This window comes from Musca autumnalis, unplaced genomic scaffold (assembly GCF_047663935.1).
Source record: "Musca autumnalis isolate F117 unplaced genomic scaffold, ASM4766393v1 scaffold_1, whole genome shotgun sequence".
Classification (NCBI taxonomy): Eukaryota; Metazoa; Arthropoda; class Insecta; order Diptera; family Muscidae; genus Musca; species Musca autumnalis.
The window spans coordinates 282,661,399-282,733,487 of record NW_027411644.1 but is presented as its reverse complement, the minus strand read 5'-3'; the positions used below and the strand labels follow the sequence as shown (position 1 = coordinate 282,733,487).

General features: G+C 34.2%; 3 protein-coding genes across 3 annotated transcripts; 2 read left to right on the top strand and 1 right to left on the bottom strand.

Moving 5' to 3' along the window:
- Positions 1-24,678: 24,678 nt before the first annotated feature.
- On the top strand, positions 24,679-26,053 carry LOC141391301 (uncharacterized). Its single transcript, XM_073964211.1, has 2 exons — positions 24,679-24,796; positions 24,859-26,053. Exons 1-2 carry the CDS (start codon positions 24,773-24,775, stop codon positions 25,903-25,905), a joined length of 1,071 nt encoding a protein of 356 aa, XP_073820312.1. The 5' UTR covers positions 24,679-24,772; the 3' UTR covers positions 25,906-26,053.
- An 8,597-nt stretch (positions 26,054-34,650) lies between these two features.
- On the top strand, positions 34,651-36,018 carry LOC141391299 (uncharacterized). The gene is made up of 2 exons (XM_073964209.1): positions 34,651-34,749; positions 34,819-36,018. Exons 1-2 carry the CDS (start codon positions 34,726-34,728, stop codon positions 35,794-35,796), a joined length of 1,002 nt encoding a protein of 333 aa, XP_073820310.1. The 5' UTR covers positions 34,651-34,725; the 3' UTR covers positions 35,797-36,018.
- On the bottom strand, positions 35,963-38,897 carry LOC141391300 (uncharacterized). The gene is made up of 2 exons (XM_073964210.1): positions 38,805-38,897; positions 35,963-36,586 (listed from the first exon to the last, which is right to left on the bottom strand). Exons 1-2 carry the CDS (start codon positions 38,826-38,828, stop codon positions 36,158-36,160), a joined length of 453 nt encoding a protein of 150 aa, XP_073820311.1. The 5' UTR covers positions 38,829-38,897; the 3' UTR covers positions 35,963-36,157.
- Between the last annotated feature and the right edge of the window lie 33,192 nt (positions 38,898-72,089).

Genomic DNA, 72,089 nt, shown 5'->3' with positions numbered 1-72,089 from the left:
ACTTGTATTCACCGCCTCCCATATGACGGTACAAGTTTATTAGGGATAAGTCCATACTTCCTGAGAAAATAGACAGAAAGTTGTAAAAACCCCTATGACATCGTGTGTAGTGGTTGCAGCGCAAGAGAACGCTCGAACGGATCTGTCGATTCGGTCCAAAGTTTGTCCTTCGTAATATTTTGTCCAAACTTAGTTTAATTTGACCATTCCTTCGGTTACCTCCCACATAAAATTTCGGATAAGTTAACTTTATTACTCCTAGGATGTTTGGTATTCCAAATGGGCTATATCCGTCCACGTTTTGATATAGCCCCCATAGAACGGTACCTCCCGATTTTCGGTATTTTGAAGGTTGTGGCCTCAATATCCCTCCGAAATGGCTAAAGTTTGGTATTTCGTTTTCGCTGGGGGTATAAAACTTTCCCCCGTAATTTTTTCTGTATAGGTCCACTCCTTCATATAGCCCCCATAGAACGGTTCCTACCGATTTTCGCTATTTTTACGGTTGTGGCCTGAATATTCCTCCGACATGGCTAAAGTTTGGTATTTAGTCTTCGCTGGGGTTGCAAAACTTTCCCCCGGAATTCATTTCCCCCACGCCTTCATATAGCCCCCATAGAACGGTACCTCCCGATTTTCGCTATTTTTACGGTTGTGGCCTGAATATTCCTCCAAAATGGCTAAAGTTTGGTATTTAGTCTTCGCTGGGGGTATAAAACTTTCCCCCGGAATTTTGTCGGTATAGGTCCACGCCTTCATATAGCCCCCATAGAACGGTACCTCCAGATTTTCGGTATTTTGAAGGTTGTGGCCTCAATATTCCTCCGAAATGGCTAAAGTGTGGTATTTAGTCTTCGCTGGAGGTATAAAACTTTCCCCCGGAATTTTTTCGGTATAGATCGACGAAATTTGCTGAAATTTGGTAATTAGTCTTCTTCATAAACGAAAGGAAACTAATTGTTCCATTTTACTTCAATATAACTCGTGGTGGGGGTATAACAAGTTCGGCCGAACTTATCGTCGTTCTTACTAGTTACTCGTTTACTTGTTATTTCAAATTTGTTCCTTCAACTCTCATTACTCCAAACCATTAAACCATATTCATACCCTCAGGCATTTATGTATTTACACTTTGATACGACCAAAATTTTGCATAATCGAAATAATGGTTTTAGAACCCAAGTATGTTTGGGACTGTTACGACGTCGCAATTTTTTTCGGGGGCAAGTAGGGACTTGATAAAAGGTCCAAAAAAGCCTGCCAGCACAAACTAAACTGAGTAGTACATAAGATAACCCTCGAAGGGAGAAACCAATTTCCAGCCCTGTTACGATTACGATGACGCATTTCCATACTTTCTCAGATAATGGCCCAAAAGCCCTAAAAAACTGCCACACCAACTAAACGGAGTAGTACGTAAGATAACCATCGAAAGGAAGAAACCAATTTAGTCCGAAAGTTGTACATAGTATTATTTCTTACAGACTCGGAACCACTCTTTCGGGTATCTCCCACACAAACTTCGGAAAGTGTGCAGTTTAAGGACTCGTCTGGAATCGTTTTGAAATTTTTGACAACATGTTGTGCATGCGGCCCTACTTACGACGGTACAATTTTTTTCGGGAGCAAGTCCATAATTCTAAGAAATTGGCCAAAAAACTCGGAAGAATTGTGTTTACTTCTTTTCTTTATGTCCGAGGCTGAGGTTATATCTCTGTCGGCACAGCTGACTGGAACTTTCTTACTTGTTTCAATCCAGTCTAATGTAACATTCTAATATAAGCTAGCATATTAATATCTTGACAAGCATTTATGCGTGTCAGAAACAGAAACAGAACTTGACACAAACAATTTACCTACATCAAGACATGAAGGGTTGATGGCATAACACCATTGGACATAATACCATCAAACACAAACGCTTTTATCTTTTATTCGTTACGCATATTGTGTAGAACATCTTCGAGGAGTTATGGAACTCTAGTAAAACCACAAATAATGCAATTCCTGGAAATCAATAAAATGTAGAATTCTGTTATCTATCTGAAAAACGTCTCATTTTTATGCAGATAAAGAAGTTTTAAATTAAATAATAGAATGACATCCATTACGTAAATAAGTTGTTGTAAACACTGCAGGAACATTGTTACTGCAATAAACATTCGAAATTACGCCCATTACTAATTTATTGAATCTAAATAAATAATTACCTATCTTTAACATCTAATATTACAGACTATTTAATAATCGTTTCCAACATTTGCATTAACTCCTCTTGAACATAATTAAAAAAATAAACGATATAACAATTTGTTTTTATTTTATTTTTGTTTTTTTTTTTTTTTTTTTTTGTAGGTCAGTTACACTTAGCGAGGCGTTAATGAATGCAACGACAACGAATAGCTAATAAAACAATGACGTAGACTAATGGATTCATGGGTCATTGATATTCATTGGGAGTTAATTTATGAAGCAAAAACAACAGATGACCGATAAACAGATAGAAACAAATTTCAATAAGTTTTTTTTCTAAAAAACCACCATACGTACATATTGACATAGATACATACATATCTATGTATGTTTGCATGTGCATTGTCATTATACCCTCAGCCTTTAGGCTAAAGAGGGTATTTACACTTTGATACGACCAAAAATGTGCCTCATCGAAATAATGGTTTTAGACCCCAAGTATGTTTGTACGATATCCGTTTCAGACAATTTTGAGTAGATCTAGCAATGTCCGTCCGTCTGTCTGTCTGTCCGTCTGTCTGTCTGTCTGTCTGGCTGGCTGGTGCGCACGATAACTCTCGAATGGATCAATCGATTCAGTTCAAATTTTGGGTATCGAAATTTTTTGTCCAGATTCGATTTAAGTTCGAAGATGGGCCATATAGCTCCACTCCTTCAGGTACCTCCCCCACAAATGTTCAAAAATTGTCGCAAAACTTGTGCGCACGATAACTCTTGTAGGGAATAACCGATTTGGTCCATACTTTACACATCGTGTAATTTCTACCAAACTTAGATGAGGTTCCAATATGGACTCAATCGGTCCACTCCTTCGGGTACCTCCCACACAAAATTTCGGAAAAGTTCAGTTTAGGACCTGGTCTCGAATCGCTTTGATTTTTGTTTACGCAAGTTGTATTCGCTGTCCTCTATACGACGCTGTAAGTTTCATTAGGAGTAAGTCCATACTTCCTGAGAAAATAGCCTGAAAGTTGCAAAAAACCCTATAACACAGTGGTTAGTGGTTGGAGCGCAAGATAACTCTCGAACGGATCTGCCGATTCGGTCCAAAATTTGGCTTTCGTAATATTTTGTCCAAACTTAGTTCAAGTTCAAAGATGGATTATATCGGTCCACTCCTTAAGGTACCTCCCCCACCAGAGTTCGAAAATGTTCGGAAAATTTGTGCGTATGATAACTCTTGAAGGGAGTAACCGATTTGGTCCATACTTTGCACGTCGTGTAATTTCTACCAAACTTAGATGAGGTTCCAATATGGACTCAATCGGTAAACTCCTTCGAGTACCTCCCACACAAAATTTCGGAAAAGTTCAGTTTAGGACCTGCTCTCGAATCGTCTTGGTTTTTGTTGTAACATCTTGTATTCACTGTCCCCTATACGAAGGTACAAGTTTCCTCAAGGGCAAGTCCATACTTCTTGAAAAAATAGCCTGAAAGTTGAAAAACAAACCCTATGACACAGCGCAAGATAATTCTCGAACGGATATGCCGATTCCGGCCAAAAATTGGCCTTCGTAATATTGTTTCCAAACTTAGTTTAAGTTCGTAGATAAGCAATATCGGTCCACTCCTTCAGGTACCTGCCCCACAAATGTTCAAAAATATTCAGAAAAATTGTGCGCACGATAACTCATGATGGGAGTGACCGATTTGGTCATTACTTTTCACATTTTCATAATATCTACCAGATATAGATCAGGTTCGAATATGGACTATATTTGTCCACTCCATTTCGTACCTCCCACACAAAATTCTGGATAAGTTCACTTTAAGACCTGCTATTGAATCACTTTGATTTTTTTTTTGAAGCAACTTACATTCGCTGCCTCAATTACGATGGTAAAAGTTGTTTCAGGGGCAAGTCCATACTTCTTGAGAAAACAGCCCGAAGGGTGTAAAAACCCCCTATGGCACCCCCATGGTCTATGTCGGTGAATTCCTTTAAGTACGTTTTCCGCAAAATTTTTGAACTTTAATCCTAATCAACATTTTTGTCGGTTCATACGATCAAAATTTTGAAACCCCCTAAATACATAAATTTTTTGTGAAAAAAGTGTTTCAATTTGCACAGGCTGAGGGTATATCTCTGTCGGCAAAGCCGACTGATACTTTTTTACTTGTTTTATTTTCTCAATTAATTTATCAATCCATCTACAATATCATTAAATAATTCGACTTTATTAAATAATAATAACAAATAGCCAACATTCCAAAAGCAATCATTTGTTTGTCATTTATCTCTTAAATAATCCACATAAGAATTTAATGAATTACATGTTTATATCACAAAAAATTATTAATGACGAAACACATATTGACATACCTGTGCAAAAAATGGCATTTCATTGAGCAAAAACAATAATTTTTATGGTGTGAATTTAAACACCACATTTTATGGTAATTATGCTTTTTATTGTTATTGAAGAAGATAAAGTAGAGAAAGTCATCTTTATTAAAGTTAATCAAAGTGAAAGATCGCATAACTTACGTTATGACTTCAAATCTGTCAAATGTGTTTTGATCAAGAGAAATGTCCGTATAATGTGCCATCATTTAATAGCATGGCCTTGAATAGCTATAAAATGCTATGCGAATATTTTTTCTTTTAAATTCATTCATATTAATCTGAAATGACAGCTGTATCGTAAGAGTGAATTAGGTTTACTTTTTGACAGGTTTGGGAAATAAAAAATTTATATCAGCACAAAAAAAATATATAGGAATTTTTATTGTAGTCTGATTTACTGGCAAACGTATTTTACAACAAGGAAAAAAGTATCAGTCGGCTTTGCCGACAGAGATATACCCTCAGCCTATGTGAATTTAAGCTTTCATCTACGTATAGATCGAATGTATTCAGGATCTTTCATAATTTTGTGGCCCTTTTTGGACTTGGATTTGGATTAAAGTTCAAAAGTGTTGCGGAGGAGGTACTGGAAGGAGTGGACCGACATAGTCCATTATGTGAGTGGATCTTATTTTGGGAGTCATATCTTTTCGAAAAATTAAAAAAAAAAAAAACAAGTAAGGACGTATCAGTCAGCTATGCTGACGGAGATATACCCTCAGCCACTCACCAAGAAAAAAAAAAACAACAAAACCAAACCAAACACAATAATTATGCAGTATATAAAATATAATGATTTTATATCACGAGTTTGCTTTAAAATCTGTAGGTACCGTAACGTGGGCTTATACCAAATCATTGACATATACCAAACATTTTTGGCAACCAAACTTCCTCATAAAGGACTCAAAATATTAAATTATGTTTGTGGTATTGTTTGGCTGCAGGCTTTTCATAAATAAAAATCGTTTTTGTGATTTTTAATATTTTATTTTTCCAATATTTCGATTGGAATCTCCAATCATCATCAGGGAACTACAATTTAACACCAAATCAGCATTTACAAAAAACACTATAACAAATTACAAACTTACTTAAAGAAAGTTGTCGTTGTCTAATAGTCAGCGAGCTTACTTCAACTAAAGTTTGTCGGGTTTGTATTTATTAACTATGTGTCTGTATATATGGGCGCAGTTGTCTGTGTCAGTTTTGTAGTTGAGTCTTACATTTGTAGGAGTGTTAATTATATGTAACATCTCAAGAGTAAAATGTTTTTGGTAATTATTCTCTTGAGTTAAAACTTTAATATTATTAAAATCAGGGGTATGTCCCGTCAATGTGCAGTGAGCTGCCAACGCAGTCTTCTGTTCCAGAGGCCTATTGTAAGCTTTTTGGTCAGATTTGTGCGCGGATATCCTTGTCTTTAATTTTGTCTTAGTAGTGCCGACATATACCTTCTGGCATATGTCGGACTTGTCCCCCTTATAATTGATTCGGTATACTATGTTGGATTTGTTATTAAAGTTTTAACTCAAGAGAATAATTACCATTTGTAAATGCTGATCATTTTTGTAAATGCTGATTTGGTGTTAAATTGTAGTTCAATGATGATGATTGGAGATTCCAATCGAAATATTGGAAAAATAAAATATTAAAAATCACAAAAACTATCTTTATTTATGAAAAGCCTGTAGCCAAACAATACCACAAACATCAACATTAATAAGGCGATACCAAAACCAAACAATATTAAATTATGTTAAAATAAGTTTGAAAGAAATTTTTGAAAAAGTTTTAGAGTTATCTTGCACAAACCCCTGTCGGATGGAAGCTTTTGGGCCATTATCTTAGGAAGTATTGACTTACTCCGGAACAAAATGTACCATTGTAAATGAGACCGCTCCAACAATCTACTGAAAAAGAGTCAAAACGATGCGAGAGGACCTCCTAAACTTCACTTTATCCGAATTTTGTGTGGGAGGTACCCGAAGGAGTGGACCGATGTAGTCTATATTTCAATCCCATACTGGACTGGATGAAATAATACGTTGTGCAAAGCCTGCATCAATCAAAAACTCCCTGCGAGGATTATCTTGCGGATTTGCCATTTTGGTTGGTGCCGTCAGGGTTTCTTGGAGCTTTTAGGCCAATATCTCTGGAAGTATGGACTTCCGCAAGAAAAAATTGTACCGTCATAAAGGGAGCCGCAAGGAAAACTTACTGAAAAAAATTTCAAAACCATCCGAGAAGAGCCCTTAAACTTCACTTTATCCGAATTTTGTGTGGGAGGTACCCGACGGAGTGAACAGATATAGTTCATATTCGAACCAGATCTATATCTTGAAGGAATAATACGATGTGCAAAGTTTTGACCAAATCGATTGCTCCCTTCGGCAGTTATCGTTAAGACGATTTTACAAAAAAATTTTGAACTTTTGTGGGGGAGGTACAAAAAGGAGTGTACCGATATGGCCCATCTGCGAACTTAAACTAAGTTTGGACAAAATATTACGATACCCAAAATTTGGTTCGAATCGGTTGAACTGTTCGAGAGTTATCGTGCGCACAAGCTAGACAGACAGACATTTTTCGTATCAAAGTGTACACGCAACAAGTAAGAAAGTATCAGTCAGCTGAGCCGACAGAGATATACCCTCAGCCACGTACCCGAAGAAAAAAGTTAACACAATACTTCTGTAAGTTTTTTAGCTGTTGGGAAAATTTTCCAGGATGGAAAGGGCCGCAAAAAACTACATGTTGCAACAAAATTCAGAATGATCCAAGACGAGTGCATTTTTTCCAAACTTTGGGTAGGGTGTACCCATAGGAGTGATCCGATGTAGTACATATTCGGACCTAATACAAATCTGTAGGAAATATTTTTTTTCTTTATTAGTCTATGGATATTTTCCTTACAGACTATATAATTAAATATGTTGTACTTAATTTTCTGAATTTAAATATACATATTACAATTTTACTTTTCAATTTACAAAGTTTGAGCTAAAATGATTTCTCTCTTAAAGGGTTATTTTACACATTAACCAGTTTAGGTGGTGCCGGTAGGATTTTCTGGACCTTTTTGGGTCATTATCTCAGGAAGTATGGACTTTCCCACGAAAAAAATTACAACGTAGTAACAGGGGCCGCAAGTGCAACCTGCTGCGTCACAAATTAATAAGATCAGAGAGGAGTTGTTAAACTATACTTTTTCCAAATTTTGTGTGGGAGGTACTCAAATGAGTGGACCGATATAGTCAATATTAGAACTCGATCTATGCCTGAAAGTAATATTACCAATAACAAAGTTTGGCTCAATTCGGTTATTCCCTCCTAGAGTTATCATGCCCACAATCTTGGCGAAAAATTTTGAACCTTTGTGGGGGAGGTACCGGAAGGAGTGGACCGATATGGTCTATCTTCGAATTTAAACAAAGTTTGGACAAAATATTAAAAGACCCAAAATTTTAACCAAATATGTTGATCCGTTCGAGAGTTATCGTGCACTCCAACTACGACACATGGTATTATATGGGTTGTTTGCAGTTTTCGTGCTGATTTCTGAGGATTTATGGACTTGCTCCTGAAAAAGATTATATCGTCGTAATGGGGGTAGTGAATACAAGTGGCTGCAACAAAAATCAAAGCGATTCGAGAGCAGGCCTTAAACTGCACTTAAGCAAAATGTTGTGTGGGAGGTACCCGAAAGAGTGAACCAATAGGATCCATATTGGAACCTCATCTATGTCTGGTAGAAATGTCATGATGTGCAAAGTATGGACTAATTCGGTTACCTCCTTCAAGAGTTATCGTGCGGACAATTTTTCCGAACATTTTTGAACTTTTGTGGGGGAGGTACCTGAAGGAGTGGACCGATATGGCCCATCTTCGAACTTAAATCAAATCTGGACAAAATATTTCTATACCCAAAATTTGAACCGAATCGATTGATCCGTTCGAGAGTTATCGTGCGCACCAGCCAGCCAGACAGACGGACAGACAGACAGACGGACGGACATTGCTAGATCGACTCAAAATTGTCTGAAACGGATATCGTACAAACATACTTGGGGTCTAAAACCATTATTTCTATGAGGCACATTTTTGGCCGTATCAAAGTGTAAATACCCTCTTTAGCCTAAAGGCTGAGGGTATAAAAAAAAACGGCCTCTTAACATATGTCCCAAACATATTTTGCAGCAAACATATATATGTTTGCAACAGTCCCAAACATAATATATGTTTGGGTCTGCAAACAAATTTATGTTTGGGTGCAAACATATATTGTTTGGGTGCAAACAAATTTTTGTTTGGGTGCAAATAAATACAAACCCAAAAGCCACAAAAACAAGTAAAAAAGTACCAGTCGGCTTTGCCGACAGAGATATACCCTCAGCCTGTGCAAATTGAAACACTTTTTTCACAAAAAACTTATGTATTTAGGTGGTTTCAAAATTTTGGTCGTATGAACCCACAAAAATTTTGATTAGGATTAAAGTGCAAAAATTTTGCGGAAAAGGTACTTAAAGGACCGACATAGACAGTGGGGGTGCAATAGGGGGTTTTTACACCCTTCGGGCTATTTTTCAGGAAGTATGGACTTGCCCCTGAAGAAACTTGTACCTTCGTATAGTTGACAGCGAATACAAGATGTTACAACAAAAACCAAGGCGATTCGAGAGCAGGTCCTAAACTGAACTTTTCCGAAATTTTGTGTGGGAGGTACTCGAAGGAGTTTACCGATTGACTCCATATTGTAACCTCATCTAAGTTTGGTAGAAATTTCATAATGCAAAGTATGGACCAAATCGGTTACTTCCTTCAAGAGTTATCGTACTCACAAATTTTCCGAACATTTTCGAACTTTTGTAGGGGAGGTACCGGAAGGAGTGGACCGATATAATCCATCTTTGAACTTGAACTAAGTTTGGGCAAAATATTACGAAAGCTAAATTTTGGACCGAATCGGTAGATCTGTTCGAGAGTTATCTTGCGCTCCAATCTCTACACACGGTGTTATAGCGTTTTTTTGTAACTTTCAGGCTATTTTCTCAGGAAGTATGGACTTGCCCCTAATGAAACTTACAGCGTCGTATAGAGGACAGCGAATACAACTTGCGTAAACAAAAATCAAAGCGATTCGAGACCAGGTCCTAAACTGAACTTTTCTGAGATTTTGTGTGGGAGGTACCCGAAGTAGTGGACCGATTGAGTCCATATTGGAACCTCATCTAAGTTTGGTAGAAATTACACGATGTGCAAAGTATGGACCAAATCGGTTATTCCCTACAAGAGTTATCGTGCGCACAAGTTTTGCACCAATTTTTGAACATTTGAGGGGGAGGTACCTGAAGGAGTGGACCTATATGGCCCATCTTCGAACTTAAATCGAATCTGGGCAAAATATTTCGATACCCAAAATTTGAACCGAATCGATTGATCCGTTCGAGAGTTATCGTGCGCACCAGCCAGCCAGACAGACAGACAGACAGACGGACAGACAGACGGACGGACATTGCTAGATCTTCTCAAAATTGTCTGAAACGGATATCGTACAAACATACTTGGGGTCTAAAACCATTATTTCGATGAGGCACATTTTTGGTCGTATCAAAGTGTAAATACCCTCTTTAGCCTAAAGGCTGAGGGTATAAAAAGCACCAGTGGGCGCTTACTGAGAGCAAGGGTGTGTAAAATTCAATGTAAAACACTTTGAAATGTATGCTCATTTACTCTCAGTAAGAACTCACTGGCTATCTCTATAGTATACACACAAATGTTGTGGTTGTTTATTGAAAGGCAAAACAACAACAAACACATAGGTACATACAAAATTCCAAAGAAATACATAACACAATTTAATAAAAGAAAAACTGATTGACATAATTTGAAAATAGTTACACTTTTAAAAAGAATCGGCATCTGGAATCAAATGATTATGTAATGTAATAAATAAATATGGATATGCCATATTTCAAATATAGATAAGTATGTATGTAATTACCAATATTAAATGTGATTTCTTCCTTGTCCAATAAAATAATTCCATTCAACTTTCCGATTCAATTGTAAAATATATTGGGCGCTACGTCGGCAAGTAAAACACTGGAGGAAGAAAAAACAAAATAATTCATACCATTTCTTCTTATCCTCTTCGCCTGCTACAACAACAAAACAAGAAACACACGAGTTTGACGCATACTCGCCACCAAAGCACACGCAGAAAAAAACGGCCTCTCTAACATATGTCCCAAACATATTTTGCAGCAAACAAATATATGTTTGCAACAGTCCTAAACATAACATATGTTTGGGTCCTGCAAACAAATATATGTTTGGGTGCAAACAAATTATATGTTTGGGTGCAAACAATTTATATGTTTGGGTGCAAACAATTTAAATATTTTGGTGCAAACAATTTAAATGTTTGGGTGCAAACAAGTACAAACCCAAAAGCCACAAAAAAAAACAAACACATGCACCAGTGGGCGATTACTGAGAGCAAGGGAGCGTAATTTTCAATGTAAAACACTTTGAAATGTGTGCTCTCTTGCTCTCAGTAAGAGCTCACTTGATATATCTAAAATATACCCACAAATTATGGTGTTTTTGTTTATTGAAAGGCACAACAACAACAGACAGATAGGTACATACAAAATTCCAAAGAAATACAAACACACTTTAACAAAAGAAAAACTGATTAAAATAATTTGTAAATAGTCACACTTTTAAAAGAAAAATATATAGAAACGTAGTTGAACGCTTCTACTTAGTTGTGAAATAAAACAAATTGTACTCAAAGTTGACATCATCAGTGGGGAATCGGCATCTGGAATGAAATGATTATGTAATAAATAAATATGGATATACCATATTTCAAATATACATATGTATGTAATTATCAATATTAAATGCGATTTCTTCCTTGTCCAATAAAATAATTCCATTCAATTTTTCGATTCAATTATAAAATGTATTGGGCATTTAATTTACTAAAAACAGAATTTCTTTAAGAAAACGCAAAACACTGATTTATTCACTCACTTTACCGTCTTGACGCTACGCTGGCAACTAAAACACTGAAGAAAGACAAACAAAATAATTCATACGTTGGTTAACAACAACAAAACAAGAAACACACGAGTTTGACGCATACACGCCATCAAAGCACCAAAGCCCCCTTCTTCGCTTCTACGTCTTCTATTATACAATACACACAACTCTGTACTCGTATTATAAAACAGCATTCCGCAGCCGCGAGAGCACTGTTATTACTCTCGTTGACAAACATCCTCTCTACAACCATGAAAAAGATGTTCTAACATAAAAAATATGTTTTACCCAAACATATCAAATTGAGATATGTTACAAAATGTTGCAAACATATATTTGTTTGGACCCAAACATATTATGCTTGGATCCAAACATATATTTGTTTGCAACCGGTCCCAAACATATATTTGTTTGGATCCAAACATATTTCTAACATAAATTTTTATGCGTGCACCAAAGCCCCCTTCTTCGCTTCTACGTCTTCTATTATACAATACACCCAGGTGAGGCAATTAGAGTATCAATTAAAGTATCCTCCAGCATGATTTATACACTTTTGCAGGCGCTCAAACCAATTGTTGAAGCACTTTTTGCACTCCGAATGAGACACCTCCGAAACATGGTTTTTGAATGAGTAAGCGAACATTGTTAGCTTTTGAGATGGAGGTACCTTCTTGGAAGTTGAGGTAAGTAATTATTAGTTATTTTTTGGAGCTATAGGTCCTGTATCAGAAATAGGCAGTTCAAGCCTTAACAAATAAAAACACAGGAAAGTTTTAAAGAAAAATGTACAATTAGTTTGGGGTAATTTTATTAGTTCAAAATTATAATTTGATATAATTTTGTTAATAATTTACTCCATTTAGGGTATTTAATTATATTTATTTAAATATATAAAAACTTTAACTTAATTATAAATATTTTAATTTAAGCTAGTTTTAATTATTAACGCAAACAAATTCGATTTTGTAGGTTTAATTTTAAGCAGCGCGGCAGTAAATTTTTATGTTGATGATCGTATGATTGCAGCAAGGCAGAGTTTTCAACGTAACTCAAAACAAGTGAGCAAAGGCTATAGTCGGGACGGGGCCGACCATGTGATACCCTACACCACTACCCCTGTGCATAAGCTTTTCACTGGTAAACATTACTTTTAGGGAATATAATCCGACTACCACCAAAAATAATATGCCTCTTTCTCTCTGGGACCCCCATAAGCAACCAAAATTTCGTGACCATTCGATCAAAATTACGACCTGTAGCTTGTTTGCAAAAAATGGAAGAATTAGATGCATTACCGACTATTATGGTATCTCCCTTGTTTGACCACCTTCGCCAACCTGCTTTACACCAATGTAAAGGTAATATTTTCTTCTTCCATTGACAGGCTTTGCCGTTGGAATACCCCTACTAGAAGCCGATATATTCACAAAGAATAAAACTTTGAATTTGTCTCCAAATGAGTTTTTCCCCATTCCGACCCCTAAAAATTATCAGACTATCACCAAAATCAATAGGTTTCTCCCTATGTGGGGCCCCCATCTTTCCCCAAAAATTTCGTCACTATCCGATCAAAATTCCAAATTCTAGCGTGATTATAAAAAATGGAAAAATTGGGTATATTACTGAATTTTGCAATATCTCGGTTTGCTCACTTACGCCAACATACTTTGCATCAATATAAACGAGATCTTTTCTTCTTCCATTGACGGGTAATCCTTTTGGAATACTCCAACCAGAAGCGGAGATATTCACGTAAGAATCCCGCATCAACTCCCACAAAATTCGTGACGATCCGATCAAAATTGCGATCTGTAGCGTGATTACAAAAAAATCGGAAAATGGGACGCATTACCGAGTATTGCGATATCTCTGTTGTTTAAGACTACGACAACCTACTTTACATCGTTGTAAAGATGATATTTTCTACTTTCCTTGCCAGGTTTTGCTTTAGATGTACCTCTTAAAGAAACAGAGATATTGGCTTTGAAATACGACGTAGACCTTTTCTCCAAATAAGTTTTTGCCCATTCCGACCCCTGAATATTATCCGACCATCATTAAAATCAGTAGTCTTCTTCCTCTGTGGGACCCCCATTAACCCCCAAAATTTCGCGACGATCGGATCAAAATTGCGACCTGTAGCGTGATTACAAAAAAATCGGAAAATGGGATGTATTATCGACTATTGCCATATCTCTGCTATTTGACCACCTAGGACAATCTACTTTACATCGTTGTAAAGGTGATATTTTCTACTTTTCTTGCCAGGTTTTGCTTTAGGTATACCTCTTAAAGAAACAGAGATATTGCCTTTGAAAAAAAAACGTTGACGTTTCTCCAAATAAGTGTTTGCCCATTCCGACCCCTGAATATTATCCTACCATCATCAAAATCAATAGGCTTCTTTCTCTTTGGGACCCCCATTAACCCCCAAAATTTCGTGACGATCCGATCAAAATTGCGACCTGTAGCGTGATTACAAAAAAATCGGAAAATGGGATGTATTATCGACTATTGCCATATCTCTGCTATTTGACCACCTAGGACAATCTACTTTACATCGTTGTAAAGGTGATATTTTCTACTTTTCTTGCCAGGTTTTGCTTTAGGTATACCTCTTAAAGAAACAGAGATATTGGCTTTGAAATAAAATGTTGACTTTTCTCCAAATAAGTGTTTGCCCATTCCGACCCCTAAATATTATCCCACCATCACCAAAATCAATAGGCTTCTTCATCTGTGAGACCCCCATTAACCCTCAAATTTTCGTGACGATCCGATCAAAATTGCGACCTGTAGCGTGACTTCCAAAAAAATAGAAAAATGGGATGTATTACCGACTATTGCGATATCTCCTTTATTTGGTTACCTACGCCGACCTAGTTTGCATTATTGTAAAGACGGGATTTTCTACTTTCATAGTCAGGCTTTGCTTTTGGAAAGTTTTCAACCAAAGCTGTGATATTCGTCAAAATAATTAAAATCGCAAAAATGAAAATTGGTGTTTTATTTGCTACTATTGTGATATCTTCGTTGTTTGATCACCTACGAGCACCTACTTTACATCATTAGAAAGGTGATATTTTCTTCTTTCATTGTCAGGGTTTGCTTTTGGCATACTCCATATAGAAGCTGAGATATTCGCTTTGGAAAAAAACGTTTTCTTTTTATCCACCTAAGTTTTTTGCCCTTTCCGACCCCTAAATATTATCCGACCATCACCAAAATCAATAGGCTTCTTCCCCTCCGGGACCCCCATCAGCGAGCAAAATTTGGCGACGATCCGATTTAAATTGCGACCTGTAGCGTGATTACAAGGTTTAGATGGACAGACGGACTGACGGACGGACGGACACACATAGCCAGATCGACTCAGCTCGTCGAGACATTCATTTTGGTATATATAAGTATGGGTCTACGACCATTATTTCGATGCGTTACAAACTTTTTGGCCAAAACCAACTTATAATACCCTCCCCACATAGTGGTGTAGGGTATAAAAAGCGATCAACAAGAAAAAGTATTTTGCGGCATCATACCCAGCCAGCAATTGGGAGTGAGTGAGTCACTTCCTCTATCAGAAGTAATCGCTTTCTGAACTTCTATTCTAGAAAATAGCGATCCTTTATCATTTTACAATAACAATTGCATTGCTGTCCCTTTTTGAACTTCTTGAATAACTACCTAGTGTCAGAAAAGGAGATCGAAATTCTATTATTGCTTTTTTACACTAACAATGCTACTACTTACGACTATCGCATGGGCAGACACTTTTTCTAGTCAATGCTGACACTTCGATTGTTTACGTTCATTTGAGGCGTGTACAACCTTAAACTAATATAAGACTTTAGTCCATCTGGTGTTTATAAGGTACGGTGGTGCAGTGGTAAGCATGTTCGCTTTGCATTCTTAAGGTCATGGGTTTGATTCCCAGGCCAGGCAACATAACATTTTTAAAAGTACAAAAATTAATGAAGATGGCGATTTCATCTAAGGATAGTTCTTTAAAAACGTATGTAATTTGGAACATTAATTAGAATAGTAAAAAAATAAAAATTAAAAGAATAACAACAGATAAAATGAAAAACGAAAAAAAAAATGTTTTTTTTTTCGTCACAACCAATTTTATCGCTAAAAGTACTTCTAGGAAGTCTCGAAAGCGACATTCACAAGTAGTGTCGTGGACGTGGTTCATTTCTTCCCGAACGGTGTGCCTACTTCAATTAGAATGCGATATGGCGGATGTGTATTTCTATCGCCTGGGAGTGACTGCTTCGGGTAATGGGCGATAATAAATGCTTGCTGGGTATCCATACATATTTCTTTATATATGTATGTATGTACATACGTAAGAGCATAATTGGTTTCTTACTCGTTCGTTGGTCGATGTACATACATACATGCATTAGAACCCTGTCGGACTTTTATTAACCAGTTGATAAAATGATTGATAATAGATCGATAATTTTTAAACTGACTAAAAACTGGCTGAAAAGTTATCTAGAGATGAACCACATTGAACAGAAAAAATTTTCGGCAATTGTCCATGTCTAGATAACTTTTCGACCAATATAAAGTTAGTCAAAAAGTTATCTAGAGATTAACCACTCTGAAAACAGAAACATGTAACGCCTGCAAAGTATTTGTGTTTGTCGAAGAAATAATTATTTCTTATTATTGCCTTAAGGCACAAATGCATAAATAATTCGCATTTGCTTTTTCTTAATATTCTTCGTATAAATGCAGCATCCAGTTACAGAATACAGTGTTGATGGACTGAACATATTCGTACATATTACTCATATTATTCTGGAATTAAAAAGGAGCACAAAGGAAATATACAAATTTGCCCCTTCTTCTCTCCAACAAAAAAGAGAGAGAGAGACAAAGAGAGGGAGAGAGAGAATATGAAAAGTCAAAAATAAAAAACACACAGAAACAAAATTTTTTTTTCACACTATGTTTTAAACTGACTAAAAATAGGCAATAAAAAGTTAGTTTATTATCAGTCGAAAAGTTATCGGGCGTTGGACAATACTGACTACTCAGGCGCTCATCGCCTTGTAAAATTAGTCAGTTGGCATAAGGCAAAATGATCGATAAAATGCCACTTATGTTAAAAAAAAACTAGCTTTATGTGAGCTTTAAATCGGCCACAGTCCCTACAGGGAAATAAAATGCAAGCGTCATCAACAACAACAAGAATGCAACGCAACAGAGACAATAAGTAGTTAGAGAGTACAAAGTACAACCAGCCCTGCTGGTATGTAGAGTTGCGTCGTTCATGAACGAACCGGCTCAAAGGAACGATTCCGTGAAAAGAACGAACGGATCCGTATCCAGCTCACTCTTTTATATCGTTCATTTAGATCCCCGATGGACGAGTCATTGCTGCTTACAAAATTAGCAGCATTGATTTTGCAGTCAAACTCTAAACAAACGCTGCATTAGCGTAAGCAGCACAAATTTCCACACAAAACAAACAGTGATCCAGAGCTCTCTGAGAGCTACTCTCGCTCAGTAACTCACTTCATTCAGTAGCACATCTCGGTCATATCTTTCTTTTGCATCATTCGTTCATCTGGTTCTTTCATATCAAAACCACCACCACTACGTTCAGAAACAAAACCACCCCCTTAGCACACAAACAAACAAACAAGCAAGTAACACAACAGTTGTGTCACTCGTGACCGAACATTATCAAAAGAACGATTCGGTGAAAAGAACGACGGAGTCATATGCAGCAGAGAACGAATGACTTCATAAGAAAATAAAACATTCAAATGTATTGTTGAACGAAAAAGAGCCAACGAACGAAGTAAACGACCCGGATCTTTTTGGTGAACGGAATGAAAAAGATCGATCCGCTCAATGAACGAGATTGCCCAACACTACTGGTATGTACTTACGCACATATGATGCCCTTGAAATCGACGGACACGATTAAAAAGGGAATAGGCAAAAATTTTAGAATTACAAGTAATTAGGGATGCCAGTTTTAGAAATAAGTTACATATGTGGGGAACATTATAATTTAAGGAAAAAATTATAAAACAAGTATTTTTATGTGGGAAAATAAACAAATAATAAATTAAATGAAAATTATGTCGATTTGTTCTCCAACAGGTCCATTATGACAGGAAGTATTCGTTTGCCAAAAAATTAAACCGTCGCAATATGTTCCGCGAGGACAACCTGTTGAAAAATTTTCAAAACGAGCTGGTCTTAAAGTGAAAATTTGTATGCGAGGTACCCAAAGAAATGGACCGATGTAGTTCATATTCGAACTTGATATATCCCTGGAAGAAATATTCCGATATGCAAAGTATCGAGTTTACAACTGCCTTATCTGCAGTGCTATTTTTATTTGACAAGATGTGGCTTCGTTTTTAAACTGTTTACTTAAGCCAAAGTAGCATCTGTTGGCCAATACTATCCTTTTTCTTATTTTACAACTGATACCATCTTACACAGCCGAATGAACTTTGTGGGAATACTAGATTCAGACATGGCTTAGAATAACTTTGTTGATGAAAATGTTCGTAAGTGTTGATCTGCATCCGAGGTTGGCAGACTTTTGCTCCTACAATTGGCGTACACAGTACTATCTCCTTTTGTGGGAACAGAAAAGAATACTCACGTGCCAGATGATGCATACGGTGTTGAAAAGCTCGGCTGATAAACAATCGAATCTTGGGGCTTTATTATTCTTCAGCCGGTTATTGCTCTTGAACCAACTTTAAATAAAAACCGCTTACGCCTAGGAAGTTTTTGCGAGAAAAATCAAAAAACAAAAAAAAAATCGCCGGAGCGCCTTTTAAATAAATCGCGGACAAAGTTGACACCTTTAGGGTTTTTTTAGGTTTTCACGATTTTGCTGGGAAACCGCAAGCCGTATCAAATTTACAAAAAGAAAAATATTGTTGCAGTGAAAATTCTCTACAATAATATTTTCGTAGGTTTTACCATGTTTGAGATATAGAAGTTCAAATTGGGACAAAGCACTGACTGTATCGCCTCCTTATAAAACAATGTCATGTACGGTGCGCCTTAACTAACTTTAAATAAAAACCGCTTACACCTGAAAAGTATTTCCGGAAACAGCAATGTTCATAGATGAGAAAAATACAAAAACAAGAAAAATTCGCTGGAGGGATTTTTAAATAAAGTTCACATTTTTAGGTATATTTTAGGTTTTCTCTATTTTGCTTGGAAACAATTTCTATGTAAGTATGACTAAAGAAAACGCTGTAGCTGTAAAAAGTCTCTAGTGGATTGACCGTTATTATTTGTTCCTGGGTCTTACCATTCTTAAGATATAAAAGTTAAGGTTACATTTTTAAGTTTTTTCTTAGGTTTTCACGATTTGCTTTAAAAATGTGTGTCTTATCGAAATGGGACTAAAGAAAATCATATAGCTGTGAAAATTCTAAATAAGATTGTACCATTTTTGAGATATATAAGTTTAAGTTGGGAAATTGCAGTCATGACATTGTTTTATAAGGAGACGACACAGTCAGTGAATTATCCAAATTTGAACTTATATATCTCAAATATGGTAAAACCTACAAAAATATCATAAGGGACAATATTGTACAGAATTTTCACTGCTACAACATTTTCTCTAATCTCATGTCGATAGGACTTGCGGTTTCCAAGCAAAATCGTGAAAACCTAAAAAAACCCTAAAAATGTGAAATTTGACCGCGATTTATGTAAGAACGCTCCGGGGATTTTTTTTTTTTTTTTGATTTTTCTCATCAATGGATATTGTAGTTTAAGAATCCGTAAAAACTTCCCAGATGTAAGCTCCTTTCAATTAAAGTTGGTTCAGGAGCACGGTGTGCTGTTTTCACAGCATTACATTACTCGTCTCTTCCCAGCAAAAATGTGGAAGCCATGTGTGCCGAATAACCCATTACAAAGTTATGTAAACAAGTTACTTTCTGCAAAATACACCTTCTTCTTAAAAATTTTGCAAGGCAAACCTACTTACACACAGAGCGTGGATCAGAGCGTGTGTGTCCGAGGCTTTTGAGTTCAACGCTTACCGTCAGCAAAAACATTTTTGTCAGCAAAATTACAAAGAGTTGGTGGTACACAAGTAAGCGTTTAAGCAACCCTTATACGTATACGTGGCACAGTGTGTAGTGTTCTTGGCTACAAATCAGCTTCAATCGAAATCCGTTTCAGACAATTTGGTTTCGATTTGGCCATGTCCGTCCGTCTGTCTGTCAGGTTTTGGGCCATATCGGTTCAATCCTTCGGGTACCTCCGCAAAAAATTCAAAATTTTTCACTAAAATAGTGCGAACGATAACTATCGAACTGAGATACCGGTTGCGTTAAAGCTTTCCACGTTCTAATATTTCCTCCAGACATAAGTCAGCTTCGAATATGAGCTATATCGGTCCACTCATTCGAGTACGTCCCTCACAAATTTTTAATATTTTTGTTAATTTATATATGGAATTCGATAGTAAACATATTGAAACTAAGAAAGCCAAAAAATTGGTTCAATATATTTGAAGATGTGGACGTGGGGTGCTTCTAAAGACGATACATTTTCGCAATTTTGGAAATACATAATTTTTGCAAATTTGTACCTTGTTCTTTGTGAAATTAGCGATAAATTTTAGATCAAATCTCGATTCACTCATTGCTCTTTCTGTGAAGCCATACTATCAACTGAAAAACAATGACTTATGTCGCCGCAAAAAAGAGTATTCCAAACTATCTTACATTTATAACATCTATCACAGCTATTGTGGTCTGGCCCGATGAAAATTTATTTTAATTTTATTATATCCATAAATATCAAATTGTACAAACACACTGAAAGATTAATGACTTTCATCCGCAACTTTACGTTACGTATTGTGGTGCTAGAAGCAATAACATTTACAGACACGTTCCAATAAAACATGATTTAAATTCACGCGATTCCGACGAATGAACGTAGCGACAGACGATCATCATTTCTATAAGATGAAGTAATTCATTCATTCAATCGTAAAGACATTTAAAAATTCCTATTCCCCAAGATAAAGTAATAGAGTCCAACGCTACGCTTTCGACACGAGCAACAAAATAAAAACCACAACGAATGATTTGTTAATGATGTTATTAACTGGTTTGGTTAGCCGATCACACATCAGCCTGTTTACATACTAACAACGTTCATCATATGTTAGCTTTGTTTTGTTTTAAAGCCACTAGCATGTTTGATATACAAAAACAAAAAACAAATATGAAACAATGACAAGAAGAGCATCGATAAAACAAAAATATAAAAAATCTTTAGTTAGTTTGTAATCAGGTTATTATTGTCTAAACAAGTTTTAATAGTTTTGGCTAGGGCAATAAATTAAATGTACAGTGGTATGAAATGAGAGTTAGGGGAACTTAATGGAAGAATTTAAAAACATTTAAACATTTTGGGCCAAAAAAGATGTTCTGCAACAAAAAGTTATATGACGAGCAGTTTATGTGTAGATGTAAACCTTTAAACACATTTTTGATATTCTTAACACAACCTGGGCAAATTAAAAAAAAGCAAGGCGGTAGGTTCTTAGCAAAAAATTCTTACCAAATAATGGGTTTTTATGGCTTTTTTTGGTTGTCGTAACTACCCAGCAAACCAATCGTACCGACACAGTAACGAAATCGGAACAAAATTCGGACGATACATCCGATTTCGGATCCGAAATCGTAACGATATCTTAACGAAAGTTGTATGAAGTGGTTGACATAATTTCGGAGCGAAATCGGATCGATTTCGGTCAGAATTCGGAACGAAATCGGAAGAAAAATCCTTGGGAAACTCGGAATTCGATTTTTTTCCTCCGAATTTTCGTACAGATTTCTGAACGATTTTGGAATAATGTCGTATGAATATCGAAGGAAAAAACTTTCCCTGACGCCTCTTTTTTATTGATAAATTTTTCTTTTTTTATTAGAAGATCTTAATTTCAAACGTGTCTAATGATTTTCACTGTTATCATTTTGTAGTTATAGTAGAGCAATGTAAACCTTGTGTTCGAATATGTTGAATCTATCAGCACTAGCATCGATTATTATATGTTGCATTAATTTTTAGAATATTTAAAAATTGTACATGCGAATTTTATAACCAACCATTTTGTTTTTCGACAACAAACTAAAATGTTGCATGTTAGATATATACAAAAGGTGGTTGCTGTGCGAAGGGAAATTTGTTTCCGACATATCGATCCGAATTCGTACCGAAATCGGAAGAAAAACATTAGTATTGCCGAAAGGAAATTTACTTTCGTCATTTTCTCCGAAATCGGAACGAAATCTGAACGAATTCCCCTAAGAAAAATCGTTTAGAAATCGGAATGAAATCTGAACGATTTTGCTTCTGAAATTGTTCCGATATGTCGGACATCAGACATTTGGTTTGCTGGGTACCTACAGAACCCCGTACTAACCCATTATTTCAACAAGGGTATGTCGCTGTGAATAGCTTGTTATTCTATAACCACTAGAATAAGCAGTTATTTTATTCATCTTCTAGTGAAAAAGTATGCTAAAAACAAATGTTCTATTTTTAAATGCGGGGTGGAATTTGCCTAAATTTCCACCCACTTCATCATGGTAGAACAAATACAAGGTAAAGTTAATACTACAACAAATACAACTCGAACAACAACCACAAAGGAATTTGTTTTTGTTTGTAACGTTACTGCCAGTTGTATTTGTAAACAAAACAAGGAAATGTCTATAAATTATTGGAATTTAAAAACTAATAATTTTTCACATTTGGTTCAATATTTTGGAAAACATGAATGAAAGTTCGTTACATTTTCAATTTTTATGTTTCCACATCATTCCACTAAATGCATAAATTCTCGCAGAAAGTAGAATTCTTGCAGAAAAGTTTGGGGTCGCTGGAAATTCATAGAAAAAGGAGAAGCTGTTTCAATGTTTTGTTTTAGAAATCAAAGAAGCACATGTTTATTAGGGCTTTGTTTTTTAAATTTTAACAAAATGCCTCACATATTAACAAACGTTGTATCGCCTCTACAAGCGGGGATTTACTGCGCTGCTTATCGTTCGAACTTGGAGGAGGTTACATATCATTGATATGAAGAAGTCTTTCTGGGAAATGGTTTTTTCCGAATGATATATTTTTTTTTCTCAAAAAATAGATGTCCCTAATGTACATCGAAATAGAAATGAATGTATAAAATGTCATATGAAATTTGACACTAACACAACAACCCAGTTCAGTCAGCTGGGTATTGCTGCTACCTTTTCTTGTTCTACCATGCCACTTCATATTTATTTATACCCTCAGAATTTATGCTAACGAGGGTATATACACTTTCATACGGACATAATGTGCCTCATAGAAATAATGGTTTTGGACCCTAAGTATTTTTGGACGAAATCAGTTTCCGACAATTTGAAGTCGATTTAGCAATGTCCGTTCGCTGTGTGTCTGTCTGGCTGGTGCGCACGATAACTCTCAAACGGATGAACCGATTTGGTCCAAAATTTCGCTTTCGTAATATTTTGTCCAAACTTAGTTTAAGTTCGCAGATGGGTTATTTCCGTCACTCCTTCCAGGTTCCAATATAGACTCAACCGGTCACTCCTTCGGGTACCTCCGACACAAAATTTAGGATAAGTTCAGATTAGGACCTGCTCTCGAATTGCTTTGATTGTTGCAACAACTTGTATTCATTGCCCCCCACACGACGATACAAGTTTCATCAGGAGCAAGTCCATACTTCCTGTGAAAATAGTCTGAAAGTTGCAAAAAGCCCATATGACACCGTGTGTAGTGGATGGAGCGCAAGATAACTCTCGAACGGATCTGCCGATTCGGTCCAAAATTTTGCTTTCGTAATATTTTGTCCCAACATAGTTTAAATTCGGTCCACTCCTTAAGGTACCTCCCCCACAAAAGTTCAAAAATGTTCGGAAAAAATGTGCGCACGATAACTCTACCAGAAATATATCAGGTTCGAATATGGACTATATTTGTCTACTCCTGCTGGTACCGCTCACACAAAATTTCGGATAAGTTCACTTTAAGACCTGCTCTTGAATCACTTTGATTTTTGTTGAAGTGATGAGAGTGAGAGTTTTTCAGGTGCAAGTCCATATTTCTTAGGAAAACAGCCCAAAAGGTGTAAAAAATCCCTATGTCACCATATGTGGCTGTCGGAGACCACGATAACTCTCGAACTGTTCAACCGATTTGGTCCAACATTTGGTCTTCGTCATATTACATTCAAACTTAGTTTCATGGGGCAATACCGGTCGAAAACTTCCGGTACTTCTCCCCAATATTTAAAAAATGTCACTGAAATGCTAGGACGATGTCACTTGAATGGGGCAACCAATTGGGTCCAAGCTTTGCATCTTCTAATATTTTGTCAAAATTTAGTTTAACTTCTAAAATGGCCCATATCGGTCCTCCCTAAGGGTACCAACCCCACAAAGGTTCAACATTTGTTTCTTAGTGCAACCGTGGACAAGTCCATGGTTGCTGGCATACTGGTCCATAAGTTATACGATGACCCACTGAAATGACTAATGGGCGCGATATCTGTAGATAAGATATGACACCAAAAATAAGATCCACTTTCATTATGTACTACGTCGGTCCATTCCTTTAAGAACCTCCTCTGCAATACTTTTGAACTTTAATCCTAATCTGTCGCAAGTTCAAATGTCCAAAAAAATGCCACAAATAATGAAAATACCATAAATACGTTCAAATTTTAAAGTGGATTTTTTAAAGAATATTTTTCCATGAACTATATATACAAAACCTATACAAAAGGTGGTTATTTTTCCAAATTATATACACAATTTTACACAATTTATCCCACTGTACATAAATGAACACACACGCACATATGCCTGGTAGCATAATTTCATTTGAAATCATCTAATAAAATTAGCATAAAATGAAAAAAAAACAAAACAAATGTGAACTGCAAACTCGAGATGAACTCTGTGCATCCCCAACTTGACCAGATGAGTGCACTTCAAGTTTGACAACCAACGAAAGCGGTTGGGGGGCGAAATAACTTCATACGTTAACTAAAACAAAAGGAGAAAAAAATTGTTTGCAAAAATGCTAATAAAGTTCGCATTTACGGTAAGTTAGGCATAAGGATATTGCAAATCTAATCAATACTAAATTTGTTTTCAATTTTGTAGTTAATCGTAATAAGTGTTGGCGTACAGGGCCGTCAATATGATTATCAAAAACCTTTGGTGCCATTCTATAACGCCGATGGTAAACCACATTATTTGACAACGGCGAATCGTATGATTATACCTACAGTGACGGGTCATAATTATGAAGTTAGTATGTCATCATCAAATAAATTTGTAGAAATGCGTGTACAGCAACAAGGATTTGCCCAACAGCAGCCAGTAATAACGGGACAAAGTGCAGGTCACACAGGTGGAGCAGCCGTAGTAACTCCGTCAACTTCTCCTATTTCATATGTGAATCAACAACTTATTGGTAACTCAGTTCCAGTTGGACAAGTGCATCATTATCAACAAAATCCAACGATAAATGGACAAAGTTATGCCAGCAATCCCTTGACGGGTCACACGCATCAACACCGTGTAATTAGTGGCCACAATCAAGCTCAAACTCATTCAGTTTCTCAACAAATTAAAGGTAGTTTGATCTCTCATGTAAATCAGGGCTTCATGCAATTTAGGCAGGTGCATCATCAACAGTTCTCAGCAGCAAATAATAAGCCATTGTCTCAACACCCAGGCATTCCTAATCTACAACAGCAGCAACAACAATTCTTGGCACCAAATAATCAGCCCTTGACTAAAAATCCCGGTACTCCTAATGTACAGGTGCATCATCAACAATTCGCTGCACCAAATAATCAGCCCTTGTCACAACACCCTGACGCACCGAAAGTACAACAGCAGCAACAACAATTTCCAACACCAAATAGTCCACCATTAGCTCGCCTGGTGACAAAATGTTATCCAAATGGACGCTGTGAACAACAGCAGGTTGCACAGGATCAGCAGCATTCAACAGTTTTGCAGCAGGCCAGATCTCATATTGCTCAAGCTCCCTCATCGACATGTAACAGCATCTATGCCAAAGGTAAAGGTCAAGGTGAAGCCCAAGGACAAAGATATCCAGCGGTCACTAAAAGTCTTCGTGATAGACGTTTAGTTCCCTATAGTGAAGTAATAATCCCAGCCTATCCCTATAATAAGTGAAAGTAGGAATTTTCTTTCGTTTCAAAATTGTATAATAAATTAGCTTAAATGTGTGTTTTGTTGTTATTATTTATATGTGTAAATATTTTGTATGTTAAAGAGTCATTAAATTAAAGCTTGAAACAAAGAGGCATTAAAAAAAACATTCTTTAAAAAATCCACGTTATGTACAGTCCATGGAAAAACATTCTTTAAAAAATCCACGTTATGTACAGTCCATGGAAAAACATTCTTTAAAAAATCCACGTTATGTACAGTCCATGGAAAAACATTCTTTAAAAAATCCACGTTATGTACAGTCCATGGAAAAACATTCTTTAAAAAATCCACGTTATGTACAGTCCATGGAAAAACATTCTTTAAAAAATCCACGTTATGTACAGTCCATGGAAAAACATTCTTTAAAAATCCACGTTATGTACAGTCCATGGAAAAACATTCTTTAAAAAATCCACGTTATGTACAGTCCATGAAAAAACATTCTTTAAAATCCACGTTATGTACAGTCCATGGAAAACATTCTTTAAAAAAAATCCACGTTATGTATAGTCCATGGAAAAATATTCTTTAAAAAATCCACGTTTTGTATAGTCCATGGAAAAATATTTTTAATATTCTTTAAAAAATCCACGTTTCGTATAGTCCATGGAAAAATATTCTTTAAAAAATCCACGTTTCGTATAGTCCATGGAAAAATATTCTTTAAAAAATCCACGTTTTGTATAGTCCATGGAAAATATTCTTTAAAAAATCCATGTTTTGTATAGTCCATGGAAAAATATTCTTTAAAAAATCCACGTTTTGGTAGTTTATGAAAAAATATTCTTTTGTGTAGTCCATGGAAAAATATTCTTTAAAAAATCCACGTTTTGTATAATCCATGGAAAAATATTCTTTAAAAAATCCACGTTTTGTATAATCCATGGAAAAATATTCTTTAAAAAATCCACGTTTTGTATAATCCATGGAAAAATATTCTTTAAAAAATCCACGTTTTGTATAATCCATGGAAAAATATTCTTTAAAAAATCCACGTTTTGTATAATCCATGGAAAAATATTCTTTAAAAAATCCACGTTTTGTATAATCCATGGAAAAATATTCTTTAAAAAATCCACGTTTTGTATAATCCATGGAAAAATATTCTTTAAAAAATCCACGTTTTGTATAATCCATGGAAAAATATTCTTTAAAAAATCCACGTTTTGTATAATCCATGGAAAAATATTCTTTAAAAAATCCACGTTTTGTATAATCCATGGAAAAATATTCTTTAAAAAATCCACGTTCTGTATAGTCCATGGAAAAATATTCTTTAAAAAATCCACGTTCTGTATAGTCCATGGAAAAATATTCTTTAAAAAATCCACGTTCTGTATAGTCCATGGAAAAATATTCTTTAAAAAATCCACGTTTTGTATAGTCCATGGAAAAATATTCTTTAAAAAATCCACGTTCTGTATAGTCCATGGAAAAATATTCTTTAAAAAATCCACGTTTTGTATAGTCCATGGAAAAATATTCTTTAAAAAATCCATGTTTTGTATAGTCCATGGAAAAATATTCTTTAAAAAATCCACGTTCTGTATAGTCCATGGAAAAATATTCTTTAAAAAATCCACGTTCTGTATAGTCCATGGAAAAATATTCTTTAAAAAATCCACGTTCTGTATAGTCCATGGAAAAATATTCTTTAAAAAATCCACGTTTTGTATAGTCCATGGAAAAATATTCTTTAAAAAATCCACGTTCTGTATAGTCCATGGAAAAATATTCTTTAAAAAATCCATGTTTTGTATAGTCCATGGAAAAATATTCTTTAAAAAATCCACGTTTTGTATAGTCCATGGAAAAATATTCTTTAAAAAATCCATGTTTTGTATAGTCCATGGAAAAATATTCTTTAAAAAATCCACGTTTTGGTAGTTTATGAAAAAATATTCTTTTGTGTAGTCCATGGAAAAATATTCTTTAAAAAATCCACGTTTTGTATAATCCATGGAAAAATATTCTTTAAAAAATCCACGTTTTGTATAATCCATGGAAAAATATTCTTTAAAAAATCCACGTTTTGTATAATCCATGGAAAAATATTCTTTAAAAAATCCACGTTTTGTATAATCCATGGAAAAATATTCTTTAAAAAATCCACGTTTTGTATAATCCATGGAAAAATATTCTTTAAAAAATCCACGTTTTGTATAATCCATGGAAAAATATTCTTTAAAAAATCCACGTTTTGTATAATCCATGGAAAAATATTCTTTAAAAAATCCACGTTTTGTATAATCCATGGAAAAATATTCTTTAAAAAATCCACGTTTTGTATAATCCATGGAAAAATATTCTTTAAAAAATCCACGTTCTGTATAGTCCATGGAAAAATATTCTTTAAAAAATCCACGTTCCGTATAGTCCATGGAAAAATATTCTTTAAAAAATCCACGTTTTGTATAGTCCATGGAAGAATATTCTTTAAAAAATCCACGACTTGTATAGTCCATGGAAAAATATTCTTTAAAAAATCCACGTTTTGTATAGTCCATGGAAAAATATTCTTTAAAAAATCCACGTTCTGTATAGTCCATGGAAAAATATTCTTTAAAAAATCCACGTTTTGTATAGTCCATGGAAAAATATTCTTTAAAAAATCCACGTTTTGTATAGTCCATGGAAAAATATTCTTTAAAAAATCCACGTTTTGTATAGTCCATGGAAAAATATTCTTTAAAAAATCCACGTTTTGTATAGTCCATGGAAAAATATTCTTTAAAAAATCCACGTTTTGTATAGTCCATGGAAAAATATTCTTTAAAAAATCCACGTTTTGTATAGTCCATGGAAAAATATTCTTTAAAAAATCCACGTTTTGTATAGTCCATGGAAAAATATTCTTTAAAAAATCCACGTTTTGTATAGTCCATGGAAAAATATTCTTTAAAAAATCCACGTTTTGTATAGTCCATGGAAAAATATTCTTTAAAAAATCCACGTTTTGTATAGTCCATGGAAAAATATTCTTTAAAAAATCCACGTTTTGTATAGTCCATGGAAAAATATTCTTTAAAAAATCCACGTTTTGTATAGTCCATGAAAAACATTCTTTAAAAATCCACGTTTTGTATAGTCCATGGAAAAATATTCTTTAAAAAAATCCACGTTTTGTATAGTCCATGGAAAAATATTCTTTAAAAAATCCACGTTTTGTATAGTCCATGGAAAAATATTCTTTAAAAAATCCACGTTTTGTATAGTCCATGGAAAAATATTCTTTAAAAAATCCACGTTTTGTATAGTCCATGGAAAAATATTCTTTAAAAAATCCACGTTTTGTATAGTCCATGAAAAACATTCTTTAAAAATCCACGTTTTGTATAGTCCATGGAAAAATATTCTTTAAAAAAATCCACGTTTTGTATAGTCCATGGAAAAATATTCTTTAAAAAATCCACGTTTTGTATAGTCCATGGAAAAATATTCTTTAAAAAATCCACGTTTTGTATAGTCCATGGAAAAATATTCTTTAAAAAATCCACGTTTTGTATAGTCCATGAAAAACATTCTTTAAAAATCCACGTTTTGTATAGTCCATGGAAAAATATTCTTTAAAAAAATCCACGTTTTGTATAGTCCATGGAAAAATATTCTTTAAAAAATCCACGTTTTGTATAGTCCATGGAAAAATATTCTTTAAAAAATCCACGTTTTGTATAGTCCATGGAAAAATATTCTTTAAAAAATCCACGTTTTGTATAGTCCATGGAAAAATATTCTTTAAAAAATCCACGTTTTGTATAGTCCATGAAAAACATTCTTTAAAAATCCACGTTTTGTATAGTCCATGGAAAAATATTCTTTAAAAAAATCCACGTTTTGTATAGTCCATGGAAAAATATTCTTTAAAAAATCCACGTTTTGTATAGTCCATGGAAAAATATTCTTTAAAAAATCCACGTTTTGTATAGTCCATGGAAAAATATTCTTTAAAAAATCCACGTTTTGTATAGTCCATGGAAAAATATTCTTTAAAAAATCCACGTTTTGTATAGTCCATGAAAAACATTCTTTAAAAATCCACGTTTTGTATAGTCCATGGAAAAATATTCTTTAAAAAAATCCACGTTTTGTATAGTCCATGGAAAAATATTCTTTAAAAAATCCACGTTTTGTATAGTCCATGGAAAAATATTCTTTAAAAAATCCACGTTTTGTATAGTCCATGGAAAAATATTCTTTAAAAAATCCACGTTTTGTATAGTCCATGGAAAAATATTCTTTAAAAAATCCACGTTTTGTATAGTCCATGGAAAAATATTCTTTAAAAAAATCCACGTTTTGTATAGTCCATGGAAAAATATTCTTTAAAAAATCCACGTTTTGTATAGTCCATGGAAAAATATTCTTTAAAAAATCCACGTTTTGTATAGTCCATGGAAAAATATTCTTTAAAAAATCCACGTTTTGTATAGTCCATGGAAAAATATTCTTTAAAAAATCCACGTTTTGTATAGTCCATGAAAAACATTCTTTAAAAATCCACGTTTTGTATAGTCCATGGAAAAATATTCTTTAAAAAAATCCACGTTTTGTATAGTCCATGGAAAAATATTCTTTAAAAAATCCACGTTTTGTATAGTCCATGGAAAAATATTCTTTAAAAAATCCACGTTTTGTATAGTCCATGGAAAAATATTCTTTAAAAAATCCTCGTTTTGTATAGTCCATGGAAAAATATTCTTTAAAAAATCCACGTTTTGTATAGTCCATGGAAAAATATTCTTTAAAAAATCCACGTTTTGTATCGTCCATGGAAAAATATTCTTTAAAAAATCCACGTTTTGTATAGTCCATGGAAAAATATTCTTTAAAAAATCCACGTTTTGTATAGTCCATCCGCGTTTTGTATAGTCCATGGAAAAATATTCTTTAAAAAATCCACGTTTTGTATAGTCCATGGAAAAATATTCTTTAAAAAATCCACGTTTTGTATAGTCCATGGAAAAATATTCTTTAAAAAATCCTCGTTTTGTATAGTCCATGGAAAAATATTCTTTAAAAAATCCACGTTTTGTATAGTCCATGGAAAAATATTCTTTAAAAAATCCACGTTTTGTATCGTCCATGGAAAAATATTCTTTAAAAAATCCACGTTTTGTATAGTCCATGGAAAAATATTCTTTAAAAAATCCACGTTTTGTATAGTCCATCCGCGTTTTGTATAGTCCATGGAAAAATATTCTTTAAAAAATCCACGTTTTGTATAGTCCATGGAAAAATATTCTTTAAAAAATCCACGTTTTGTATAGTCCATGGAAAAATATTCTTTAAAAAATCCTCGTTTTGTATAGTCCATGGAAAAATATTCTTTAAAAAATCCACGTTTTGTATAGTCCATGGAAAAATATTCTTTAAAAAATCCACGTTTTGTATCGTCCATGGAAAAATATTCTTTAAAAAATCCACGTTTTGTATAGTCCATCCGCGTTTTGTATAGTCCATGGAAAAATATTCTTTAAAAAATCCACGTTTTGTATAGTCCATGGAAAAATATTCTTTAAAAAATCCACGTTTTGTATCGTCCATGGAAAAATATTCTTTAAAAAATCCACGTTTTGTATAGTCCATCCGCGTTTTGTATAGTCCATGGAAAAATATTCTTTAAAAAATCCACGTTTTGTATAGTCCATGGAAAAATATTCTTTAAAAAATCCACGTTTTGTATAGTCCATGGAAAAATATTCTTTAAAAAATCCTCGTTTTGTATAGTCCATGGAAAAATATTCTTTAAAAAATCCACGTTTTGTATAGTCCATGGAAAAATATTCTTTAAAAAATCCACGTTTTGTATAGACCATGGAAAAATATTCTTTAAAAAAATCCACGTTTTGTATAGTCCATGGAAAAATATTCTTTAAAAAATCCACGTTTTGTATAGTCCATGGAAAAATATTCTTTAAAAAATCCACGTTTTGTATAATCCATGGAAAAATATTCTTTAAAAAATCCACGTTTTGTATAATCCATGGAAAAATATTCTTTAAAAAATCCACGTTTTGTATAATCCATGGAAAAATATTCTTTAAAAAATCCACGTTTTGTATAGTCCATGGAAAAACATTCTTTAAAAAATCCACGTTTTGTATAGTCCATTGAAAAATATTCTTTTAAAAATCCACGTTTTGTATAGTCCATGGAAAAATATTCTTTAAAAAATCCACGTTTTGTATAGTCCATGGAAAAATATTCTTTAAAAAATCCACGTTTTGTATAATCCATGGAAAAATATTCTTTAAAAAATCCACGTTTTGTATAATCCATGGAAAAATATTCTTTAAAAAATCCACGTTTTGTATAGTCCATGGAAAAATATTCTTTAAAAAATCCACGTTTTGTATAGTCCATGGAAAAATATTCTTTAAAAAATCCACGTTTTGTATAATCCATGGAAAAATATTCTTTAAAAAATCCACGTTTTGTATAATCCATGGAAAAATATTCTTTAAAAAATCCACGTTTTGTATAATCCATGGAAAAATATTCTTTAAAAAATCCACGTTTTGTATAGTCCATGGAAAAATATTCTTTAAAAAATCCACGTTTTGTATAATCCATGGAAAAATATTCTTTAAAAAATCCACGTTTTGTATAATCCATGGAAAAATATTCTTTAAAAAATCCACGTTTTGTATAGTCCATGGAAAAATATTCTTTAAAAAATCCACGTTTTGTATAGTCCATGGAAAAATATTCTTTAAAAAATCCACGTTTTGTATAGTCCATGGAAAAATATTCTTTAAAAAATCCACGTTTTGTATAGTCCATGGAAAAATATTCTTTAAAAAATCCACGTTTTGTATAGTCCATGGAAAAATATTCTTTAAAAAATCCACGTTTTGTATAGTCCATGGAAAAATATTCTTTAAAAAATCCACGTTTTGTATAATCCATGGAAAAATATTCTTTAAAAAATCCACGTTTTGTATAATCCATGGAAAAATATTCTTTAAAAAATCCACGTTTTGTATAATCCATGGAAAAATATTCTTTAAAAAATCCACGTTTTGTATAGTCCATGGAAAAATATTCTTTAAAAAATCCACGTTTTGTATAATCCATGGAAAAATATTCTTTAAAAAATCCACGTTTTGTATAATCCATGGAAAAATATTCTTTAAAAAATCCACGTTTTGTATAGTCCATGGAAAAATATTCTTTAAAAAATCCACGTTTTGTATAGTCCATGGAAAAATATTCTTTAAAAAATCCACGTTTTGTATAGTCCATGGAAAAATATTCTTTAAAAAATCCACGTTTTGTATAGTCCATGGAAAAATATTTTTTTTCTGAAAATCCACGTTTTGTATATTCCATGGAAAAATATTCTTTAAAAAATCCACGTTTTGTATATTCCATGGAAAAATATTCTTTAAAAAATCCACGTTTTGTATAGTCCATGGAAAAATATTCTTTAAAAAAATCCACGTTTTGTATAGTCCATGGAAAAATATTCTTTAAAAAATCCACGTTTTGTATAGTCCATGGAAAAATATTCTTTAAAAAATCCACGTATTGTATAGTCCATGGAAAGATATTCTTTAAAAAATCCACGTATTGTATAGTCCAAGGAAAGATATTCTTTAAAAAATCCACGTATAGTATAGTCCATGGAAAGATATTATTTAAAAAATCCACGTATAGTACAGTCCATTGAAAGATATTTTTTAAAAAATCCACGTATTGTATAGTCCATGGAAAAATATTCTTTAAAAAATCCACGTTTTGTATAGTCCATGGAAAAATATTCTTTAAAAAATCCACGTTTTGTATAGTTTATGAAAAATATTCTTTAAAAAATCCACGTTATGTATAGTCCATGGAAAAATATTCTTTAAAAAATCCACGTTTTGTATAGTCCATGGAAAAATATTCTTTAAAAAATCCACGTTTTGTATAGTCCATGGAAAAAATAATCTTTAAAAAATCCACGTTTTGTATAGTCCATCGAAATATTCTTTAAAAAATCCACGTTTTGGTAGTTTATGAAAAAATATTCTTTAAAAAATCCACGTTTTGTATAGTTTATGGAAAATAATCTTTAAAAAATCCACGTTTTGTATAGTTTATGAAAAATATTCTTTAAAAAATCCACGTTTTGTATAGTCCATGGAAAAATATTCTTTAAAAAATCCACGTCTTGTATAGTCCATGGAAAAATATTCTTTAAAAAATCCACGTTTTGTATAATCCATGGAAAAAATATTCTTTAAAAAATACACGTTTTGGTAGATCATGAAAATATATTCTTTAAAAAATTCACGTTTGGGTGGATCATGAAAAAATATTATTTAAAAAATCTACGCTTGGGTAGATCATGAAAAAATATATATAAATAAAATCCAAGTTTGGATAGGTCATGAAAAAATATTCTTTAACAAATCATTCATGTTCTTTGGACATTCAAAGAACTAGATTATGTCATTTGCTTAGCATTTTACCAAAAACAAATGATTAAAACATATTCCTCTGAACTTCATTATTAGGGTGGTTTTAACAAACATAAATCCATTTAATTTATTGAAACAACAAAAACAGGTTTGATTGCGGTTGGTCATTGATCTTCACTAAGAAAAAACGAAATGAATCAGCCAGAGAACAAAACAACAAACAATAACATTACAACAACCACCAACCAAAACAGTCAGAAGAGTTCAGCTTCGAAAAAGGCAGCGATTAGTAGAATACTTTAGTTAGAACTTTAACGTTGTAGTGAAATAGTCGTAGTTTTGTATTTTTATTTGTGTTTTTAGCGGTACAAAAAAGATGAAGTATCTGGAGTTAGTAGGGGTAATTTTTTGATTAAATAAAATTGAAATAAAGTTTGAGTAAAGTTTAAAATTTTATATTAATTTTTAGTTTTTGGTGTTGTTTCTAAGTTGCTATTTACAATCCGTGACCGCTGATGCTGATAAAGGCTATGTTTACGAAAAGCCTTTTGTACCATTCGAATTACCAACATTTGTTCCTCTGGCAAAAAAGGTTTCGCCAAGCCCAACTACTAAGACCCATGGTGGATCAGACCTTCTAGGTACAGGTTATCATGTTCCAAGCTCTTCTATCAGGACTTCAGGCGAATCAAAACTTCTTAGTACAAGTTACCATGTTCCAGTTAAGAAGCAATCTGCTACAAAAGTTGGAGGTCAAGTGGACCTTCATGGTTCATACCATCAGGTGCCTGTAAAGGAGCACCAGGTAGCTGTAACGCAACAACAACTTACAATTTCTCCCACAAAAATTAAAAGCGAATTGAGTCTTGATGCTGGATTTGATGTTCCAATTAAAAATTTGTCGTTAAATACCGAAGTTTTAACGAACCACAATATTTTTCGACAAACAACCAGGAAGACGGAAAATAACCATGCTGCAACTAAGGTTGCATCCAATCACATACTACTAAAAGTCCCAGGAAAGGAAGCAGCCAATGGAAATTTATTGACCTCTGGAAGTAATCCTACCAAAATAAACATTGATCTCCCTTCAAGCCAAAATGTTTGTAATGACCACATTCTCAGGGGAAATTCATCTGTTTTAAGCAGTAACATTATTAAAAATGAACCGGATTTGGAACATGTTTTAAATCAAAATAATGAAGCAATTTATCGCTTGGCAATAAACCCAACAAAATCCATACAACATCACAAGAAGTACAACAACAACAAATTTGTAAAACGCTTAAAGTTAACACATCTAAAACATAATCTGACACAACATTGTTGTGTACAAACCAATGAATCTCTGAATATTACCTTTACCGAACTTTCCAGGAATCGGCCGTTGGAAAGAAGGCTAACACCATATGTAGAGACATCAGCAGAACCGGTGTATTTCCTTTGAAATAAAACAAAAAAGCCCCAGTTTCAGTATGTCCAATAAAATAACGAAACGTTTTGGCAGATTTAGCCTTAACGGGTGTTTTGCTGGACAATCTAAAAATAGGGCCTTAGTCTTTAAATTATTTTTTGTTTGTTTGTAATTGCCAATGTATTTTTGTAAGTTGCCTTAAGATTAATTATCCTTAAAAATAAATAACAATAATAAAAAATAAAAAACAGAAAACCTCCATAGCACAATAACAACGTTCGCTTGTAAAACGTTCAACTTCTCTCTTACGTCAACACAATCATCATCATCGTTAGCCAGTTCATCATCGTTAGCCAGTTCTCATAAGTCATAAATCATAATTTCGGATTGCCTCTTAATGTTTCACATAGGCATCATAATCGAATTCCTCCCATTCCAAACCATTTGTATTGGCCTTGGTGTTACCCTTTACCAATGATTTTTGATTACGTCTCTCACTTGCAACATCGAACACTTCATCATTGGCACGAGCAGCAATTTCCTTTTGATTCAACGCCTGTGGAGCTCTTAAATGATGCATAACTTTGTGATGCATCAAACGACGTGGTACCATATGAACCATACGCGGTGCCACATGCGGAACCATTCGACTTTCCATCATTTCTAATTCCCCCATTGGACTATTTTCAACGTCGGCATTATAAAAGGTATCGAAATTTTGATATTGTATCGATTCAGAAGGTAGATTATCATCAACCATGACCATATCATAATTTCCGGGTAGGGGTACAGCCATTGTTGCAACCATCATTAAAGAGAAGATCTAAGGAGAATAAACATAAAAAATTAGAATAGTTTTTCAATGCCTCCCAAAACGTTGAATTTTTAAAGAATATTTTTTCACCATCTACCTAAACGTGGATTTTTTAAATAATAGCTTTTCATCATCTACCCAAACGTGGATTTTTTAAAAAATATTTTTTCCTGATCTACCCAAACCTGAATTTTTAAAGAAAATGTTTTCATCATCGAACCAAACGTGGATTTGTTAAAGAATATTTTTTCATGATCTAACCAAACGTGGATTTTTTAAAGATTATTTTTTCATCATCTACCCAAACGTGGATTTTTTTAAAATATTTTTTTATGATCTAACCAAACATGGATTTTTTTAATGAATATTTTTTGCATGCTCTACCCAAACGTGGATTTTTTAAAGAATATTTTTTTCAAAGTCTAGCCAAACAAGGATTTTTTAAAGAATAATTTTTCAATAACTCTACCAAACGTGGATTTTTTAAAGAATATTTTTTCAATAACTCTACCAAACGTGGATTTTTTAAAGAATAATTTTTCAATAACTCTACCAAACGTGGATTTTTTAAAGAATAATTTTTCAATAACTCTACCAAACGTGGATTTTTTAAAGAATATTTTTTTCATAAACTACCCAAACGTGGATTTTTTAAAGAATATTTTTTCATAAACTACCCAAACGTGGATTTTTTAAAGAATATTTTTTCATAAACTACCCAAACGTGGATTTTTTAAAGAATATTTTTTCATCATCTACCCAAACGTGGATTTTTTTAAAGAATATTTTTTCATCATCTACCCAAACGTGGATTTTTTTAAAGAATATTTTTTCATCATCTACCCAAACGTGGATTTTTTTAAAGAATATTTTTTCATCATCTACCCAAACGTGGATTTTTTTAAAGAATATTTTTTCATCATCTACCCAAACGTGGATTTTTTTAAAGAATATTTTTTCATCATCTACCCAAACGTGGATTTTTTTAAAGAATATTTTTTCATCATCTACCCAAACGTGGATTTTTTTAAAGAATATTTTTTCATCATCTACCCAAACGTGGATTTTTTAAAGAATATTTTTTCATCATCTACCCAAACGTGGATTTTTTAAAGAATATTTTTTCATCATCTACCCAAACGTGGATTTTTTTAAAGAATATTTTTTCATCATCTACCCAAACGTGGATTTTTTTAAAGAATATTTTTTCATCATCTACCCAAACGTGGATTTTTTTAAAGAATATTTTTTCATCATCTACCCAAACGTGGATTTTTTTAAAGAATATTTTTTCATCATCTACCCAAACGTGGATTTTTTTAAAGAATATTTTTTCATCATCTACCCAAACGTGGATTTTTTTAAAGAATATTTTTTCATCATCTACCCAAACGTGGATTTTTTTAAAGAATATTTTTTAATGATCCGTGGATTTTTTTAAAGAATATTTTTTAATGATCCGTGGATTTTTTTAAAGAATATTTTTTCATGATCCGTGGATTTTTTAAGAATACTTTTTCGTAATTAACCCAAACGTGGATTTTTTAAAGAATATTTTTTCCATGATCTACCCAAACGTGTATTTTTTAAAGAATATTTTTTTCATGATCTACCTAAACGTGTATTTTTTAAACAACACTTTTTCATAATCTACCCAAAGGTGGATGTTTTAAAGAATATTTGTTCATGATCTACCCAAACGTATATTTTTTTTCATCATCTACCCAAACGTAGATTTTTTAAGAAATATTTTTTCATGATCCTTCCAAACGTATATATTTTTTTAAATATTTTTTTCATCATCTACCCAAACGTAGATTTTTTAAAAAAATATTTTTTTATGCTCTTTCCAAACGCAGATTTTTTTAAAAAACTATTTTTTCATGCTCTTCCGAAACGTAGGTTTTTTTAAAAAATATTTTTTCGCGCTCCTCCCAAACATAGATTTTTTAAAAATATATATATTTTCATGCTCTTTCCAAACGTAGATTTTTTAAAAAAATATTTTTGCATGCTCCTCCCAAACGTAGATTTTTTACAAAATAAGTTTTCATGGTCTATCTCAAACCAGGATTTTGTAAATAGTTATTTTAATTTTAGATATAAGTAACTATTTAGGCACATAATTTGTATTGTCACGATTAACATTTATCGAAGACTTTTCTATTTAAAAGTTCTAATCCTTTGTAATAGTCTTGAATTTAGCTTTCACAAAATCCTTTCTCACCTTGATCACTGCAAAACCGTTCATTTTGATTTTCTTTACAGTTTCCTTTCTTTTTTCAAATTTCCAATAACTGAATATTGAATGTATCTTGTAATTAACTGATTTACAACTAACTGCATTACGATGTTGTGATTTTGTTTTTATACCAAAATTGTCAATACACAAAATTGATTTTCATTTTCCTTATTCCAGAATATTCTTCAAAAAAAAATTGGGGGAAGAATTTTTTCCCAAATTTGCATTGCCTCATTTGTTTTCTGATTTAAATTTATTAATGCAAAGGAATGAACCGGATATTTTTTTTCGTTTTGCATAACAAAAGAAACAAAACAAATATGGGACACTCAGGCAGTGACATCAGAAACGAATGCAATTGAAAAAGTAATTAAAATTAATTGAAATCGATTTGTATGGATTTGAATTTTTGGATATCATTATCAGCAGCAACTTTACATGCTGCCGGTTTTGATAAGTGAGCTGGTTAATTAAGGCGCTTACAAGTTATAATACTAGCAGAAGTACCTGTTTTTTTACTTAAATCTGTATCGAGCAAAACAAACAAAACAATAGAACAATTTCTAAAAAAAATTAGTGTTTTTGTATTCATTCCCCCCTCTCCCTTGAAATGCATATGCTGCAGTATAACATCGAAGATTTATTTCACTTTCACTGTGTGCACTGCATCAACAAAAAAAAAATCATCAATGTCAATAACCTAAAACTGACTGAATTATTTTTTTTGTGTGTTTTTGTTTAATGGGAAACGTATTGTTTGTTTTTGTTATGGACGGGTTTTGGGGAATTCCATCCAAACTTAATATTCCACACTAATATATCGTAAATATTGATAATGCTATTGTAAATAATACTACATTCTGGAATGAACCAGTTTTTTTTCTTAAAAATACAAAATCAAGATATTTGAAGTGTCAAGTTTTTAATAAAATGTTTTTGGTAATCTGATTAAAATCTGTATGTACGCACTTCGTCATTCTTATTCTATCGGACACATTAAAGAGGAAGGGAAGTCTATAGTTTCGAATATCGCTACAGATTCTCATCAGTTCCCTTGTTTGTTGTTTTCGGATATGCTCCGTCAGAGTTATTTTTCAACAACAAAAAACATTTCATACCCAAGCATTGAACGTCGGCTCAGCAAAAAAAAAAAAAACAAGTGAACAAAGGCTATAGTCAGGACGGGGCCGACTATGTGATACCCAACACCACTACCCCTGTGTATAAGTTTTTCATTGGTAAACATTTTTTAGGGAGATGCTAAAGTTCACACCCACCCTGGCTTTAGGCCTAATTTAACAAAAAAATATATATATGGGCAAAAATTTTAAATTGAGTTTTCCATTTTTGGTACAATGATTAAGAAAAAAATCGTTAATCCAAATTTGTTTTTGTAACTAACATTGATCGGTGCGCGCAAAAGATACGGCCGTTTTAATTTGAATATTTAGAAATTTAAAAAAAAAACAAGGTTTGATATAATATGCATTTGTATATCATTACTGTTAACTGAATTTGTACTCTTTAAGATGATGCCAAAATATTCCCGAAATTGCAAATGGATTAGCGAAAACTCAAACGCATGACAAAATTTAACGTTTGAAGACTTTGAAGACATACTTTGAAGACATATTTGTGAAATAGTAGTGCATATACTTACAAAATATATATAAAAAATTACAACAGCATCCAGACTTCGTGAGAAATATAATTAGACCTATGTCGTGAAGGTTGGAGCTTAATATTCATTTTACTTGCAAAAATACAAAAGAAAATTTGGGGATAATAATAAAAATTTTATTATTCTTACTTTGTTATTTTCTGATTTTATAGGAAAAGTCAAAGAAAAAATGTTTCGAGTTCTTTCGCTATTTTGTGCGATAATAGTGAAATTCCCAACCAAAGCTGCAGGGATGTGGCCAGAAAAAAAACGGGATGAATTACCGACTATAGCGATATCTCTGTTGTTTGACCTCATATGCCACCATTGTAAAAGTGATCATTTCTTCTTTATTGACAAGCTTTGGTTTTAGAATATCCCTACTAGAAGTGGATATATTCGCATAAGAATAAAAAGTTGAGTTTTTCTCAACATAAGTTGTTTGCCCATTCTGACTTCTAAATTTTACCCCACCTTCACCTTCACCTTCACCAAAATCAATTCATCTTCTCTGGAGCTCCCATCAACCCCCGATTATTTCATAACAATCCGACCAATCCACGATGGGGCCAATGACAGGTTTGCGAGGCAACAAATCACTGGGGCAAGCTAGACCTTCCAAATTTTGTACAGATGTTTATAAAAGGCTTAGAAACTAATATGCCAAGTTTGTTTCATATCGGTTCATATATACATATAGCTCCCGTATATATGTTCGCCCGATTTCAAGCAATTGATGGACCAAACACGCAAATTCTGCCCAACTTTTATGCGATTTGGAAAATTCCACACAATCAGGACTACAAATTAGTATGCCAAGTTATATTGAAGTCGGTTCAGATTTTGATATTGCTCCCATATATATTTTCGCCCGATTTTAGGTATTTGGGCACCAATCCCGCTATGTATGTCCAATCTTGATGAAATTTGAAATGTGTGACGGATTTTGGTCTAGAACCATTATTGGCAAATGATATTGAAATCGGTTCAGAATTGGATATAGCTCCCATATATATGTTCGCCCGATTTCATGCAAATGATTGACCATGCATGCAAATTCCATAAAATTACAATAAAATTTGGAAAATTTTACGGAATTCGGACTACAAATAAGTTTGTCAAGTTACATTGAAATCGGTTCAGATATAGAAATAGCTCCCTTATATACATATGTTCAAATTTCATGGTTTTGTCTGTGGTCTGTTATAAGTTAATAAAAAAGGTTCCAAATTTAGTAAAAATCGGCTAAGATTCCGCCACAAAAGCCAAGTTTGTCTGCGATATCTTTGAAATTATATATTATTATTATATACGTCTATTAATTTTTTCCGAAATCCAATTGATAACATTAATGGGTTTCCGATTATTCTCCAACCAAAACATAAAAATGTCCATATTTCTAAGTATTACGACATATGAAATCAGATTTTATGAAAAGGCGCAGCTAATTTTTTCACAAAATGATAGTACACATTAATACATTTCACCACATATATATAATATCCTAGATCTACCTAGATCTCAAAAGTTATACTCCAAAGAACACATGGATAACAAAGCAAAATACTCCAAAAAAGACATAACATCTTAACTCAAAAATACATTTACCACACATAACATTTTTATTATTTGTTAACACTATCTTATTTTACATACCCATTGAAGAGCATTCCATGTTTAAAAAATATAAAAATGTTGAAATGTTCTTTTTGGCACCTAAAATGCTTTCACTACTTATTTATAATGAATGTCGGAAAATTATTCATAAGAAAATATGTCACCATTACCAGATCAGTATGTCGCAATGTGATGTTACCAGATTGATTTATTTTTTATTTTTAGTGATTCAGAGTGTTGGCAATCAAAATCCGTTATTATTTTTTGCAAATTGTTCACTTCAAAAATTGACTTTTTGCCTCAAAAACCTGCTATTGGTCCCATCGTGCAATCGTTGTAAAGGTGATATTTTCACCTTTCATTGCTAGGTTTTGCTTTTGGAAGGCCACCAGCCAAAGCTGTAATGTTCGTCATTAAAATTGAAATCCGAAAAATTAAACATGGGTTGGATTAGCGACTATTGCGATATCTCCGTTGTTTGATCACCTACGCCCACCTACTTTGCATTGTTTTTCCACTTTTATTATTAGGCTTTGTTTTTGAAATACTCTTAATAGAAGCGGAGATATTCGCATAAAAATAAAACCGTGTCTTTTTCTCCACAGAATGTGATCCGACTATCACCAAAATCAATAGCCTTCTTCACATCCAGGACCCCCATAAACCCACAACATTTCGTGATGATAATGACTAAATTGTTAAAAGCGTGATTATAAAGTTTAAATGGACAGACGGACACACATAGTCAGATCGACTCAACTCGTCGTGACATTCAGACCCCCGCAAACGGTTTAAGGCGCATGATCTGCAAATCTGCGCCTGGAATGTTCGGACTATTTATAGAGAAGGTGCAGTTTGTGTATTGGCAGATGTAATTGAAAAGTACAAGAACAATATTACTGCCATACAGGAAAGGCTCTGGAAGATGAGGCACTGTATTATAGCTGTCATGATATAAAGCACGAGTTTGGTTGCGAATTTCTAGTTAGTCGGAGGTTAAAACATCTGCTCTCCAGTCCCCACCCCAGTAGATGAAAGACTTGCTACAGTGCGGATAAAAGCAAAATTTTTCAACATAAGTTATATTTGCGCTCATGATCCCACTAAAGTCAAGGACGACATCGAATATATTTAGGGTCTTTTCGTGTATTGGCAGATGTAATTGAAAAGTACACGACCAATATTACTGCTATACAAGAAAGGCTCTGGAAGGTGAGGCACTGTATTATAGCTGTCATGATATAAAGCACGAGCTTGGTTGCGAATTTCTAGTTAGTCGAAGGTTAAAATATCTGCTCTCCAGTCCCAGCCCAGTAGATGAAAGACTTGCTATAGTGCGGATAAAAGCAAAATTTTTTCAACATAAGTTATATTTGCGTTCATGAACCCACTAAAGTCAGGGACGACATCGAATATATTTAGGCTCTTTTCGTAATTTTGTGGCCCTTTTTGGACATATCGCTCATTTACTCAAAGAGTGGCATAACTCAAAAAAATTCGTTTTCCGAGTTAGCAATTTCTATTTTTTCTACGACTTCTATTTTATCTTGTGTCAAATTTGCATGTTGATATCTCTAAAATTCAACGAGTTACAGCTCATTTACTAAAAGTTTGGCATAATTCAACAAAAATGTTCTTTGAGTTTGTGAAGCACTAACCACTTTAATTCTTGCTTGGTCTTGCACAGAAATTTAGCAATGATATCTGGTTAGCTGTTTGCAAAATATGGTCCAAGTAGTGATTTTAGTTTTTGTGTAATAGTCTTTTTATGTTGGGAAGTCAAATATCAATCACCAACTTAATGCGCGTTTTTGTCGAAACTCATATGTATGTGTATTTGGCTTTCATAAAAAAAAAATATACAAACGAAAATGTCTGAAAAAGACGATAGAAACTTTTGAGCTGAAATTTTGTTGTTTGTTACAGATTTTCGCTGAAAACGCATGCATATGATGGGAAATTGATCTAGAGAAATTTTTAGATACTCATACATGTAAAAATCCGCCATACGGATCAAATACCATCATCTTTCCAAAATGTATTTGGACATTTTATGAAAATTGTTTCCAAAATTTGTCTGTATATTGAATATTTCTTGGGAATTGGCACAAGGAACATATTTTTCAATGAGAACAATTCATAAAATGCTAAATTTTAACATAATGCAAACACTGATATACAAGCTTTTCGGAATCGAGCGAATGCTTCTAAATCTTTTATAAAAACAAATTTTAAACGGATTCGTCGGAGTAACGTTTGAAAAATATTTTTTTTTACAAAAACTGGCTGTTAATGTAAGCTTCTTGATTAGAAAATATGTGATTTGAATTATAAATCTTTTCTCGAATATGCATTTACATGAGTCTTTTAAGAATTTTTAGCAGATCTTGTGAAAAGCTTATTGGTCTAAAATGTTTACCATTTTCATTACAACTGCAGCATTTTTGGTATTATATCATCTTTCGCCGGAGAGTTTTAAGGAGAGAATCTGTTAGCCCAGGTGCCTTTACTGAGATATCTTATCTTGTCGGCTGCGATGTTGTTTTTGGTAATATGGCATTGCTCTTGAATGGTTTATTCGTGTCTCCGGGAAGATAATAACACTGTGCGACAAAAATATAACAAGGAAAAGTGCGCAGATTATAAAAGCAGAGCTGAAAACAAGTAAGAAAGTATCAGTAAGCTGTGCTGGCAGCCACAAAAAAAACCAAACAATTGTTATGCCGTATATAAAATGTATTAATTTTATATCATGAGTTTGCTTTAAAATCGTTAGGTACCGTAAAGTGGGGCTAAAACCAAATCATTGACATATACGAAACAGTTTTAGTAACCAAACTTCTCAGAAAAGACTCAACATATTAAATTACGTTAAACTAAGTTTGGAAGAAATTTTTGAAAAAGTTTTAGAGTTTTATCTTGCACAATTGCCATTTTAGTATGTGCCGGAATGGTTTTGGGAGCTTTTGGGTCATTATCTCAGTTGTAAATGAGGCCGCTAGAAAAACCTACTGAAAAAAGAATCAAAACGATGCGAGAGGAGCTATTAAACTTCACTTTTTCCGAATTTTGTGTGGGAGGTACCCGATATGCAATACGAAATAATACGATATGCAAAGTCTGTACCAATCATAAACTTCCTGCGGGAATTATCTTGCGAAGTTGCCATGTTTTGTTGTAATTTTTAGGCTAATATCTCAGAAAGTATGGACTTGTGCAAGAAAAAATTGTACCGTCGTAAAAGGCCGCAAGGATAACCTGCTGACAAAAAATTTAAAACCATCCGAAAGGAGCTTCTAAAATGCACGAAGGAGTTAACCGATATAGTCCATATTCGAGCCCGATATATATCTGGAAGGAATAATACGATGGAGTGCACAACATCTTCTGGTAATTGTGATGAAAAAAACACTAAAGAAATGTTGTTGGTGTTCAATGAGAAAGACAATCTGGATAAATATCGTAAAATGTGGCCTTAAACTACATATGGTAACATGGGGCGCCTTCGCCACTGGGGCGGCTTCGCCAGCGCCGATTTTCTCGCAAAATACAAGTGCTAGAAAAAATCCGTTAATGGCAAAATTGTGAGTCTAATGATGATCTATTATCTCCCAAAAGTTGGCAGTTGTGTCATAGATATGATAGCGGACGCACGCGGTTTTGTGTTTTCATGGTATTGGGACAAATAATTATGGTAGGTATGTTTTGTGATATCTTCTTTACCTTTTGTGATATCAAAATCATATTTTGTACCGTTAGAAGTCAACTACTGACGAATAAAAATCTCAATAATTCGCCTGAAAAAAGCAATTACAAATATCAATATATTAATATTATGAAGCATTTAAGAGGTGGGGCGCCTACGCCATGATAGGGTTGTGGTGGATTAATGTCAGAAATTTGTAATTTTTAACTTAAATTCTTTATGCCATAGATATACCACACTATAATGTGAAGTTAAAATCAAATATTATCCTAAACGTATCTTGTTTTAGAAATATTATGATTTTTGTACCTAAATTCAAAGAATCTACTTCAATTAACCGCTAGAATCGGTTACCTTTTGTGAATTTTAAAAACATTTTTGATTATTCATTAGAAAACATGTTACTTTTTTGCATAATGTTGATATTTAAGGAAGAAGTATGGTAAATTACTGTTTTAGAGTCCGTTGGAGAATGTTCAATATCGATGGCGAAGCTGCCCCATGGGTGGGGAGGCTTCGCCACTTTTTAGACATTTTGTAAATTCTCAAAAATAATATTTTAGAAACAAAATTATATCAAAACGTATAGTCAAGATACGCTAATATTTGTACCAAAAATAATATTTGAAAATACTTCAACGGTGTCGGTATGAGAACATTTTGAACAAAAACGTGGCGAAGGCGCCCCATGTTACCATATATATGAGAAACAAGGCCTGCTGACAGTGTTCTAATATTATGGTTACATATTTATTTTGTTCAGAGACTAACATTGACATTTGATTTCGAACATTACTCCTTCAAACAATATCCCCAAAAAGTAAAGCATTTTGGGATATTTTGTGTCAGTTGTAGTCATGTAAAGTCTACAGTCCAAAATTTAAACGAATAATTTCATCCTATAACATATACATTTGTAGCATAATTTTCGTAAAAAATATTATACCTAGATATATGGCTTATTCTGAGACTAGTAGTGAAGTTTTGTGTAGAATTTTTCTTCTTTAAACACTTTTCACCTAGAATTAAGCTGTATGTTACTTTCATGCATTATCTCGAAAAAAGAAGGAACATTTTCATACAAAAATTTGGAATTATTTTCGAATTTTTGCTGCAAATTTGATACCTACACGCAGTACACTTTAGAGCATTTTTGCCGGGTTAACCTTCTTTGTGAGGATTTATTTGACACATAACCAATGGAGTTCACATTTAAAACCCAGTGGGTTTGTTAAATCCTGCTATATATAAACGTGCCATTATATTTCCATGTATATAATGTAAATATAGATTTCATTTCTTTGGTGATGTATAGAAAAATTTGACGGGAAATAGTTTTGTGTTTGACGTCATTCCTCTAAATTTAAAACGTGATTTTAGTTTTTAAAGATTCTTGGCGTTTGCATAAGATTTCCATAGTAAAATTTTATGGCGAACAATTTTCTTGAAAATTTTGAAGGAGCTTTTAAACGATTTTCGAAAAAAGGACCAGTAAGACCCCTTTGATGAACCGCATAAGGCTTAACATTTTTACAAAAATATTACCCACATCCTCTTGAGTAAAGTTGCCTAAGACACTATATAGCTAAAATGCAAGGATTCCAAGATATCTTAAATCGAATATTTCGAAAAACTAGAAATGGGCGGAACTTGCCCCGCCTACTTAGGTTACGACGTGAACTTTAAAATTTTTTTATTTTTTTCTCTACTTTCATAACCTACTCGGTTTTCCCCATCATTTTAAAAAAAAAATAATTTTGTTGCACAGTGTAATTGTGGCTTAGGCACAGTTTAAAGAAATTCTCTGCAAGTGGTGTCTTAGGACACGCCGTTCGGACTCGGCGATAAACTGTAGGTCCCATATCATTGGTCTAATACGAATGGGAGTGCTCTCCTTAATATGAAAGAAGTCTCCCTTGTCCCATCTGGGATGTTTATGGAACAATTATTATATCCATATTTCATGAGATAAACCGCAGGGAGTTGAGAATCTAATTTGCAAATTAAACCATATCTCCTTCGGGTTCTGGTGCAGGTACTCTGTGTGTTATCTATTACAACCTTATAATTGTTTCCCCAAAGTTTTCACGATAATGGCCTATAGTGCGATTCTCCAACTTATTTTTTGAGTTGCGGACAAAAATCGCATTAAAACGCAAAATTATGAATGACATTTTAATTTTACCGATTTTTGTCGGTAACTCAAAAAATTAGGTAGAGAATCGCACTACTGAAAGTTAAAAAAAAAAAAAAACAGAACAAGCTCGTGCAGTGTATGAATGAAGAAGTATAATTATCAGAGGTATAATTAGGTCCACTGTTTACTACCCAACAACCACCAAGAAACATACACAACTTCATTTGTCGGCTATGAAACCGAGTATCATCTGTTTGTATCCACCACAGCTTTTATTATTTCTTTGTAAAGACATAGGCTTAGAGTAAATAGCTGTTGGCAAAACCGACTGATTCTTTTTTACTTGTTTCATTACAATTTAATGCGAAAGAAGCTTGAATGTCAGCATTTCCATGAATGTACATAAATATGAATGCGTTGTCATTATGTTTGATTTATTACATACGAACCCATGTCCACATATACAACACAAATAAATCCGCTCATATTTCTAACAAATAAATCGCTTTTTCCATAATTACCACCTATAAATTAGCTATCCTTCGACATTTGTCTTCCTTTCTCTGACCATAGATTATCACGTTTTCAATGCGATGACATTTTTTATCCATGCATATCGACGGATATCGTGTATTCCATCCATTTAATAATCAATAATTCCTGTTATACATAATTATGAAAATGGAACTGTTGCTGCTGATCCCTATTCGCAAAAGTGCCTTCGCCTTTTGCTTTGTGAATATGTGTTTCAATGAAGGTACATATGTATGTGTGTGCGTTTGTGCGTGTGTTAAAAACATAATTATTTATTTTATGCTTTTAACAAAACCCAGCAAGCATTTTCTATCGCCCATTACCCGACGCAGTCACTCCCGGGCGATAGAAACACACATCCGCGATATCGCATTCTAATTGATGTAGGCACACCGTACGGGAAGAAATGAACCACGCATTCGTTTCCTCATAAAAATATCGCCATCGTGACTCTCGACTCTGGACTAAAGCGATTCTTTCAAAGACAACGCATGAGACACATTTATGAGGAAACGAGTGCGTGGTTCATTTCTTCCCGAACGGTGTGCCTACATCAATTAGAATGCGATATCGCGGATGTGTGTTTCTATCGCCCGGGAGTGACTGCTTCGGGAAATGGGCGATAGAAAATGCTTGTTGGATATAGTACCTTTAGGCGACAAATAAGTACATTGTTTGAAAGATATTGCATATTTTACCATAAAATAGTGGCAATGAGCAATAAATAAATAAATAAATAAATAAATAAATAAATAAATAAATAAATAAATAAATAAATAAATAAATAAATAAATAAATAAATAAATAAATAAATAAATAAATAAATAAATAAATAAATAAATAAATAAATAAATAAATAAATAAATAAATAAATAAATAAATAAATAAATAAATAAATAAATAAATAAATAAATAAATAAATAAATAAATAAATAAATAAATAAATAAATAAATAAATAAATAAATAAATAAATAAATAAATAAATAAATAAATAAATAAATAAATAAATAAATAAATAAATAAATAAATAAATAAATAAATAAATAAATAAATAAATAAATAAATAAATAAATAAATAAATAAATAAATAAATAAATAAATAAATAAATAAATAAATAAATAAATAAATAAATAAATAAATAAATAAATAAATAAATAAATAAATAAATAAATAAATAAATAAATAAATAAATAAATAAATAAATAAATAAATAAATAAATAAATAAATAAATAAATAAATAAATAAATAAATAAATAAATAAATAAATAAATAAATAAATAAATAAATAAATAAATAAATAAATAAATAAATAAATAAATAAATAAATAAATAAATAAATAAATAAATAAATAAATAAATAAATAAATAAATAAATAAATAAATAAATAAATAAATAAATAAATAAATAAATAAATAAATAAATAAATAAATAAATAAATAAATAAATAAATAAATAAATAAATAAATAAATAAATAAATAAATAAATAAATAAATAAATAAATAAATAAATAAATAAATAAATAAATAAATAAATAAATAAATAAATAAATAAATAAATAAATAAATAAATAAATAAATAAATAAATAAATAAATAAATAAATAAATAAATAAATAAATAAATAAATAAATAAATAAATAAATAAATAAATAAATAAATAAATAAATAAATAAATAAATAAATAAATAAATAAATAAATAAATAAATAAATAAATAAATAAATAAATAAATAAATAAATAAATAAATAAATAAATAAATAAATAAATAAATAAATAAATATTATTATATATTATTTGTCTGCTTATTGTCAGTCACAATCATTTAATCACTGCACTTTTATACTTTTCAATTTATTAATGATTAAATATTAAATTATTAATTATATTTATTTGAAATTTCACTTTCCCGTACCTTTCGCACTTGAAATATTAAACTGAATGATATTTTTCTTGTTGTTGGTCTTTTCAAATACTTGGAATAGCTGTAAAACTCTCACCGTATCTCTCTCACGAGAAGAAATAGTAAAACAATGTAAATTGTTTGTGTAAACAATCAAATGCAGAATTTTCATCTTCTTCTGTGACACTAGGTAGTTCTTGCAGATCGATCTAATTTGAACAGTAATACATTTGTTATTGTAAAATTATAAAGTATCGCTCTTTTATAGAAAAGAAGTTCAGAATGCGATAACTTTTGGTAGAGGAAGTGAGTAACTCACTTCCAAATGCTAGCTGGGAAGCCGCACAAAGAACAATGGATTTTTGCCTAGTATGCGTGTCTGGTTATGGGATATAGGAAATACTTATTGATTTTATGACACGCACACCCCCTCACACACACATGCGGAAATACATAAACATATCGAGGGGGAGGGGACGCATTGTCAAGGGAATAAAAATACATTAATTATAATACTTCACACGTTATGATGCCGCTTCGTTGATAATCTGTTAATATTGACGCGCTATACGGATTCTTAATTGGTCGTAGATTAATCGCCAATTATTTTTATTAATAACAATTGTTATTTATTATAAAAGGATGTTTGCCACGAAACATGTATATATTATAATCATATAATACGCGTAAATGTAGTAGTAGGTATGTATGAATGTTTGTATGTACACATATTGTGATATTGGTAATTACAAGAATTATAAAATAAAACAAAATAACAAAAAAAACAACAACGACACATAAATCCAACCACATTTATCCAGGGCAACGATGATATTAACAAAGAACTGGGATTTTCTTGTTTTCCTGCTGTGGCTCATTATTTGCAATGGTTTTATGACACAAATATTTTTTTTTTTTTTGATATGTGAAGCTGGGGTTTTAATCGCGGTGTTTATGTGGAAAGGTATTCGTCAAATGTATTTTTTTATGGTTTAAAATTATGCAGAAAAATGATCGATGTAAACATTAAGTTAATGTTAAATTAACTATAAAATAGAGCATACAATAATTAAACCAATAATCTAATGGAGAGGGAGGGAAGTAATACGATAATATTGGACGTTTATTAATATTTGGATGTTGTTCTGTGGTCAGAAAATCTCCTCTCAAAATATTGTTGTAATTTATTTGGCCATGTACGAGGGCTGCACGAAAACTACCTGGCCTAGGCAACCCCGCGTATTGCCAGGCGCCGTTTGAAATTTTAATACCCTCAGCATTTATGCTAACGAGGGTATATACACATGCATACGGGCAAAATGTGCCTCATCGAAATAATGGTTTTAGACCCCAAGTATATTTGGATGAAATGTGTTTCAGACAATTTGGAGTTGATTTAGCCATGTCCGCCCGTCTGTCTGTCTGGCTGGAGCACACGATAACTCTCGAACGGATCAACCGATTCGGTCCAAAATTTGGTTTTCGTAATAGTTTGTCCAAACTTAGTTTAAGTTCGAAGATGGGTTATAACGGTCCATTCCTTCCGGTACGTCCCCCACAAAAGTTTGGAAATGTTCGGAAAATGTGTGCGCACGATAACTCTTGAAGGAAGTAACCGATTTGGTCCATACTTTGCACATCGCGAAATTTCTACCAGACTTAGATGAGGTTCCAATATGGACTCAATCGGTCCACTCCTTCGGGTACCCCCCACACAAAATTTCGGAAAAGTTCAGTTTAGGTCCTGCTCTCGAATCGGTTTGATTTTTGTTGTAGCAACTTGTATTTACTGCCCCCGTACGACGGTATAAGTTTCTTCAGTGGCAAGTCCACACTTCCTGAGAAAATAGCCTAAAAGGTTCAAAAACCCCTATGACACCGTGTGTAGTGGTTGGAGCGCAAGATAACTCTCGAACGGATCCGCCGATTCGGTCCAAAATTTAGCCTTCGTAATATCTTGTGCAAACTTAGTTCAAGTTCGAAGATAAATCGTATCGGTCCACTCCTTCAGGTACCTCAAATATGTTCGGAAAGATTGTGCGCACGATAACTCTTGATGGGAGTGACCGATTTGGTCCATACTTTACACATCCTAATATATCTACCAGCTATAGATCAGGTTCGAATATGGACTATATTTGTCCACTCCTTCGGGTACCTCCCACACAAAATTTTGGATAAATTCACATTAAGACCTGCTCTCGAATCACTTTGATTTTTGTTGAAGCATCTTGCATTCGTTGCCTCAATTACGACAGTAAAAGTTTTTTTCAGGGGCAAGTCCATACTTCTTGAGAAAACAGCCCGAAAGTTGTAAAAAAACCCTATGGCACCATATGTAGTGGCTGGAGAGCTCGAATACTGCGTTCGTCCACACTTTGGATATTGTAATAAAAGATGAAATTCGAAGGCGGCGCTTATAGGTCCACTCCTTCCGGTACCTCCCTACAAAAGTTCGAAAATATTCGCTTAAATGGTACTCACGATTTCTCATAGACGTAGCAACCGATTGGTCCAAACTTTGGATCTTTAAATATTGTCGAAACTTAGTTTATGTTCAAATTTGGGCCCTATCTGTCCAATCCGTGTGCTACCACCCACACAAATGTTCAACATTTTTGTGTGGTTAAGGGTCTGTTCGAGGATCCTTTGGACATTTTTACCGAAGGTTTTCCTAGTGGCCCTGTTTACAGCGATATTATGTTTTTCGTAGGCTAATGTGATAAAAAAGCCCTATCTATCGATATACCCGCAAATTTTAGAGCTTTAATCCTATCCATACTTTTGTCGGTTCATACTCCTAAAATTTTTGAAACCCCCCTAAATCCATAAGTTTTTTTGGGAAAAAAGTATTTCAATCCACACAGGGTGAGGGTATATCTCTGTCGGCAAAGCCGACTGATACTTTTTTATTTGTTTTTTAGTAGTTCGACAGTTTTTAACCTAGAATTACTCGAACAGTTTGTCGTACGACCATGTTATGTGTTGTTTACAGTGACTTGAAAAAATCACTTTGCCAAAAAAAAAACATGGAATTTACTTGTAAACATTTTCGTCCAAGAATTTTTCACAACTTTTGACGTAGATAATCACCGCAAGACTGTATCGATCAAATAAAATCTTTGTATGTTTATAAAGGACCATCTTATAGGACTATGAAAAACTGGTTTAATGAATTCAACCGTGGTCGGCACTCGCCAAAAAACGAAGGTCGTGAGGGCCGCACATTGGGGTAAAATCCATAAAAACGGAGATTAATTCAGGGAATCATTTGGGGGTTCAAAGCTTTGTATTTTTCGAATCTCGGTGAGACATTAATATCAAAAAACAATTTCTAAGCACAACTTAAAGTTAATAAATATGTCTTCTATTAATATTTTAGTTTTTAGGGCTTACTCCCCATATGTGCTGCCATTTTTCATGAATTGTTTGTAAGAAAACTACCAAACTTTTTCAGTTTTTTGTTTTTTCATCTGAAAGAGCACATTTTAAGCTACATTCGAAATTTTTGTTGTTTAAAAATATTGCATAGTTTTGTTGCAAATGACCGTCTACGAAACACTCTTTTTATTAAAGCGGTTTGCGGTGACCACTCTAACTAGAAAACGAATGAACCTATCTTCCTATGTTTTTGTGGGCTAATTTAGAATATACAAATAACATTTCATTCATGGGAGGATTTTATAAAATATTAGTTTATACACAAATGGTGGACAGTAAAAGCAAATTATAAATTTTTAGGTTAAAAGGATCAAGTTTTGATCATAAAAATAGCAAATTTTTTAAATACATCCCACAGTGGCCAATTTCCCAAAAAACCTGGCCAAAAATCGAAAAAACCATTGCATCAATTTACCCTAAATTGTGTCAAATATTGTTTACAGGAGTCCACTGCGTGTAGTTGTGCAAAAATATATACTTTATTGTTTAGTAAGTGGGTATAAAAGGGGGCCAAAGTGACCCCATTTAGAAAAAAAAAATTTCTCAATATTTAAGTTGTTTATTAAAATCTTATAATATCCAAAATAAACAGAGGTTTGTTTTATTTTTTTTTTGTAATTGTAATTAAAGGTATGCGAAACGTATTCAAAACGTTCAGTGTCGCAAATGAAGTGCGCGTTTTCAATAATTGATATTTGTACATGTTAATTTTTTTAAGATAAATTTTCACAAAAAGCGATGAAAATAGTTATGAGTAAGATCGAGTTGGGCTATGTAACTTATCATTTCATAAAAAGGGAAGAGTTTTTTACCAAATTACATCGAAACATCCTGCCCATATTTGCCCTTCTCGTTTTTATGCCACATTTTGTCTTGCAGGTATATACATGTATCAGTCTGTTCAGGAGTATATGACAAAAAAGTTGGAGGGTTCGGAAACAGCAATGATGGTAACACGGCGCGAAGGTTTTTTTCCGATTCGACGAAATCCGCCGAAAATTTAGGTTTAGATGCCGGATGCCTTTACCGGGCTCACGTTATAATGCAAGTTTTATCTTGTGGTTTCGCAGTAGATATTAATCTTTTTAAGCAATACTGCTTGGATACTGCAAAATTATTAAAAACAAATTATCCGTGGTATTACATGCCCACATCAATTCATGAAGTACTCATCCATGGTTTTCTCATTGTTGAGTGGGCACCACTACCCATCGGTCACCTTTCCGAAGAAGCTCAAGAGTCCAGGAATAAAGATATTAAGAAATATCGAGAAAACTTTTCTCGGAAATCATCTAGAATAAACACAACGACGGATATAATGAACTGGTTACTTGTATCCTTGGATCCTCTCATTTCAAGTCTACGTTCAGACCGTTCTAAAAAAAAATCAGTAATCTATCCTCAGCTGCTATTAAATTACTATCTGCTACCGTCATTGGGAATGCTGAGCTAGTAACCATAAATCCCAATATAGATTCTGAATCATCAGACGAGTGCGAGTCTGACAGCGAATAGTAATAACTTTTTGTGTGTATTTTCAGAAATTATATAATATACATATGTTTATTATTTGGCCGTTTTCATCATATTTATAATTATTATAATAACTTATAATTTTTTAAATGATAAAAAATAATATGGAATAAAATTTGAAACTTCGATATCATACTTGCACGTCTTTTCTTACACAAATTGTAATTCATTGGTGACATAAAGTGGAATTTAACGAAGAACATTATTGTCTTTGACGCCATTATTCCAAAATGATGTTTTGTATCACAATTTTATCTAAATTCACAAGAAGTACGACCTTAACCCTAATTTTTTTTCAATTTTGCATATTTCTGGAATTTAGGTAAGATATAGAGTTTTAGTGTATTCCGGGACCTATAGTAAAATTTGATGGCGAACAAATTTGTAGAATATTTTGATCCGATACGAACTCATTTAATAGGAGAAGGGACCAGAAAGACCCCCTCAATGACCGTCTAAGGGTTAAAAAATACGAAAAATGAAATCAGCGACCCGAAAAACATAAGAAACCAAGGTTAGGCTTGAATCCATTCATTTTTAGAGTTTTGGCCAGGTTTTTTGTAAAATTGCCCACTGTGCATCCGTCGATAAGGGTCTAGATTTCGATGTCCTAAATAAGCCCACAAAAATATTGGTATTAGTTTTCAAGCTAGAGTTGTGAATTTTTATTTCAGCTTCAATTCTTGTAAAATTTACTGATATTACGAGGTTTTAAAAACTTTTCTGGGTTTTCTGTGTTGATTTCATTGCCGAAACTTATTTGATTGATCAATAACACTGTGATACAAAAGTTGACAAAAAATTTTGCAGGGGTTCTGATTCACAAATTGTGTTTTGTGGGAGTCCATGGAAGATGAAGATACGTTTGGTGTCTTTGAGACACTTCGGTTTTTGATATTATAACTGAAAATAAAGTGAAAAACGGAGTTTATTATACCCTCCACCATAGGATGGGGGTATATTAAGTTTGTCACTACGTTTGTAACTACTCGAAATAATCATTGTAGACCCCACAAACTATATATATTCTTGATCAGCGTGCAATTCTACATCGATATAGCCATGTCCGTCCGTCTGTCTGTCTGTCCGTCTGTGGAAATCACTCTAGCGTCCGAACGGATTGACGTAGGTGGATGAAATTTTGGGAAAATCTATTATATGTACGTAGGATTTTTGGTATTGAAAGCGGGCTATGTACGTCCACGCTTTCGTATAGCTCCCATACAAAATGACGCGTGACGCGTCGTCGTTTTAAGGAATTTTTAAGATATTTGTCCCATTTTACCACCGAATTGGTTGCAATTTGGTATTTTGTGTCTCCAGAGGCCAAAAAAACATTCCTACCAAAGTTGGTTTTATAGGTCCACGTTTTGGTATTACCCCCATATAACGCCCCATATAAAGTACGCGTCATTTTAATATATTTTGAATGTATTACTCCCATTTGACAACAGAATCGGTTGTAACTTTGTATTTTGAATTTCCAGAGGCTAAGAAACATTTCTACCATAAAATGTTTATATAGGTCCACGTTTTGATATAGCCCCCATAGAACGATATCTCCCGATTTTCGGTATTTTGAAGGTTTTAGCCTCATTATCACACCGAGATGGCTGAAATTTGGTATTTAGTCTTCGTTTGGGGTATAAAACTTTCCCCCAGAAGTTCGTAGGTATAGGTCCACGCCATCATATAGCCATATCATATAGCCATAGAACAGTACCTTCCGATATTCGGTATTTTGAAGGTTTTGGCCACATTAATTCATTTGTGGTGGAGGGTATAAAAAGTTCGGCCCGACCGAACTTAACGCTTTTCCTACTTGTTGGATTTTAAACTTTTAACGGGCATAACTTATTTCTAACAAGACTGTTTAAAATTGGTTAACAATTGGACTTGTTATAGTGGTTTAAGTGTGAAAATAAAAAAAGGAAAATGCTTGTGCCAAAACTGAAAAATATTTACTGAAAGCTAGAAGTTGAAAAATAGCAGAGCTATACATTTTTTGCGTTTTAACTTTTTTGTTTTTCATGCAAGTTCGTCCCTATGTATATTGTCATAGCAGAAGTAGACATTAGCTGGGATTACCGTATCACCTGGCAATTGCACCTTGAGTGGAAATGTGAAAATTAAAACAAATTTTCATAAGAACGAAATGAACCCCAAATTGTCGACATTAACTTCCATCGCCATCATTTCATATATGTAAATCATATATAAAGTTCGGATTATTATATATATATATATATAATAGAGGTAAACCTGCACCCATAGTCTTATCTAGGGTGAACACAGGCATCAATGCAAAACACGACATAGTGTACAACAAGCCCAGAGGAAATGAAGACAAAAACCCAAAAAGCCAAAAAATATGAACCATGACCACTTTCACCATTTTTGACATAACTCAAAATGCGCAAAAAAACGGCATGGGTTTTTAGCGGAAAATTGAAGAAAACAGTCAAAAGAAAAATACAAAAAATTTTCTCACGAACTTCTTGACACTCTTTTTTTCTATACTCTAATATTTTCAAAATTAAAGAAAATTTGGTCATATTTTGAAGATTTTTTTAGGCATGTTTCTACAACACTTTTGTTAAAATTATTTTTGTCTAAAATATTGAGAAATACCTCTAATTGATATATCCATACTAAAAATTACATTTTTATATATCAAAAAATATGTTATCGCCGTTCACAACCACAAAAATGTATGTTTTTTTACACGCTCGCAAAAACATGAAAATTTTCTCAATTTTGACACAGTACAACAAGAAAAGTAAACAACATACGACATTGCTATTTTGGGTAATGAGCTAAAATTTTGTACTCTTTAATCCTGTCAAGACAGATTATTATACCCTATACCACTATGTGGGGAGGGTATTATAAGTTGGTTTTGGCCAAAAAGTTTGTAACGCATCGAAATAATGGTCGTAGACCCATACTTATGTATACCAAAATGAATGTCTCGACGAGCTGAGTCGATATGGCTATTTGTATCCGTCCGTCTGTCCATCTAAACCTTGTAATCACGCTACAGGTCGCAATTTTGATCGGATCGTCACGAAATTTTGTATGTTGATGGGGGTCCCGGAGGGGAAGAAGCCTATTGATTTTGGTGATGGTCGGATAATATTTAGGGGTCGGAATGGGCGAAAAACTTATGTGGATAAAAATACAAGGTTTTCTTCCAAGGCGAATATCTCAACTTTTGTATGGGGTATACCAAAAGTAAAAAGTAATCTGACTATGAAAGTAGAAAATATCACCTTTCTAATGATGTAAAGTAGGTTCTCGTAGGTGATCAAACAACGAAGATATCACAATAGTCGCAAATAAAACCCAAATTTTCAGTTTTGCGATTTTAATTATAATGCCGAATATCACAGCTTTGGTTGGGGACTTTCGAAAAGCAAAGCCTGCCTATGAAAGTAAAAGATTCCATCTTTACAATGATGCAAACTAGGTCGGCGTAGGTGACCAAATAACGGAGATATGGCAATAGTCGGTAATACATTTTTCATTTTTTTTTGGAAATCACGCTACAGGTCGCAATTTTGATCGGATAGTCACGAAATGTTGAGGCTTAATGGTGGTCTCACAGAGGAAGAAGCCTATTGATTTTGGTGATGGTCGGATAATATGTAGGGGTCGGAATGGGCAAAAAACTTATTTGGATAAAAAGACAACATTTTTTTTCCAAAGCGAATATCTCAGCTTCTGGGTATACCAAAAGAAAAACCTGACTAAAAATTTAGAAAATATCACCTTCCTAATGATGTTAAGCAGGTTATCGTAGGTGATCAAACAACCAAGATATCACAATAATCGCAAATAAAACCCAACTTTTCATTTTTGCGATTTTTATAATAATGGCGGATATCACACCTTTGGTTGGGGATCATCTAAAAGCAAAGCCTGACTAAGAAAGTAGAAAATCCCATCTTTAAAATTATGCGAAGTAGGTGGCGTAGGTGGTCAAATAATGGAGATATCGCAATAGTCGGTAATACATCCTCTTTTTCTGCAATCACACTACAAGTCGGAATTTTGATCGGATCATCACGAAATTTTCTCACAGAAATAGATATTGATTTTGGTGATGTCGATAGTAGTCAAATATAAAATTAAATATTAATTATTTTGGTTCAGTTCGCCTTAAGTCATCTTCTTATATATAAAAGGCATTGTGTGTATGTTAGTATGTTTGTATGTTCCGTATAGTCTCAAAAACTGCTTAACCGATTTTGTTGAAAATTTCAGAGAATGTACAGGGAACACCGGTGGTGAAAATAGGCTATATATTTTTTTGCATTTCGAATGGGGCGGGGTACCTCCCCTATGCCCTATTTTTTAAAAACGCTATTTTAACAAAATTGAGGAAAGTATCGGAGAGAAAATTAATTTGCGAGACAATGGTTGTTGTGTCTCCGATCCTAGGTACTGATTTGGGGCCTGAAGACCAGACCACGCCTACTTTTTTAAATAGCTTATATATTAACAAGTGAGCAAAGGCTATAGTCGGGACGGGGCCGACCATGTGATACCCTACACCACTACCCCTGTGCATAAGGTTTTCACTGGTAAACATTTCTTTTAGGGAATATAATCCGACTACCACCAAAAATAATATGCCTCTTTCTCTCTGGGACTCCCATAAGCAACCAAACTTTCGTGACCATCCGATCAAAATTACGACCTGTAGCTTGATTGCAAAAAATGGAAGAATTGGATGCATTACCGACTATTGTGGTATCTCCCTTGTTTGACCACCTTCGCCAACCTGCTTTACGCCAATGTAAAGGTAATATTTTCTTCTTCCATTGACAGGTTTTGCCGTTGGAATACCCCTACTAAAAGTCAATATATTCACAAAGAATAAAGCTTTGAATTTGTCTCCAAATGAGTTTTTGCCCATTCCGACCCCTAAATATTATCCGACCATCATTAAAATCAGTAGGCTTCTTCCTCTGTGGGACCCCCATTAAACCCTAAAATTCCGTGACGATCCGATCAAAATTGCAACCTGTGGCGTGATTACAAAATAATCGGAAAATGGGATGCATTATCGACTATTGCCATATCTCTGCTATTTGACCACCTACGACAACCTAATTTACATCGCTGGAAAGGTGATATTTTCTACTTTCCTTGCCAGGTTTTGCTTTTGATATACCTCTTAAAGAAACAGAGATATTGGCTTTGAAATAAAACGTTGACCTTTCTCCAAATAAGTGTTTGCCCATTCCGACCCCTGAATATTATCCGACCATCATCAAAATCAATAGGCTTCTTTCCCTTTGGGACCCCCATTAACCCCCAAAATTTCGTGACGATCCGATCAAAATTGCGACCTGTAGCGTGATTTCCAAAAAAATAGAAAAATGGGGTGTATTACCGACTTTTGCGTTATTTGGTTACCTACGCCGACCTAGTTTGCATCATTGTAAAGACGGGATCTTCTACTTTCATAGTGATATTCGGCAATATAATTAAAATCGCAAATCGCGGTTTTGCTTTTGGTATACCCCATATAGAAGCTGAGATATTTGCTTTGGAAAAAAACGTTGTCTTTTTATCCACCTAAGTTTTTTGCCCTTTCCGACCCCTAAATATTATCCGACCATCACCAAAACCAATAGGCTTCTTCCCCTCCGGGACCCCCATCAACATCCGAAATTTCTTGACGATCAGATCGACTCAGCTCGTCGAGACATTCATTTTGGTATATACAAGTATGGGTCTACGACCATTATTTCGATGCGTTACAAACTTTTTGGCCAAAACCAACTTATAATACCCTCCCCACATAGTGGTGTAGGGTATAAAAACTGCTTAACCGATTTTCCTGAAAATTTCAGATAGTCTACTGGGAGGACCCGTGGTGAAAATAGGTTATATATTTTGCTGATTTTCGGAAGGGGCGGGGTACATCCCCCATGCCCTACTTTTTTAAGAACTCTATTTTAACAAAACTGACGAACGTATCGGTGAGAAAATCAATTTGCGAGACAATGGTTGTTGTGTCTCCGACCCTAGGTACTGGTTTGGGGCCCAAAGACCCGACCACGACCACTTTTTTAAATAGCCTATGTATCAAAAACTGCTGAACCGATTTTCCTGAACATTTCAGATAATCTACTGGAAGGAGCCGTGGTGAAAATTGGGAATATATGATCGTATGACGATCATAAATTATTTTGCGAGACAACGGTTGTTGTGTCTCCGAACCTAGGTACTGGTTTGGGGCCCAAAGACCCGACCACGTCCAGTTTTTTAAATCTTATATATAAAAGACAACGTGTGTATGTTGGTATGTTCCGTATAGACTCAAAAACGGCTGAACCGATTTTCTTGATAATTTCAGGGTATGTACACGGAACACCCGTGGTGAAAATAGGCTATATATATTTTTGAATTTCGGAAGGGGCCCTACCTCCCCCATGCCCTACTTTTCTAAAAAAAAAACCTGTTTTAGCACGCCCACTTTTAAATATGTTATATATCCAAAACTACTGAATCTATTTTCCTGAAAATTTTATGCCCGATTTTTTAAAAACGCTTTTTAAGCAAAGCTGAAACGAAAGATTGAATTTATTCCGAACCACCCCTCTTCGAACTTCCACTCCCCCGAACCACTCCGCTCCGAACTTCCACCTTCTAAACCACTCTGCTCCCAACTTCCACCCTCCGAATCACCCCGATCCGAACTTCCACCCTCCGAACCACCTTGCTCCGAACTTCCACCTTACAAATCGATGTTACTCGATTGTACTCTTAGACTAAACTCTACTTGAGAGTTTAATAAATTACATCTATCTTCTTATATATAAAAGTCAATATGTGTATGTTAGTATGTTGGTATGTTTTTATGTTCCGTATACACTCAAAAACAGCTGAACCGATATTCTTAACATTTCAGAGAATGTACAGGGATCACCCGTGGTGAAAGTAGGCTATATATTTTGTTGAATTTCGGAGGGGGCGGGGAACCTTTCCAATGCCCTATTTTTTAAAAATGCTTTTTAGCAAAACTGACTAACGTATCGGTGAGAAAATTAATTTGCGAGGTAATAGTGGTTATATCTCCGACCCTAGGTACTCATTTTGGGGCCTAAAGACCCGACCACTTTTTAATAGGTTATATTTTTGAAACTACTGAGCCGATTTTCATAAAAATTTCAGAGAATGTACCGGGATAATCCTGGTGAAAATAGGCTGCATATATAACCCATGATTAAAATAAACTATATATTTTGTGGAATTTCGGCGGAGCGGGGTTTGAAAATTAATTCGATAGACAATGGTTGTGGCCTTAAGACCCGACCACGCCCACTTTTTTAAATATGATATATCTCCAAATCTACTAACTATTTTGTAAAATGCGCTATATATGTAAAACTTACGAACCATAAGACCCAACCACTCCCACTTTCTTAAATATGTTACAAATCATTGGAAATACCAGATGTTATTTATAATGAAGCTTTGGTCGTCTTGGAAAGCAAATGTTTAAATTAGAAGGCAACATATCGATAGATATACATAGCTTCACCGCTGGACATTCATTTGAATGAAGGGTACACATGCAATATTAAATAGAAGTTATCATCTGAATAGAAGTTATCATAGAAGCTTTATATCGATTCTTGAAGGATTTAAGAAGCAAATCACGTTTAGATTTCGGACAAACACTTCCAGTTATACTATTGCAGCAGATGAAATAAATGTATGCCTCAAGTCATCATCTTTGGCGGTAAGTTAAAATTGCATATTAACACCAACATTTCTGAAGATTTTATATTTATAGAAACTAATTAGCAATGCAAGGAAAATATAATTGATGATATAATAAAAAGTAACATAAAACAAGGGCCAGCAACGCGGACCGGGTCGGCTAGTTTGGTATAAAAGCCAGATAGGTGAAAACTTTCGTATCTCCCTAAAAGAAATGTTTTTGAGTGAAAAGATAATGCTCAGAGGTAGTGGTGTAGGGTACCACATAGTCGGCCCAGTACCGACTATAGCCTTTTCTCACTTGTTAAAAAGTATGTTTTGATTTTTCAATTAAGCGCCGTTTTTCGAATTTTAACCCTACGTGGGCCGTCCAAAATCGGTCGTTGTGCCAGAAAAAAATATGCCGTGCTGAACGGATAATGCGAGATCGCCATTTTAAATACCGCGAGATAGAGGCATCTTTGGGCATTTATTCCACCAACTAACATTTGATATTGCATAAACACCTGGCCGTAAAAATTGATTTTTCTCGTTAGATCCAACAAAATTGGACAATCGCTCAAAAAAGGCTCCTGTGAATTGGTTCAAAGAAATTGAACATAAAATCGATCGCGGTGCTTCAAACGACGTTTATAAGATCGGCACAGACGACGAATCTAGGATGTATGCTTAGGAGCCTGAAGCAAAGTAGGAATCGGCCGTTTGGGTCTTCGAAAGCGAGCCAAATCAAACGAAAGTTGTTCATGTAAACAGCACTTCGAAGAAAAAGGTTGCCAGTTAATTCAGAAAAACTGACCGTGTGGCGACTATACGGCTTAAGAAATATAGGACGGTTAATTGTGAGAGGTACACTATAATTTGTTTGCCTGAAGTCTCATGAGAAGAGAATACAAATCATTCTGCATCATGACAATGTTGGCTCTCACACATCGATTCAAACCAGCGCCTATTTGATCGGCCAAAACGTGGAATTGATGGGTCATCCGTCATACAGCCCTGACTGGGGATCAATGACTTCATTTGATTCCAGCACATCAAGAAAAAAGGCGTGGTCACCGATTTTTGTTGCCTGATAATGCTGTAAAAGCGTTCAAAAACCATGTTTTGGAGGTGTCTCAATCGGAGTGGAAAAAGTGCTTCGCCAATAGGTTTCAGCGCACGAAAAAGTGTATAAATCATGCTGGAGACTACTTAAGAAAACAATAAAATCGTTTTTGATGGTAAATATTCGCGTTTTCATTTTTAGGCCAGATAGTAATCGTTTAGCCCTCTATGGGTTTTATTTATTAACAAATAGACCGAACTAAGAAAAGATCTCCAATTCTCTCTGTTTAGTGCTTCGCTTTTTGGAATACCGCGCCTTGTCATCTATTCATCCACTTGTTCGCGCCATCTATTCTTTGGCCTGCCAATTCTGCGTGCACCGCTGCTTCATCATCGCTCATTCTTATTATATGGCCTAGCCAACGCAATCGCAGCATCTTGATACGTTTAACTATTTTAATGTCGTTGTATAGCAGATACAGCTCGTGGTTGATGCGACGTCGATATCCACCATTAACGCAGATTGGTCCGTAGATCTTTCGAAGAATTTTTCTCTCAAACACGCCAAGCACTGCCTTATCTGCTTGCGGAAGTACCCAGGCTTCGGAACCATACATTAGCACGGGTAGTATCAGTGTTTTGTAAAGCGTTATTTTTATTTGACGAGATGTGGCTTTGTTCTTAAGCTGCTTACTTAAGCCAAAGTTGTCATTTGTTGGCCAATACAATTCTTCTTCTTTTTCACAACTGATGTCGTTTGTTGTGTTTACGGCGGTGCCTTGGTTGACGAAGCTTTTTACTACCTCAAAATTATAGGAACCACCTTCAACAGTTGGTCCGATCTCAATGGACGCATTACGCGTCGACGCCATCAACTTGGTTTTCTCGCCGTTTACCGCCAGACCCACTTTAGCAGATTCTCCTTAAACCTTCATAAAGGTATCGGTTACTTATTTTACTGATAGTCCCATGATATCTATATCATAAGCATGAGCAAGTAACTTGTCGCTATTGGTGTAGATTGTGCGACTTCTTTTGATGTTTATCTTTCGTATAACCTTTTCTAGCAGGATGTTGAAAAGATCACACGAAAGGCTGTCTCCTTGCCTAAATCCCCGTTTGGTACAAAACTCTTCTGAAAGGTTCTTTCCTATTTTAACTGAAGATCTTGTGTCAGTTAGAGTCATTTTACAAAGCCGATTGAGCTTTGCGTGGAATACCTTTGAACGTAGCTGGCTATCGAAGGCTGCTTTATGATCGACAAAAAGGTAGTAGGTGTCGATCTGCATCTCTTGGGTCTTCTCCAGGATTTGCCGCAGGGTAAATATCTGGTCAATGGTGGACTTGCCAGGTCTAAAGCCGCATTGGTATGGTCCAATTATTTCGTTGACCATGGGCTTTAACCGTTCGCACAATATCTCTGACACTAACTTGTAGGCGATAAGGAGAAGACTTATGCCCCTATAGTTGGAGCATAAAGTCTTATCTCCTTTCTTATGGACGGGACACAGGATGAACCTGAGCATCGTCGGGTACGCGTTCTTCCTGCCAGATGGAGCTAACTAGCTGATGCATACACTGGTAGGGCATTGCTGCCTTTACCTCATCTTGGCTGGGCGGTATACATTCAATATCAACTTCTGGGATTGGATCTGTGGTATCTTCGTCGACTTCGTTACTGATTGTATTTTTTTCTTCGGTAGCAGCACGACACTCCTGGTCATACCATGTATTCCTTGGTGGAGGTCTCTGGTATCCAAGTACTGATTTTTCGGCTGTTTGCATGGAGTGTGCAATGTTTTGCCATTGTCCTGATATGTTATTGGGACGAGGAGTGCTTTGATTAAGCAGTTGGGCCAGTTGAGTGGAATATGCTGTGGCTATCTGTTGTGATCGTACGATGCATGTATTCCATCTATCACAACGTGATCAACTTTTTCGAACTTTTGTGGGAAAGGAGTGGACCTATAAGCAACACCTTCGAATTTCATCTAATATTCGAAGAAATATTACAATATCCAAAGTGTGGACCAAGGCAGTATTTGGTTCGAGCCCTCCACCCACTACATATGATGTCATAATGCTGTTTTCTCAAGAATTATGGACTTGCCCCAGAAAAAACTTTTACTGCCGTAATTGAGGCAGCGACAATTGCGCACAATTTTTCTTAACATTTTTTGAACTTTTGTGAACCGATATGAAAGTATGGACTTGCCCCTAATGAGACATGTACCATTGTAAGCGGGTCAGTGAATACAAGTAGCTACAACAAAAGTCAAAGAGATTCGAGAACAGGTCCTAAACTGAACTTTTTCGAAATTTTGTGTGGGAGGTACTCGAAAGAGGGGACCGATTGAATCCATACTAGAACCTCATCTAAGTCTGGTAAAAATTTCACCAAGATTTATAGTGCGCACTCCAAGATTTATAGTGCGCACACATTTTCCGAACTTTTGTGGGGGGGGGGGGTACCCGAAGGAGTGGACCGATATAACCAATTTTCGAACTTAAACTAAAATTGGACAAAATATTATGTAATCCCAATTTTCGACCGAATCGGTTGATCCGTTCGAGAGTCATCGTGCGCTCCAGCCAGACAGACGAACGGACATGGCTAAATCAACTCCAAATAGTCTGAAACGACATGTCAAAAGCCACCAAATTCGGTCTAGCGTTTGCAGACGAATTCAAGGTCAAAGATAAAAATTTGAGTTGTTTTTCATATTTTGCATCAAAATATGAGTGTTTTTGAGTTTTTCATATGTTCTATTTAAAAAGGTCAAACCTAATAAACAAACAATCAAAATACAAAAAATTAAAAAAATAATATTTTGAAAAAAATTTTTTCTAACATTTTTCAAAAAATTTAATTTTTTCCAAACTTGAAAAAAGGAAATAATTTAGAGGATAGCGAAGCCGCCCCACAGTCGATGTGTCTGAGGAGCCTTCCTAAACCATAGGCGAAACATGCATGTCACACAGTGGTGATTGTGTGGGTTCGTATCGTCGGCTTTCCTTTTTCAAAATGCATCTTGGTCAGTAAGCTCGTCTCTAACGAGAAATTAATTAAAAAATTAATAAAAAAATGACCTTCGCCTAATAGGCAAAATTTCCAAATAAAAATAAAAAAAAACAGCTTGAGCCAGGCTGGGGTTCGAACCCACGTCCTTGAAAAACACATGGAAAAAAGTGTTGTCACGGCGTGTTAGTGTTCAGAACCAAACTCATAACTTTCAAAGGCTACGCTAAGCGTTTGTCATGAAAGCCATACAAAGATTTGAACAAAAAAATTCAACTTTGTAAAAAAAACAACTTGCATTTGAAAGAGGAAATAATTTAGAGGATAGCGAAGCCGCCCCACAGTCGATGTGTCTGAGGAGCCTTCCTAAACCATAGGCGAAACATGCATGTCACACAGTGGTGATTGTGTGGGTTCGTATCGTCGGCTTTCCTTTTTCAAAATGCATCTTGGTCAGTAAGCTCGTCTCTAACGAGAAATTAATTAAAAAATTAATAAAAAAAATGACCTTCGCCTAATAGGCAAAATTTCCAAATAAAAATAAAAAAATCAGCTTGAGCCAGGCTGGGGTTCGAACCCACGTCCTTGAAAAACACATGGAAAAAAGTGTTGTCACGGCGTGTTAGTGTTCAGAACCAAACTCATAACTTTCAAAGGCTACGCTAAGCGTTTGTCATGAAAGCCATACAAAGATTTGAACAAAAAATTCAACTTTGTAAAAAAAAACAACTTGCATTTGAAAGAGGAAATAATTTAGAGGATAGCGAAGCCGCCCCACAGTCGATGTGTCTGAGGAGCCTTCCTAAACCATAGGCGAAACATGCATGTCACACAGTGGTGATTGTGTGGGTTCGTATCGTCGGCTTTCCTTTTTCAAAATGCATCTTGGTCAGTAAGCTCGTCTCTAACGAGAAATTAATTAAAAAATTAATAAAAAAATGACCTTCGCCTAATAGGCAAAATTTCCAAAAGAAAAAATTTCCCTTGGGTTTGCATAAAACTCTTATAAAAAATCATATATTAAAAATGTCAATTTATGTGAAAAAAAACTAAATTACGTATTTTCCAAAATTGAGAAATATTTTTCGTCTTTAGGAGCCCGCCACACCCACACCTTCCAATATTTTGATCTTATTTTTTTGATTTACTTAGTTTCAATATGTTTACTATCGAATCCCGTATAGAAATTATTAATCGGTAACAACAACAAATGGGGGTTTTGGCCAGAAAAATCGATTTCTGACCCGCTGTTTGTCGTGGGATTGCTAAGTAGTCACATATGCCGCATTATTTTCTTCGGTAGTGTCTCGCCATGGGTTCCTTGCTTCAAGTACGGACGGAAGTGTCCACTTGAGGGATCAAGAATAATTAGGGATTTTAACGTGATAAAGTCGGTCAGCAGCGTCTTTTTGTACAACCAACTGCAACCAATTCTTATTGGTTCCACTATATCAAAAACAAAATAATGAGGTCTGTTTACAGATTTCCCCACTACTGTAATATGTAGGGAATGAGGGTTGTGGGGAATTTGTTTCCTACACAACCAAATGCTTTATTTACAAAACACCATGTCATAAAACGCGAAAAAAAATTATATCAACTATTTTTCACAAAAAAAAAATATTTTCAACATTGGGAATTCTTCCTCGAACTCAGAAATAGAGTACATTGAATAAAGTGAATGACAATAATGTCTTTGATCTAGTTCCGCTAGTATTTGTTTCCTTTTCATGTGGCAGAGATAACTAAAACAAAACAAAAACATTTAATAAACACAAAAAATAATAAAATTTCCATGTTCTGGCAAGGATTTAACAAACAAAAAATGTTTCAAAACAATTCTCAACTGAGTTGAAAATTAAATATGAGATATTTTTTTGTAGCTAAGTATTTGCACGAATGAATGAATGTATGTATATATGTATATGTACTTAAAGTATTTAGGCTATTTGTGTATGGTACACATACATCCACACATACGTTGTTCGCATTCATCCCTTTGAAATAAAACAAAACAAAAAACAATTTCTAATTATTTTCATTGCTAAAGAACAGGCAAACTTTCATTGGCCGTCATATCTCCAACGAATAACAAAAAAAAAAAAAATACGAAACAAAAAACACAACGCTGAACAGCAACACAGATATTTAAAAAATGTTAGAAGGGAAAAAAATCTAAATGCAATGGAATAGCCTGTAATCATTCGCATAGAAGGATATGCTGGTTAGACAAACACACTTACATATAAACACACTCTCGCTCTTACACAGGAAGACAAGCAGTGAAATAGCAACTTACATACATATATACCAAAGAGAATGTTTTTATTTGATAGTTGTATTAAACTGTATGTCACTTTGGAGTATTTCCAGAGAAATTTTTTTACATCTGTCTTGATCTATAAAACATAGTTTTAAATGTGTTTTTATTTTATTAAAGTTCCTTTCAAGCACAATCAAAATTTTATCGAAAGGTCAATAGATTTGAAATGAATTTTGGGGTTTTATATGCATTTCAGTTCATCTGAACTTTAGAAGAACTTTTTAATCACTTAGATTTTAGCGGTTATGGACCCCAAAAACGTAAGACCTTGATGGCAAAAGGGATAATTCTGTCACGCTCCTATCTTCCAAAACGTTAAGAATTTTGATTCAGTCTCGGAGGCAATGTTGTAGCTCATGCCATAAAGAACAAATTTGGTAGATAACAATGTTGTGATAAAATAAATCAAACTTCATCTTCAAGGTCAAAATCGTACACTAAAGTACAACTGATGCACATAGGGTTAATAATATTAATATTTTTGAGTAGATATTTTTTTGGGTAGATATTAAAAACAATTTGTTTGGTTTAAAAACATTGCATAGTTTTGTGTCAAGGATCGGTCTACGAAACATATTTTTTATTAAAGCGGACAACCCTAACTAGATGGAAGATACCAAGGGGGACGTAGGGGAGGGAAGATACCACGGAACGGTCCTGACCGGCTTTAACATGGCAAAGCCCTGGATTTATCTTGGCCCGTAGTGTCACCTGAGGAACTGCCTTTAACACCCGTTAAAGGTAGTGAGCTAACATGTGCCGCGCGTTCATCCATAAGAACGTTAAAAACTTGGGTTTGGGCGTCGGGTTAATAACCTTCCCCTAGAAAAAACAGCCTTCTATGAAAAAACGAAAGAAAAGAAAAACAAACCCCTCTTAAGTTGACGAACCCCGCAAACGTTCTAAGGACCATGATCTGCTAATCTGCACCTGGAATGTTCGCACACTTTATAGAGAAGGTGCAGTCTTCGCAATGGCAGACGTATTTGAAAAGTACAAGGCCGATATTACTGCCATACAGGAATACGATGGATTGGAAAAGGCGTCACAACAACACCTACAGGTGACGCACTGTATTATAGCTGCCATGACGTAAAGTATGAGTTTGGCTGCGGATTCGTAGTTAGTCGGAGACTAAAACTTCTGGTATTCAGCTTCACCCCAGTGAATGAAAGACTTGCTGCAATTCGAATAAAAGCTAAATTCTTCAACATCAGCTTTATTTGCGCTCATGCTCCCACTGAAGAAAAGGACGAACAGACCAAAGATATATTTTACGAGCGCTTAGAAGAAACATATGACCGTTGCCCTGCCCATGACATTAAAATCATTCTAGGCGGTTTTAATGCCAAAATTGGAAAGGAGAATATCTTTGGCCCAATAGTCGGGAAATTCAGTCTCCACAGTGAAACATTTGACAATGGTATGAGGCTGATAGACTTTGCAGCTGCAAAAAAACATGGTAGTTAGCAGTACCAGATTTAATCATCTCGATATTCATAAGGGCACCCGGCTGTCTCCAGATCAAAGAACAAGTAATCAAATTGATCATGTTGTAATAGATGGAAGACTTTCATCCAGCGTGTTGGATGTACGATCGTTCCGAGGCGCAAACATTGATTCAGACCACTACCTTGTTGCAGCAAAGGTACGTACCCGTCTAAACGTTGGAAATAAAGCACGAACAGACACAACGCGAAAGTTGGACATCGATAGGCTGCAAACACAACAGATAGCCACAGCATATTCCACTCAACTAGCCCAATTGCTTAACGCGAGCACTCCTTGTCCCGATAACATAACAACACACTCCACGCAAACAGCCGCAAAATCCATACTTGGATTCCAGAGACCTCCACAAAGGAATTCATGGTATGACCAGGAGTGTCGTGGTGCTACCGAAGAGAAAAATGCGGCATATAGAGCTAATTTACAATCAGTAGAGAGATATCGGGAGAAAAGGAGAGAAGAGAAACGTCTTTTCCGCAAGAAAAAGAGAGAAATTGAAAAGCGGGAGTGTGAAAAAATCTAGATGTACAGGAGCCAGAATTAAGTCCGAAAATTCTACCAAAAAGTGAAACATCAAACTGATGGCTTTGGCACTAACACATCCTCCTGTAGAGACCAGGAAGGTAATCTGGTAACTGATACATATAGTGTGCTAAGGATATGGAAAGAGCATTTTTCCAAACTGTTGGTATCCAATATTAGCGAAGCCGACGAAAATACCAAAGATCCAATCCCAGAAGATGGTATTGAACGTATACCACCCGGCCAAGATGAGGTAAAGACAGCAATAAACCGGCTGAAGAATAATAAGGCAGCAGGAGCTGATGGCCCATTAGCCGAGCTGTTTAAAACCGGAGGCGACACGCTGATAAGGTGTATGCATCTGCTAGTTAGCTCAATCTGGCAGGAAGAACGCGTACCCGACGATTGGAACCTGAGCATCCTGTGTCCAGTCCATAAGAAAGGAGATACGCCTTTATGCTCAAACTATAGGGGCATAAGCCTTCTCCCTATCGCCTACAATGTAGTGTCAGGGATATTGTGCGAACGACTAAAGCCCATTGTCAACGAAATAATTGGACCATACCAATGCGGCTTTAGACC

Excerpts from the sequence above, each read along its gene's own strand:
- LOC141391301 (XM_073964211.1), top strand. The coding sequence starts at position 24,773 with ATGCTAATAAAGTTCGCATTTACG. Across the intron at positions 24,797-24,858 it reads TAATAAAGTTCGCATTTACG|TTAATCGTAATAAGTGTTGG; the intron begins GTAAGTTAGGCA and ends TCAATTTTGTAG.
- LOC141391299 (XM_073964209.1), top strand. The coding sequence starts at position 34,726 with ATGAAGTATCTGGAGTTAGTAGGG. Across the intron at positions 34,750-34,818 it reads AGTATCTGGAGTTAGTAGGG|TTTTTGGTGTTGTTTCTAAG; the intron begins GTAATTTTTTGA and ends ATTAATTTTTAG.
- LOC141391300 (XM_073964210.1), bottom strand. The coding sequence starts at position 38,828 with ATGAACGGTTTTGCAGTGATCAAG. Across the intron at positions 36,587-38,804 it reads ACGGTTTTGCAGTGATCAAG|ATCTTCTCTTTAATGATGGT; the intron begins GTGAGAAAGGAT and ends TATTCTCCTTAG.